The following is a 72,089-nucleotide window of genomic DNA, read 5'->3' on the forward strand; positions in this document are numbered from 1 at the left end:
ATGCAAGATAAAGCACTGATTCAGTTGAGCATAGCTTCCCAGTGTTCTAAGGTCTAAAGCCTCATGTCTCAAATGCTTTGCAACCAGGTGACCAGGAAACTATTTCAATAGCCTAAGCCTTACTCACCTGAGCCAATCAAATACCAAAGAGAGCTTCAATGCCTTAAAAAAAAAACAACACTATCCTGAATTGCTGACAGGAAGGAGATTAGAATATTTGTTATTACTTATGTGTATGTGTGTACATACACACACATACCCAATACACACATATATACGTATACGTATACATATACATACACACATATCTGGGGCAGACAGTCCAAATGAATAACAGAACAGGCCCAAAGTAGAATTAGGGGCAGCTAGGTGGCTGAGTGGATAGAGTGCCAGGTCAGGAAGACTCATCTTTCTAGATTCAAATCTGGCTTCAGACACTAGCTGGGTAACCCTGGGCAAGTCACTTAACCCTGTTTGCCTCAGTTTCCTCATCTGTAAAATAAGCTGGAGAAGGAAACAGAGAACCACTCCAGCATCTTTGCCAAGAAAACCCTGAATGGGGTGATGAAGAGTCAGACATGACTCAATGACAACAACAAAATGCTCCACTTTGCTTTTAAAACTGTGCTTGTCTGTGCTTCTGAACTTCCTTTGGTTCTCTTCTCTGCATTTTAAAGTGTTTCAGTAGCCCTCTTATTCATGGCATCACTACTGTTAACCTTCTCCTTTCCCCTACACCCACTGAAAATCAAAAGAAAGGAAGGGGGGGACATCCTTGTAGCAAATAAGCATAGTCAAGCAAAATGAATTCATGTAGTGGACATGTGCAAAAAAGTGTACCTCTTCTGCATCTTATGTCCCTCACCTCTCTGTCAGGACCTATGTTGTTATGGGTCCTCTGGAGACATATTTGGTCATTGCATTGATCAGGGTTCTCATGTATTTCAAAGATTGTCTTTTTTTCTTTTTTTTCTTTTTGGAGGGGGGAGGGCAGGGCAATTGGGATTAAGTGACTTGCCCAAGGTCATGAAGCTAGCAAGTGTGTTAAGTGTCTGAGGTCAAATTTGAACTCAGGTCCTCCTGACTCTAGGGCCGGTGCTCTATTCACTGAGCCACCTAGCCACTCCTAAAGTTTGTCTTGATAATTTTATTCTCCTTATATAAATTGCTATCCTGATTCTGCTGCCTTTTCTCTGAGTTCATACTACCCAGGATACTCTTCAATCATCTTCCTCATTGCTTACAGTGCAATAATATTCCATTACATTCATGTATCACGATTTGCTCAGCTGTTCCGCAAATGTCTAAAAGGCATGTAAAGCACCACCTTAGGTTCTAGTTCTTTTCTTTTTCTCTCTGTGCCAGAATAGCCTTCTTGATAGTGCCTTGTGGAAATTAAATCTCATCTGAAACAGATGGTAAGGACCCCCTACAGGGAAGATTGGTTGAATGAGTATGTTTATGGATACAGTGTAGTAAACCAGGGAGAGAGACTTAAAAATAATTTGGCAATAATTTAGTATCATCTAAATATAGCAATTAATATGAAAGCCAAATGCTGATTTTATGAAAATTAGAACCAAAACAAATTCATATCCAATTTTAAAGAAAACAGGAAATGGCCAACCGTGAACTGTGTACTTTAGCCAAATCATACCAGTCATCTTTTACCCAGAAAAAGAATAGGTTTGATATAAGATATTCATAGGAAAAATCCAAAGTACTCGCAAAAACACAAATAAACCACTGAACCATTGCTATTGGCTATCAATGAGTCAAATGAGCCATTATGTTAGTTGAGATGAAGTGTGTTTACTGAGAAGTAGCTAGGTGACGCAGTGGATAGAGAATACTGGGCTTGAAATCACAATTCATCTTCTTGAGTTCAAATCCAGCCTTAGATACTTACTAGTTGTGTGACCCTAGGCAAGGCATTTAACCCTGTTTACCTCAGTTTCCTCATCTGTAAAATGAACTGGAGAAGGCAATGGCAAACCAAACAAGTATCTTTGCCAAGAAAACCCCAAATGGGATCACCTCTTAACAAGTATATATAGCAAATTAGTGTATATAGTACATATAATGATCATTGAATTGAAGTCAGAGAAACCTGAGTTCTAGTTCCAGCTATTATTATTAGCTATGTAACCTTGAGAAAGTTATTTCTCTGGGTCTTAGTTTCCTTAATTGTAAAATGAAGGATTTGAACTAGTTTTTCTCTAAGGCCCCTTTCACCACTTTCTATGATGAATTTAACTACACATTTGCCACATTTTAGAAAATTATTAGCCCTAAGACTCCTTGAAGTCTAGGTGATAAATACACTGTCCCTGAATTTGCCTAGCTTCTTTATATAGGTCATTTTAAATGTACCCACCTATTTATTTAATCACTTATGACAGAACAACTTTCAAATTAAAGGATAAATGTTTGTTGTTTAGTCATTTCTCTCATGTCCAATTCTTCATGACACCTTTTCAGGATATTCTTGGCAAATATACCAGAGTAGCTGCTATTTCCTTCTCTAGTTCATTTTACAGATGGGGAAAATAAGGCAAACAGGGTTAAGTGACTTGCCTAGAGTCACACAGCTACTTAGTGTCTGAGACTGAATGTGAACTTGGATCTTCCTGACTCCTGCCCCAGTACTGTATCCACGGCACCACCTAGCTGCCCAATAAAAATAAATTAGTTCTAACTTCCTCAGAAAGTATCCTATAGACTTGGTTAGAGTTATATGGAAATTCTATAAAGTATCCAAGTGTTCAGATATTTTAATTTGCATCTTTTTTTTAAGCTATTCTCCCCTGTTTGGTAAAAGATACCTTCTCTCTTTGACCCAGAAACTCCATTATCAGTCCTATACTGTAAGGAGGCCATTGAAAAGAAGAAAGTCCTCACATATGCCAAAACAGTTGTGGCAGCACTTTTTCAGATAGAAAAAAAAAATGGAAATAAAGTAGATGCTCCTCAATTGGGGAATTTCTAACATTGTGGTCCATGAATGTAGTAAAATATCACTGTGCTCTAAGAAATGATGAATGTGACAATTACAGAAAAGCATGGAAATGTGTATAAGAGCTGATACAGAGTAAAGTAAAGGCCAAAACACACACACCCACACAGTGATTGCAACAGTGTGAATGGGAAGAACAGCCCCCACACACAAACTCAAAAATGAATGTTGCAAAATTATAAAGAACAAGTACAGCTCAGAAGAAGAGTTATGAGAAGAAACCCTTACCCCACACCTCTGCCTAGGTGGGAGGTCAGAAAGTTGTACATTCATCAGCTATGCGGATTTTTTTTCTCTGTTTTCTTTTTTTATCTTTAGAAAATCCTGTTTGTTATAAGGAATGACTTTCAGAGAGGGAGAAGGAGAGGATGCTGGGGGCAACTATGGTGATGTAAAAATCAAATACATCAATAAAACTTTTTTAAAAGAATCCCCCCCCCCAATAAAGCATAATACTGTCAGAGAACGAACTGTTATTTAGGAAATGAAAGGGGAAAACGTTAGGTGAGTATAAGGACCTAAGTTGATATAAAAGAAAACTATGGAACCCTTATGGGGCATTTGGGACAATGGAATTGTAGCATCTTCAAGTTTCCAGACCAGGAATTTTAGGATGACTTAGGGGTAGAAAAGAAAAAATTCTTCTAAGAATGGCTATTGGTTAAGTCTGAATTTATACTCAATTCATTTTTTTCCAAAAATTATTCCTTTAGATAAGGCAAATATTAAATGTTTGTTGAATGAAGAAATTTCCTTTCATAGTTAAATACAGAATGATATAATCACAGTCAATTAAATTCTGCAGCCACCCTTAAAAATATACTTCTATATATGTGTAGAGCCTGTATCGAATCTAAAGCTATCTGGGGGAGGAAAAAGGAGGGAAGGGAAGAAAATGTAAAACTTATACAAGTGAATGTTGAAAACTAAAAATAAATAAACTTTTTTTTAAAAAAATAGACAATGATGAAGGAAAGACACACAAAAATATATACCCCTAGACTTTCAATGCCATTTACTTAAGTTTCTTTAATTGACCTGCTGGGTCTAGGAGGAAAAGGCAATTATAACCAAATGTGTTTTTCTGTTTATTTTTTCATTAGTCTATTTTTTTTTTTTTACAAATTCAGAAGAAAGAACAAGGAACTTAGAGTCACAACACCTAGGTCGGGGTTCTGACACTCACTTGCTACTTCTGTAAGTTCTTTCAGTAAGTTACTGAGGGATGGGTCTCAAGATTATCTGTAAAATGATATCTAATGGTGGTGACACAAGTTTATAACCCCGGGTGAGGAAGGCTGAGGTTGGTGGATTGCTCAAGCATAAGGTTTATGAGCTGCAGCGAGCTAAACCCATTGGAAACCTGTAATGAAGTATGGGACCAATATTGTGAGGTTCCAGGGAGCCAGGAGGCAGCAGGCTGCCCTAGAAGATCCAGGTTAGAAAAGGATTAAGTCAAAGCTCTGAGAGGTGGTAGCAGAGTTGACTTCCTCAGTGGCCACTGCTCTCTCAAGCCTGGGTGAGTCTGGAAGATCCAGGCTCAAAAAAATAAACAAGATAAAACAGAAATGAGTGTTGGACTAGGTAACCTCTGGGTCTGGCTAAAGGTCTAATTTAATGGTTCTCTAAGGAGGTAAGAAAGATAAGGTCTAATTTAATTGTTCTCTAAGGAAATAAGAATTTCTCTTATCTCTAAGGAGATAAGAAATAAGAATTTCTGAGGAATTAATCATAAAGCCATCTCCTTTAAATTTTTAAAACATATTTTTAACACCATTCTCTGCTTTATTTCATTGCAACTCATATTGCAATGAAATTGCTTGCTCTAATTTTTCTGATTGTTATAAAAGGAAGACCTTTTATATTTGTTTCTTTGTTTTACTCTTGAAGCTAGACCCCTGCTAGAAGTCCCTGACCTGAACATACTTCCCTAGTTCTCCAACTCAAAGAAATCTTTTTTTCTTTTAGGCAAGGCAATGGGGGGTTGGGACTTGCCCAGGGTCACACAACTGGTAAATGTCAATTCTCTGAGGCTGCATTTGAACTGAAGTCCGATTCCAGGGCCAGTGCTCTATCCATTGCCGACCTAGCTGCCCCAAAGAAATCTATCTTAACTAGTGTCTCTCTTTCCAGGCACATAAACCTATGTTAGCTCCCTTGATCTGTAGCTGCCTTTCAAGATTTTCTTAATAGGATCTCCTTTGTGGTTCTCCTGCAGGAATCAAATTATCCTGCTTTCTCAGCCCCAGTATCTCCTTTTATGAAGCCAATCCTTTGAGAAAGAGAATGTTGATTTCAAGGGAAAACTGAAGGATGGTTTGTATTTTCTGAATATTCATATGCATATACATCTACATGATGGCAATATATAACTGTATACAGACATAGATGTATGCATCTATTTCAAGAAGATAACAGGATTCATAAGACTTTATTTGCTTGGTTGGAAGTAGAAATTTGTATACTTTGGAAAAGTTCTTGCGTAAGAAGCGATTACTGAAGCATAGCATAGATACATACATATACCTGTATATATGTGTACATACACATATACATATATACATGCACACATTATATATCATTTTTTAAACTATTTTATTGATGGGGGAACTCCTTGCACTCAAAGAGATCTTAACCGTCTTCACCGCTCCCCCCCTTGCCACACTTCTTTGGGCTGCTCGCATCAGGAAGGGAGCCTTTAGACTAGAATCAGCACCTGGCAACTGCCATTTAGGGGGAACATGGTGATCAATAAGAAGAGGTGTAATAAGAAAGGGAGTTGCTGCCGTTTTAATTTTGTGTGCACTTGTCTATGGAACCACAATCAAGTCGTTATTAATGACGCCTCTGATCCTCAGGCAACCCTTTTAAATTAATTTAAGACCTCACATTTTCAGCGTAACTGCGGGAGCGGAGCGGATGGGGAGAAGGGGAGAGGGTAAAAGAAAGGGGGCGGAGGGAGCGTGGGCAGTGCTCTACAGACCCCAGTGAAGTGATAACAGCACGTTTTTTTTCCCGTGACACGACCCTGCAAACAGCCCCATTTCATCAACCTTGATTACTGATGGGTAAAGCCTTGATTATTTCATTTGCCCCAACGGTGGCCACTGGGCCGCGGTTAGCCTAGGCGAGCTCCTCGGAGCCCTGGGACGTGTGTCCGGGAGCCGAGCCTGAGATAATACTCTATTGCAGCTTCGCTTGGCGAGCCCCTCACTCCCACCCCCCGATTCCTAAACTCACTAAAAGACCCAGGCCTCTGGCGACTTATCCTAATGGAAGAGAAGCAGTACCTAGAGATTTACTTAGACCAGTGCATGAATCAGGTGAGTCAGCGGCACCCTGCTGCCGTGGCCCGGGCCCGCTCTGAAGAACGACCCGATTCCCTGCTCTGCTGATCAGCACCGGTCCAGGGCTGGCTGCGCTGACGCTTGGCGCTCCCGCTCCGAAGCTGGTCCAGCGCTCAGGCGCTGGAGCTGGGAGAAGGGGGGATGCCCAGATTAGCCTTGTTCGCTGTCCAGCAGGGTCAAAAGTTAGACCGTCTGTGAAAGTGTAAAAGGAGAGAGACTAACCTCACGAGAGGATTTTCCGTGGAAGAACTGAGCGTTCTTCCCGCAGTTTGCTCCAGTCACGCTCCAGAAAGGCCAGCTGCTAGAACATAGTCATTGTCTAAGAAGCTTCAATACTCGAGAGGCAATTTGGGGGTGGGGGGAAAGACTTTTTACACTTCCTGGTTGGAGATGCCTTAGCTCTATCTTCCCTCTGCCAGAACAAAGAAAGACCAGTTTAACAGAAGAGGGATTTTTTTTTTTAATCTATGGACTTCTGTCCTGTTACCGTGTTCTCCGATATACTCTGAATGGGGCAATGTTTTTTGTCCTGTTATCTGACTAACGGATTTATTTTGTTTACATCTGCACTGGCTTTGGCTTATTATTTGTGTTTATGTAAGCACTGAGGAGTAAATTCTAACTGGCTACTCTACATTCTAAATAGTGGTGATTCTTAATCAAGGGTCTTTGTACCTTCTTAAAAAAAATGGATAACTCTTTCAGTATAATTGGTTTCCTCCCAACCCTATGTATTTTTAAAATTCATTTTAAACAGTACTCGGGAAAGGCATCCAAAGGCTGCAGCAAACTGCCCGGGAGATCCATAACACATAAAAAGAGGTTACAAACCTCTGTTAGAGAAATGTAATCTTAAAACTCTTTGGTACATGATTATTTTTTTTTCAATAATTTAACTTTGAGGAATATAATACAATGTTTTCCTTTATTATGCACAGATCAGCCATGGTTGTTAAATTCTTATATACACACTAACACTTGTTTTGGAAATGGCAGTTGATTTTGCCAATGCAAGAGAAATATTTGGTTTGGTAATCTTGGGAACTATTTGGAAGTAGTTTTTTTTTTTTTTCATCTTGCTCAGTTTTCTTAACTTTAAATGGCGCATTAGACTAATACCTAAGGTCCCTTCTAAATTTAGAATTTCAATATTTGAAGTGTATTGAAAACCTACAATTAAGAGGTTCTCAACCTTTTCTCTTTCATGGACCTCTTTGGCAGTTTGATGAAACCAACAGACCCTATCTTAGAACAATATTTTTAGATACATAAAATATTGCAAAGGAAATTGATTAGATTTTAAAAGGATATAAAAATGTTTAAGAAACAAGTTTACATACCCCGATTTAGGATTCCCTAATTAAATAAATAAGTGTACTAGATCTCTGTTCTTCATTAAAGATATTATGTCATGAAATAACACTGGATTTTGTTGTTGTTTTTTTCTCCCTCTACAATGAAAAAAAAATAGAATGTGCTTCCCTCTACCAGCTCTCATCTATTCAGCCCTGTTGTGCCATATAATTCATATTTGCATATCTCATCTAATCAAGAGATTTTTGCTTCCCATCTTGAACCTTCTGAAGAACCTTCTCCTGATTTTTCATCTGTGGACCTTAGCTTCCTGCCAGATGAACTTAATCAAGAAGACACAGAACAGACTCTCACTGAAAGGAAAAGAGTAGAAGGGAACCATGAAATACAAGAAGATCCATTAAAGTTACAGTCACTAAGTGAGAAGAACAGTGGCAGCATTTGCACAGACAACTTCAGTTTGTCAAATGCTGGTTTGAACCCACAAACAGATAAAAATTCAACTCTGCCTTCTCCAAAAAGCTCTAGCTCTGGCTTCTCTCCTATGACACCCATGACTCCTCTAAAGCCAGTGACCCCTGTTTCAGAAAGCTCTGGAATAGTTCCTCAAATAGAGTAAGTCTTTTAATGTGTCTACTACCCCTATGTATATATTGTACATTCTCTTGTACGGGGCACTAATTCCTGTTTTTAGGTTAAACAGTAGGAATAGCAAACCTAGGTTCAATGGTTCTTCTAGTAATGATCTATGATTTTAGGCAATAATACTATTTGGTTGTATTTCCCATTTGTAAAATGGGTCAAAAATTGTTAGTCACAAGGTAGAGAATTAACAATAGCTAGATTTATATATACATATATTAAATGTTATATATTACATATTATAAATATGCATTTATATTTCTATATATGGGATATTAATGTTTGCGAAGCACTTTGTAGTTGGTATGTCAATGTGATAACTCACAACAACAGTGCGAGGCAGCAGCTATTATCCCATTGTAATTGATGAGGCTGAGAGAGGCAAAGAGACTTGCCCCATGAACATAGTTAAGTGACTGAAGTGGCATTCAAACTTGGATCTTCCAGCTCCCAAATTCATGTGTCTATTCACCAAGCCAAGAATTGATGTGATATATATTACATGGCACAGTAAAAAGAGTTCTGGATTTGAAAATTTGGTCTGTGCTATTTATTCCTTGTATGACTTTGTGTAGGTTACTTAACCCCTCTCTGCCCCACTCCCTCATCTATAAAATAGTTTGAACTGGATGAGTTCTTAGGTTCCTTCCAGCTTTGGTCCTATTATCCTAAATTAAAAGAACATTTAGCAAATTCATGAATTAAATTCTTGAAGGAAAATTACTTGAAAAAAGAATGTACCTTCTTTTGTTACTTAATAGTATTTCATTTTTTTCCAATTACATGTAAACATAGTTCTCAATATGCATCTTTGTAAGATTTTGAGCTCCAAATTTTTCTGCTTCTTTCCCTTCTCTTCCCAAGACAGCAAGCAATCTGATATAGGCTATACATATACAGTTATGTTAAATGTGTCTCCACATTAGTCATGTTGTGAAAGAAGACTCAGACCAAAAGGGAAAAACCACAAGAAAGGAAAAAACAAAACAAAAAAGGTGAAAATAGTCTGCTTCGATCTTCATTCAGACTCCACAGTTCTTCCTCTCAATGCGATCAACATTTTCCATTATGAGTCACTTGGAATTGTCTTAGATGATTGCATTGCTGAGAAGAGCTAAGTCTAATCAATTTGATCATCATACAGTGTTGCTGTTACTGGGTACAATGTTCTCTTGCTTTTGCTCACTTCACTTGACCAAACCTTTATAGGTTTTTCTGATATCTCCCTAGTCATCATTACTTGTAGAACAATAGTAGAATGTACCTTCAATGTAATGAGCTGGTCATTGCATTTAGAAGTGCCTCTTCTTGGAGAGAAAAGCCATGAAAAGCAAAGAATTCAACAGAGATCAAAGTGGGGTTTTTAGTGCTTTCTTAAAAAAGAGTATGCTATTCAGGGACTCTGTGTGTAAGTTCAATATTTCACACCTCGAATAATTCTTTTAAAAAAAGAACACAAAGGGGAGGAAAGCATTTATTAAGTACCTATTTGTGTGTCAGGAACTTCAGAAATATTATTTCGTTTGATCCTCACAATACTTCTGTGAGATACATGCTTTTATGATCCCCTTTTAACAGTTGAGGAAACTGAGGCAGAAGTGGTTAAGTGACTTGCCCAGGATCATGCAACTAGTAAGTCTAGGTCATTCACTGAACTGGTCTTCATGACTCCAGACCCAGTATTCTATCTACTACACCAACTTAAGTACTAAGTACTTTTATGAAAGAAATAACTAAATGTTTATGACTTGTCACAAAGACTAATCTTGAAGTTAGCTTATAAAACTATTTAAAAATAATCTTGTACCTTTTTGCTTTATTGCTATTTTTACCTTGACAGTTACTATGTTTTATTTTTCTAGGAATATTGTGTCTACTGTAAACCTGGCTTGTAAATTAGATTTGAAGAAAATAGCTTTGCAGGCTAAAAATGCAGAATACAACCCAAAGGTAAGAATTTTCAGTATCCTTAATGTTAGAAACACAAACATAATTGATACCAAAAGTTGGGTATCAAAAGAAGTTTGAGGAGAAGTTCAGAAGAATTGAACACCCCTGGCCAGAAGTGGATTCCACCCTTCTTTAAGAAGGTGGAGTCCTGAATACAAAAATGAGAAGAGCTTTATTCTGTTAGCACAGAAACCTCCTTTCAGAAGATGGATTGGTCCATTCCCTTCAGGGTTTCAATTTTCCCCATATGCTCATTACATATTACTCTTAAGCATGACCACCCCTCTCCCTCTCCCATAGTCCTTATCCTGGTCTGAAGGTCTCTCAAGGCCTTTGTCTGCCTTCTGATTGGTCAGGTCCACCTGCTGTCTAACTCCCTTTATCTTCAGTAATGTCTAGCAATTCTATGGAAATGGAACTCTTTACTATCTCTCACACTTAACAAATGCTAAGGGAATCTCATGTGTTTTGTCTTTCTGCCTAGGACTGTATCACCAATCATCTTGTTTGTTTGTTTGTTTGTTTGTTTTTAAAGCAATCGGGGTTAAGTAACTTGCTCAAGGTTACATGGCCAGTTATTTCTAGGTGTGGTGCTAAGGTCTTGTTTGTTTTTGAAAAAAAGGAATTAAGTCAATAAAAAGTTTTGGAGAAACTTTTTTTTTTTTGGAGATGGATTGTTGTTTATAAGTCTTTCTTGATATATTTAATGAGATGAGTGATTCTTAAAGTTCACATTTTCTAGTTGTTAAAACTAAATATTTGTGAATGTGTGATGGAGTACTGACTTTCTTAAAATTACTCAATTTAGTATCATTCCTGGAAATAGAAATGAATATAATCACAGAATTGAAGAGCAAGAATAGACTTCAAAGATTAGCTAGTCTAAGCTACTTAACCTTTCAGATTGGGAGATGGGAGGGGAGATGCTCTATGATATCTAGTTAACTCTCATAATTCCCAAATTTTAGAGGGTCTTTTGGAGGAGTTAATTTCTAGAAATATAAAATTTTGAAACTCTTCAACCTACCAGTTCACATTTTAACTTTAAAATTATAGCTTTTTTGGGTTCTGCCAAAACCTCATTCTTCATGATCCATAGTCATTGTTTATTGAAGATTTTTCAGTAGATGACAATGGCAGCGTAAATACAAATACCAAAGCTCATAGTTTTAAGTTGATTCTAGTCTTAATAGGAAAATGTCTTTTTGATCTTTCTGGTAGAACTTGATTGATTTCTATCCAAAAACAGCTTAGTCTACCAGTTAGTAAATCATAAATGAATGTTCAGAATGAAAAAAAAATCTAAATTTTCAATACAGGGAGGCCAGATGTTATCCCTAAGAGTCTGGTCATGTTAGGATTCTGTCAGCATTTTAATAAAGTCCTACTTTTCCCCATCTCCAATTTAATACTGTCCTCAAATGTTTTACCATTTGTATCCCTGACCTTATCTCAAGAATCGCACACCTAGACTTCAGGGTCAGGACCACAAGGGAACATTTGGGAACATTGCCCAGTGAGGATACCTGGACCCCAGTTAAAAACCACTGCTTTGGGGCAGCTAAGTGGCACAGTGAGTAAAGCGTCGGCCTGGGAGTCAGAAGGATGCTAGTTCTGTTCAGGCCTTAGACACAACACCCACACAAAAAAACTAGTTGTGTAACCTTGGGCAAGTTACTTAACTCCAATTGCCCTCTAAAAGGCAAACAAAAACCAACAAAAAACAAAAACAAAACCCCCTGCTTCTATGTCCCACTTCAGTAACTAAGAGTATTGAAAAAACACTTAGCCACAGTCTGATTAAAGACGCTATGTGTACTTGGCAACTTCAGATTGCTTCTTGGGAAACTAAAATGGTGAAGAGGAGTGGGGAGGATAAAAGGGGCATATTTCTCACAAGTTTCAGAGTTTCTATATCTTCTACAGGTATCTAGTCAACCAGCAATGATATAGCAACCAGATAAAACTATTGCTGAGTGAAATTCGTGGAGAGAATCACTGTGAGGCATAGTATACTAAATGTGGTAAATAATAGTCCCACTCTACACTGTCCTAGGCAGACCTTTTGCGGGCAGAGGGGGAAGTACTGTCATCTATTCTGTGTACCACATTTTATGAGGACATTAATAAGTTGGAAAGGGTCTGGGATGTTGAGGGTTCTCAAGTCTATGTCATACAGAATTCAGCCAAGATGGTTGCGTGAATGGAGACAGGCTGCCCAATATACCAACTCCTAATCTGGAAAAAGACTGAAATTCACATTAGACTAATTAATGGTTAAGAAATCCAGTAAGAAACTATAATAAGTTACTTCAACCCAAGAACTGCACAGTAAGTTGGCTAGCACAAGCAGTAGGAAAGAAGGCTGCCTACCAAACTCGAGGTAGCTTGGGTAAACAAGCCTATAGCCTCTCAGCACAACCAAAGAGGGCCAGAGAAACAGGGAGCCTTCAAGGCTCTCTATTCAGAGGCAATAAGAGCCTAAGGGCTTTTCCAAGAAAGCCTGGAGATGTCGGACACATGCAGTGGGGAGCATCTTAGAGGCAATGAAGGGCTCAAGATTTTTAGAACTTTGTCCTGAGAGATGACAGTACTCCAAACCTCAGAGGTCCACAGGGGCTTAACTGCTTCCCAGAAGTCAATGCAGAAATCCAGGAGGGAGACTCGGGGCAAAACAAAGCAAAATTAACCAATGCCATTGGAAAGTGCAGCCAGGTCAGAGCCTGTCCCTAGCAAAAAACCCCAACTGAAGAACTGAAGCTGGAGAGATGAGTAAACCAGAAAAGAACTCAACCAGCATTAAAAATTGTTGCCAATCTGGAGAGAAACTGTAACTACAAAGAGAATTAAAAGAAAAAATGGATTTTCTACAAGAATTATATTGATTGTGAAAAGGAATGAAGTATTCGTTTTAAAATGATATCAAAGTTCTAAGAATTGGTAGGTGAATAAAGAGAGAAGAAAATGGATATTTTACTCCAGAAATGGTTTCCCTTAAAAACTAGAGCAGGCCAGATTGAAATAAATGACTGAGATAAGGAAAAATTACAACAAAAATCAAAAGATTAACAAGATAAAATATAAGGTATCTGATTTTTTAAAGAAAACCACCTAATTAGAAATCAATGTACTCACTGAAAGCAATGTTGTTTTTTTTTTTTTTAAAGATTATGCTATATAAGGAATGATTGAAAGAACTTGAGATGTTTAGCCTGGAGAAGGGAAGATCCAGAGGGAAATGACAATCTCCTTTAAGTATTTAAAGAACTTGTGTGTAAGAAGAATTTGATTTATTCAGCTTAACTTTAGAAAACAGAACTAGGAAGAGGAAATGGGTAGAAGTCACAGTGAGGTATACTTACATTTGATATAAGGAAAAGCTTCCTAAACATTATAACTGTCCAAGAAAGTAATAGGCTGCCTTGAGAAGTAGTGGATTCCCCTTCAATAGGTGGTTTTAAGTGAAGCCTACATGGCTACTTATCAGGGATGTTATAGGTGACCGTGATGAATAGTAGATATAGGCTAGATACAATGGCCTTTGAGCTCTCTTCCAATATTGAGATTCTATGGTTCTTTGCCTATCTCTATACTTTTTATGTGCTTTATAACTATTTCTGAAGCTCTTTTAGTACAACATACTTACATTCAACCCTGCTTGACTTCATTCTTTGCTTCATGTTGTATCTTAAGCTTTAGCAAATGATTTTTGCAAATGAGTTTTTATAGGAGCATGAAGAGCTGGAAAAGGAAGCATAAATTGATCAGCCTAAAGTCATCATTACTATTGACTTCAAAAACTGGTTAAGCATTTACTATGTGTAGAACAATTGTTCTAGTTATATAAAGTTATAAACAAAAAACATAAACCAAGTTTTCCGTGCTAAGGGAAAGTCACGAACATGGCTGTAGCACAGGAGATAGTATAAGCTCATAGGAGAGGGATGGCTTTGCTACACAAATGTTAGGAAGAAGAAAATACTTTCACCAAGGAGACTGTCATGGAAAGCATACCAAGGAGGTGGTTGTGGTTTATCCTTCATCCTCCAAGAGGACCATGACATCAGGAAGATGGTACCATGACTGGCAAGTGACTTGGATTTAGGTGAGGGAGGCCTGTGCCAGGTCACCAGCTTCACTCTCTTCTCCAGAGCCATCAGTGGCCAGATATAGATCAGGGTGACTGGAGATGACTTAGTCCTAAGGAGGTAGTATGTCAGTGGACTACTGACAGGGCTGTTGGGAGAACCGATTCCAGGCATGGGAAATGTCATGACCAAGGGCACAGATGGGAGAAGGCAAAACTATTCATTCAAAAGTTATGCCTCCTGAACTATTTGTATATCAGCAATATTATCATAATATGTCCAGGGTAACAATACATCATTATTACTGACTAGCCCTATAGTAGGTTGACTGCTAGGATAAACTAAGGAGGAGAAGGCTAGGAATTCCTGCTTTCTGGTCCTTACCTTTGTGCAGGTTGGGTTGCTATCTTCTAGTCACTCCTTCTGTCCTACCCTCTGGATGTGGTTTTTCTCTCTAATTTGGCTCTAACCCCTTGTAGAGGAGATACGGTGGGAAAATATAATGACCTGGGTGTTGCCTCCCGCTCCAGTGCCACCTTACTTCACAACTCTTGTTCCACCACCCCAACTCTTCCCAATAAAATTGTTGACAAATTTGCCCAGAAGTGATCTGAGCTCTGGTCTGGGAAAGTACAAGAATGTGAATTAAAAATTCTTTATTCACAATGCACCCCCATGCCAAGAAATGTTTCCTCCAGCAGTTACAAGAAACTTTCTAGCTAACTTTGAATACTTATCCTCAAGTACTTCCTGTTTCATATGAGTAATGAAATACATAGATCAGCAATAGTTACATTTATCTTAGAGAACCCCATTTAAAACAACAACAAAACAAACTATTGGGAAATGGAAACTGAGGAACAAAAAGATTGAGGGGGGGGAATGGGTGGACCATGGAATGAGAGAGGAGAGAATATCTGTCACTAGTCCTGTTTTCTGTAGCATGGCTTATTCCATCAATTCTGAAATTCTTTTCCTGCCATCACAGTATCTTGTTTTATCCTTCACCAGTCACTAGTGCAGGGTTAGCTCTTTCTCTTCCTCAAAGTTTGTTCCTCTCTTCCGGAATTCCCATATCAAGGAGAAAATATTACAAGCAGCCAGGAAGAAACACTTTGAACATTGTCGAAACAATCAGTATAACACAGGATCTGGCAGCTTCTACACTGAGGGCTTGGAATATGAAGCTCCAGAAGTCAAAGGAGTTGTGATTAAAACCAGCAAAATTTCATGTTTCAGGGAAAAATGTGGTCATTCAGTGGAATAGAGGACTTGCAAGCATTTTTGATGAAAAAACCAGAGTTGGATAGAAAATTTGACATTCAGATACAAGAAGCAAGAGAAGCATGAGAAGGTAAACAGGGAAAAGAAATCTAAAGGAACTCATCAAATTTGAACTATTTACATTCCTACGCAGAAAAACGATAATTTTAACTTATGGAACTTTTCTCAGTATGAATAATTGAAGGGAATAGAAATGTGTGTGTGTGTGTGTGTATATATATGTATATATGCATACATATATATGTCTATATATATGGGTGTATGAATACATATATGAATGTGTGTGTATATATGCGTACATAGATAGAGGGCACAGGACCAATTTAACAGGAAGGGATGATATTTAAAAGGTGAAATTAAGAGGTGAGAGAGGAATATAATGAGAGGAGATAGGGAGAGATAGATTGGGGTAAACTACCTCATATAGAAGAGGGGAGGGGAAGAACAGGAAGTCAAAAGGGAATGGATCAACCTTATTCTCATTGAATTTGGCTTAGGGAGGGAAGGACATACACACTAAATACGGTATCTCACTCTGCAGGAGAGTAGGGGGTAAGGGGATGAGAGGGGGGATGATGGAAGGGAGGGCAGGCTGGGGGGGAGGGAAGTTGGAAGTATTCAGTTTTGAAAAGGGATGGGATCAAAGTAGAGAATAGAACAAGTGGGAGGTGGGACAGGAGGGAAGGAAATAGAGTCAGTCTTTTACAATATATCTACTATGGAAATGTTTTGCATTAGCTACACATGTACAACCTATACTGATCTGCTTACCTTCCCAGTAAGGGTGGGTGACAAGGAAGGAAGGGAATGAATCTGGAATTCTAAGTTTTAAAATCAAATGTTAAATAAATACACACACACACACACACACACACACACACACACACACACACACACACCCTTTGCTTCTCTCTCAGCATGCTTGCACCTATCTATAATGTTTCCCCAAGGACACGCCCACTCTCATGTCCCCCCAGAGGCCCCAGCTTCCTGTTCCCATTTGCCTCTAGCTCCACAGTCTCCAGTTTTGTGCCTTTCTTTAGGCTTCTACCCCTCCCCGTCTGTTGTTGTTCAGTCCTTCCTACTCTTCATGACCCTTTTAGGGTTTTCTTGGCACTAGGCTAGCAAGTTAAGTCTCCTAAAGGGGAAAATACTTAGTATTCTAGGTATGGCTGTAAGGGGTTGTGACTTCTAATGCTTCCCAAGTCACCATCTGGTATTTTTCCCAGTATCAATCAGTTGACACAAATTAGCTTTTATGGAAAAAGGGTTTTTAGGGAGAAGGTATGACCAGAAGGATAGTTAGAAAATTATCGCTCCAACCCTTAAACACACACATACACACACAGAATCACTGGGGAGAATGAGTGCAAGCTACCTTAACAAAGGTAGTGACATAAATCTAGGGAAGCCAAGGGGGTACCATGTGTATTTTGCTTCTGGGAGTTCTTTTCTCCCTCAGTATAATCCTTACCCAGTTGACTTCAGTGTGAGATGTTGGACATGAATGAGTCACTCCCTTTTCCCAGTTAGTCTAGCTCCTTGCAGGGCAAAGTTGCCGTAGGTGATAGGTTACTTGGTCTGGTCACTCAGTTGTGGTACTAGGTTCTCACTGGATTTGGCTGCTATTTCTACCAGTTTTAGGTAGGAGCGATGAATCTGATGGCTCTTCCGTTCTCACTGGTTACCTGGGCATTCTACTCTCATAATACTTCCTCATCTAACACCAGGAAAGGATAAATATGAAAGAAGTAGACAATGGTGGTCAAGTTGGGGATCGGGCAGCCATTGCTCCTTCCCTTGTCTTCCTGGTTTAAGTGGCTGTTGTGGAAATGAGGTTATCTCAAGCTCTAGCCCCAGTTGCTGTAACTAACAAAATATTTTGTGCCATGATACATTTTATCAGATGACCATGCTTATTTTATTGCTATAGAATCAATAAAATCAAAGGTGAAAATAGGTATTTACAATTCTTTTTTTTAATTAAATTATTTATTTTTAGTTTTCAACATTCACTTTCCATAAGTTTTACATTTTTCTCCCTCCCTCCCCAAGACAGCTTGCAATCTGATATGGATTCTACACATACATTCCTATTACACATTAGTTATGTTGCATAGAAGAATTATAACGAGTGGGGGAAAAAACATGAAAAAGAAAAAAAAAAAACAGAGAATTGTCTGCTTCACTCTGCATTATGACTCCATAGTTCTCTCTCTGGATGTGGCTGGCATTTTCCATTGTTTGTCCTTTGGAGTTGTTTTAGGTCTTTGCATTGCTGAGAAGGGCTAAATCAGTTCTTGCACACTGTGGCTGTTACTGTGTACAGTGTTCTCCTGGTTCTGCTCCCCTCACTCAGCATCAGCTCATAGAAGTCTTTCCAGGTTTTTCTGAAGTCCGCCTGTTTATCAGTTCTTATAACACAATAGTATTCTATTACATTTATATACCACAACTTGTTCAGCCATTCTCCAATTGATGGGCATCCCTTGATTTCCAGTTCTCAACCACCACAAAAAGAGCTGCTATAAATATGTATGTACATGAGGGTCCTTTATCCATTTTTTGTGATCTCTTTGGGATACAGTCCTAGAAATGGTATTACTGGCTTAAAGGGTAGGCATATTTTTATAGTGTTTTGGGTATAGTTCCAAGTTGCTCTCCAGAATGGTTGGATCAGCTCACAGTTCCACCAACAATGAATCAGCGTTTCCGACTTTCCCACATCTCCAACATTCATCATTTTCCTGGTTTGCCATGTTAGCCAATTTGATAGGTGTGATATGTTACCTCAGAGTTGTTTTGATTTGCATCTATTTAATCAATAGCGATTTAGAACATTTTTTCATATGACTATAGAGAGCTTTAATTTCTTCCTCTGCAAATTGCCTGTTTATATCCTTTGACCATTTATCAATTGGGAATGACTTGTATTCTTGGGTATTTCCAATTCTTAGATGCTTCTATTGATCAAATGTTTAAACTACATGTGAACAACCTAGTTAAGATATTTTTTAGTTAATAAGTATTTATGTTATCTCCATCCTATATCCCCCATCCCATTGAAAGTAGGAGAAAGAAAATAAAACCTTTGTAAATGTGCAAAATATATGCATAATCAAGAAAAATTAATTCCTACAATGGCCACATCCAAAACTATATGTCTCATTTTGCATCTTGAGTCCATCCCTTTATCAGGAGTTTATAAACATACTTTATCATTGGCATTTTGGAATCATGGATGGTCCTTACATTGATCACAGTTCTTAAGTTTTTAAAAGTTATTTGTCTCTGCAATGTTATTGCACAAATTATTCTCCTGGTATTTTACCCTGTATCATTTCATCCATGCATTCCCAGTTTATCCTGAAGCCATCTCTTCCATCAGTAGTATTCCATTACAGTCATATAACATAATTTATTAAGCAGGGGTCTAAATTGAATTTAATTATTTTTAATATTTAATTTAAATATTAAATATTTAATAAATTTAATAAATAACAAATATTTAAATTAAAATGCCCCAAATGCTAGGCACACTACAAAAAGAGCTGTTGCAAACATTTTTATACATATGGGTCCTTTTCCTCTTTCTTTTCTATCAAAGAATATGCACTATTTCATAATTATTTGGGTGTAGTTCCAAATTACTTTCCAGAATGGCTAGACCAGTTCAAGCTCTATCCACAGTTTGTAATTGTACCTGTTTTCCCATAACCCCTAAGCATTTGTCTATTTCTGATTTTGTCTCTTTTATTAATCTGATGTGTACAAAGTAGAATCTTAAGGTAGCTTTAATTTTTGTTACTAAGTTACTTATAGCCTAGATTTGTTCCTTTGTAAACTGCCTGAAACAATTTAATTAGGGAGTGAGGAACCTGCAGCCTTTAGGCCACATGTGGCCTTCTAGGTCCTTGGGTGCAGCCTCTTGACTGAGTCCAAGTTTTATAGAACAATTCCTTTTATTAAGGGGATATTAAGTTTGAATTCAGTCAAAGGGCCACACTTGAGGACCTAAAGGGCCACATGTGTTCTTGAGGCCACAGGTTCTACACCTCTGATTTAATTAAACAACTTTGGAAGGAATGAAGTACTTTTGTGGAAAGGAATACAATGTGGTTTCTCAGAGACTATTTACTAGAGTAGTTGAAGTCTTAGGCCTCAGAATTACCTCATAGAAAATGACCTCACCCTCACTCACTCACCCTTTCCCCTGTAGGAATTACCTCATAGAAATTACTTCATCCTTGGTTCACCCACTATCAACTCACCTGCCATATAAGGGAAAAGTAACCACAAGAGCCAATCAAAGTCAAATGCTTTGCATAGGGGGATATGTTGTGAGGGGTGGGTAATCCTTGTCTATTTAACCTGGCTTCTGCTTCTGTGGGGTGGCCTCCTCTCTCTTGGTGCTGTCCCAGAGACTGGACCGCCTGCTTCTCGTGAGATTCTAATAAAATTTTCTGCCTTCACTTTGAGAGGTCTCCGAGTAGTCATTTTGGGTCAGGGTCTCCGTACCCCACACACTTTTATGATAAAAACTTTAGAAATGAGTAAAAGAATTACACATCTTTGGACCTATGTATTTCAGAGAAGGAGATTCTAGCAATTGCTTGAAGAGTTGAGCTTTGAGAACATTTAAGGAGTCAATCCCTTGGACATATAACCAGCATGTAGTGGCATGGGAGGAAATGGGGAAGTGAGTCCAGAGGAAGCATCATGCAATTTCCTCCTCCTTCCTCTAACAGCTATGTCATTGAGAAGACTAGACAAGTATCAATGCATCTAGCCAGGAGCTAAAAGAAGGCAAACTAGATCAACAAAAACATCTGCTTCAGAGAGTGTGACCTTTTCAGGGTGGAGAGAGAAGGACATCTTCAGAACTCTATAATAGCATCAAACCATCAAAGCTAGCAGGAATCTGCATCCTTCTAAGGGGAATTTCACTGGGATCCCCAAAGGAAAAAGGACTTCCAGAAATCAGGAACTGTGAATTGCCCCTTTGCCACAGATGTTCCTTAAGTTGGAACCCATTTTCCCCTTCCTTCTGTACTTGGGGGGAAATCCATTGCAGACTTTTACGATGATGTTTTTATATCAACCATTCTTTTTTTTTTTTTTGTAAATAAAATTTTATTTTTCCACATGATTTTGAGTTCCAAATTTTTCTCTCTTCCCTGACCCCTCCCTAAGACTGCATATCTGACATATCTGATATAAGTTATACATGTGCAGTCACATTAAACACATTTATAGATTAGTCATGTTGTGAAGAAGAAACACAACAAAAGTGAAAAAGCACCAAAAAACAAACAAAAAAGTAAAATAGTATGCTTTGATCTTCATTCAGACTCTGTAGTTCTTTCTCTGGTTGTGGATAGCATTTCCCATCATGAGTCTTTCAGAATTATCTTGAATCATTGTATTGCTGAGATCATAGTTGATCATTACACAGTGTTGCTGTTAACTGTGTACCTGTTCTTATTCTGTTCTCTTCACTCAGCATCAGTTTGTCTAAGTCTTCGAGGCTTTTCTGAAGTCAGACTGCTCATCATTTCTTTTTTTTTAATGCTTTATTAACTTCTGATTTACATCATTCGTTTCTGCCAGATTTTGAGTTACAAATTTTCTCCCCGTTTTTCCCCTACCCACTGCCCCAAAATAGCAGTCCCACAGGATATCCCCTCCTCCAATCTGCTCTCTCCCATATTTTCTCCCATATCCCTTTCGACTTTTCCAGTGGATCTCTATGCCTCAGTGCCCGTATATCTTATTTCCCAATTACATGTAAGATGGTATTAATAATAGTATATATATATTATGTATATAAAACATATATATATACACACATACACACATATATATACATATATATATTTGAATATTTAATTTTAAAACTTTCAATTCCATATTCATTCCCTTCCTTTCTTGTCACCCACCCTTACTGGGAAGGTAAGCAGTTCAGTATAGGTTGTACATGTGTGGCTAATGCAAAGCAATAACATAGTAGATATGTTGTAAAAGATTGACTATATTTCCCTCTCTCCTATCCCACCTCCCACTTGTTCTATTCTCTACTTTGATCCCATCCCTTTTCAAAAGTGGGTGCTTCCAACTTTCCCCCCCAGCCTGCCCTCCCTTCTATCATCCCCCCCTCTCATCCCCTTCCCCCCCTATTCTCCTGGAGGGTGAGATACCCTATTTAGTGTGTATTTCACTTACTCCTCAAGCCAAATTCAATGGGAATAAGGTTGACCCATTCCCTTTTGCCTTCCTATTCTTCCCCTCCATTGTAACCGTTTTCCCTTGCCTCTTCTGTATGAGATAGTTTACCCCAATATGTCTCTTCCCATCTCCTCTCATTATATTCCTCTCTCACCTCTTAATTTCACCTTTTAAGTATCATTCCTTCCTATTAGATTGGTCTTGTGCCCTCTATCTATGTATACCTGTAAACATATATACACACATTCACATATGTATTCATATGCCCATATACCCTCATATATAGACAAATATATATATTTCTAATATCTTCAACTACTGAGAAAAGTTTCATAAGTTACAATTATTGTTTTTCCATGTAGTAATGTTAATAGTTCAATTTTGATAAGTTCCTTATGATTTCTTTTCCCTGTTTACCTTCTCATGCTTCTCTTGCTTCTTGTATCTGAATGTCAAGTTTTCTATTCAACTCTGGTTTTTTCAGCAAGAATGCTTGAAAGTACTCTATTCCACTGAATTACCATATTTTCCCCTGAAACATGATACTCAGTTTTGCTGGGTAGGTGACTCTTGGTTTTAATCCCAGATCCTTTGACCTCCAGAATATCATATTCCAAGCCCTTCAATCCCTCAGTGTAAAAGATGACAGATCCTGGGTTATCTTGATTGTGTTTCCACAATATTCAAATTGTTTCTTCCTGGCTGCTTGTAATATTCTCTCCTTAATCTGGGAATTCCGGAACCTGGCTATAATATTCCTAGTTTTCTTTTTGGGATATTTTTCAGGAGGTGATCAGTGGATTCTTTCAACCTCTATTTTGCCCTCTGGTACTAAAACATCAGGGCAGTTTTCTTTGAGAACTTCCTGGAGGATGATTTCTAGGTTCTTACTTTGGTCATGGCTTTCAGGTAGTCCAATAATTTTTAAATGATCTCTCTTGGATCTATTTTCCAGGTCAGTGGTTTTTTCCCATGAGATATTTCACATTGCCTTCTATTCTTTCATTTGTTTGGATCTGTTTAACAGCATCTTGATTTCTCGTAAAGTCATTAGCTTCCATTTGCTCCAGTCTAATTCTGAAGCAATGATTCTCCTTATTGAGTTTTTGAGATTCTTTTTTCCATCTGGCAAATTCAGCTTTTTAAGGCATTCTTCTCCTCATTGCCTTTTTGAGCCTCCTTTGCCATTTGAGTCAGTCTGTTTTTTAAGGTATTATTTTCCTCAGGCTGTTGACTCTCATTTCATAATTTTCTTGCATTGTTCTCATTTCTCTTCCCAATTTTTCCTCCACTTCTCTTATTTGGTTTTCAAAATCTTTCTTAAGGTCCTCTATGGTCTGTAACCAGCTTGTATTTTCCTTTGAAGTTTTTGGTGCAGGAGTTCTGACTTCACTGATTTCCTCCTGTTCCATGCTTTGCTCCTTCTTGTCCACCAAATAGGAGTGTATTGTTGGAATTTTCTGTCTGCTTTGTTTCCTTTGCCTGCTCATTTTACCAGTCAATTACTTGACTTTTGGGCTTTTTGCCACAGTAGGACTCTGCCACTAGACGGGAGCTTTCGTCCCAAACGCTGGGGTTTTCTCAGCTGCCAGAGGTATTAGATGGGTGCCGTGTCTGAGGTCTCTACACTCTCTGGCAAGCTGGACACACACCCCAGAACCTCCACCCTAGACTGCAATCCAGATCCAAGTAGGTTAAAACAAGAGCAATTACCCCTCAGACTGGTACTTGGTCTCCCTACACTCTGCAGGCCAAGGGCTGAAGCTGCCACGAGGCACTGGATGGCTGTGCCAGAGTCTCAGTGGCTTTTCGCCCCGGGGGTGAGAAGCCATGCACTCCCACTTACTGGTCCCAAAGTCCAGACTATACTGACCTCTCACTTTGTCCTTTGTGCCTATGTGTTGATAAATCTGGAAATGGCCACAGCTGCTGCTGATCTGGAGTCCCTCTGGCTGGAGGCTGGTCAGGCCCAACGTGGGGCTAAAGCCTTGGCGGCGTGGGGCTGGGCTAGGCTCCCAGAGCTCTGTGCTGGATTCCTGCCAGCCTGCTAGGCTGTCCTCAGTGGGCGGTTAGCTTCTCTGTGTCATTTTGTGGGTTCTGAAGCTCCAAAGTTTGTTTAGAGTCCCTTTTTTACATGGATTGGGGAGGGTGGAAGCTGGAGCTGCGTGAAGGTCGTGTTTCTATTCTGCCATCTTCTATATCAACCATTCTTAACATCTCAGTATATACCTTTTGCTAAAGCCTAATTAAATCTGGCTGGCTGGTAATAAAGAACATACCAGATGGGGATTAACAAAAGTAACAAAATCAGAAATGGGCAAATGCTAAGGCGTTATGGGAAAACAGGTACAATTATGTACTGTGGGTAGAACTTGAACTGGTCTGGCCATTCTGGAAAGTAATTTGGAACTACACCCAAATAATTATGAAATTGTGTATTCCCTTTGATAGAAAAGAAAGAAGAAAAGGACCCATATGTATAAAAATGTTTGCAACAGCTCTTTTTGTGGTATCAAATAAGAGGGTGCCTAGCAATTGGGGTACCCAATTAGAAGTCTACCCACTACAATCCTAAGAGAAGAGATAGCTGCCCTCTGGGGCTCTGGCCTACCAGTCCAAATGGGAGTTGGAAGTATCCCTAGAAGGGGAGTGTTACATTTGCCTTCTCACTCTTAGGAAGGAGAAAACCCTAAGGGCAAGGGAGCTTTGTATACTGAACTCAGTTCTGGTTCTGTCTTCTGAGTCATCAGTCTTCCTAGCTCCTTAGCCAATGAGAAGACTCCTCATTATAAACCAGCATTAGCTCCTCAGTCATTGATGACCAGGGTTAGGTTCCCCCAGCCTCCAGATTAGAAATAGGTAGTAAATGCTGAAAATATTCTCTATGTTGCACAATAAAAGACAAGTCCAAGCATGCTTTAATGCCTGAGCACTCATTGGCCAACCCCTCCATTTTACATACATGTACATGAGCACATATATGTACATATTCTATGTCCCAAAAGGATGTAAGCTCCTTGTAGGTAAGGACTTTTTCATAAGTGTCTTTGTATTCCACAGATTGATTAAGAATCTATTCAAAAGGAGAATTTAAACATCTGGTTCAAAATTAGAAAAATGAGGAATATGGCATAAGTTTAAAGTTTAGGTCCCTAAGCAAAATTTTGCTAGTGAAATGTTTTCTTTTCCCTTGCACTCCAGCCACCAACCTAATGGTTCTCAATATGGCAACAACTCCATGGATGGGTAGTTATACTTGGGCGAAAGGAGACTAACATCTGGAAAGGAGACTACACCTGAAAAAGTTGGTATCTAAGACAAATGACTAATTCCACTGGGACCATAGATGAACATTCAGAGCCAAAAAAAAAAGACTAAATCCTTAGATAACATACCTGCCACTGAAAGGACTGGCCAAGGTTATTAGACATGCATGTTCGATGTATAGGATACCTTCTGGACATTGTGGTTTGTAGCTACAGAGCTGGTAGAATGCATGAACTTAGTGTGATTGCTGGAAACCCAGGTGTCTCTTGAACTCCTGGTCATTACCAGCTCTCAGTTGTTTGGAGTGCTTTTCATTAATGCTACCCCTCCATCACAAGACATTAGATGATAGAGAGACCTCAGTTAATTGGTACTTTCTGCCCTATGTCTAGAATGATATTTCCTATTCCCCTAACAATTGTTTCAGTGTTGCTATCTCCCAAGGCAAAAACCTGTCCCTAATCCCCCCTCACCCTATCCAATTCAACCTTATACTTTGCCAGGCCCTTTCTTCTTCAGACTTCTCTTTCGATGAAGCCCTGTGAAATTTCCATGCTTTCCATCTTGTGCTCATGGAAAATTTACTTTCTCTGGAAGTACCCTATCCTTTGGCCACTCTTCAGAGCTGCTGTTCATTCATGTTCCCTGACATTCTAATTCAGAAGCAGAACAGGTGTAACCCTTGTTTCCCTCTGCCACTTCCAGATTTTTCTTCTTCCACCCTCACTTGCCAGTTTCTCCTTCCTTGAGATTTAGTTCACCTGTCTAGAAACTCTCTTTTCTTTTTCTTTCCCCAATGCCCCAAAATGCAGCAAGTTACATATATTATCACACAGTTATCCTTGTGTTATCCTTAATCCCATATGGATTTTTTTTCAGTTCCCATGAGTGAGGGAGAAATGGAGTTGAGCCATACCCTAGGCTCCGGTGGATAAATCTCTAACACACAAATATAGGAAGCAATAAGGAAATATCTTTGGAGAAGAAAAACCGGTTTGTTTGGGGTTTTTTTCCAGGTACCAGCAATAGGTATAGAATAAGCTCCTTCCTTTTCCAGAAGGAGGGGAAACAGGAAGAAATCATTCAGTAATTTAGAGGGGATATAAACTTTGAGCTAAGCCGTTCAGTTGTCATTAGGAGTCTACTATGTACCAAGCTGATGATACAAAGGTCAAAGGTCCCTGCCCCCAAGAGTTTCACAGGGGAAGTGATATTCAAATGCCTATGTACAAACAAGCTAGAGACATAATAAATTGGAGACAGTTAGCAGAGAGAAGGTCTAGCTGGGCCCCTTTCACAGGTGGGGAAGAGAGCAAAAGTTTCTGTCTTATCCTTACAAAAGTCTTATGCAGCATTCCCACCAGTTCTCAGCTGGATCTCTTTAACAGTGTTGTCCACCATAACTACCCAATATCATTCCAAAGGAAGAGGCCTGGGGGCAGGGTCCCAAGGACCATACCCATTTTGCTGTCCCTCTTTTGCCTGCCTCCTCCATTTGGCAAGATAGATCCCCTTCATTTTTCTCTTTCCCAGAGTTCCCAACTCCAAACGCAAATGTTGCTGTTTCTGTGATCTCTGGCTAAAAATTTGCTGGTTTCCAAAGGTGCTCCTAACAGTCCTTAGTTCTGCTGGCAGCACTCCCTGATGTACAAGGTAGGAGATGAAGAGTTAGACAAACATGCTCCATTCTTAAAAGGAGGGGGGAAAAGCCCCACTTTCCTCTACCTTCTCCTCAAACTCAAAACTCATTATAACTCTTTTTTCCTATCAAGCTACCAAAAATTAAAAAACAGAAGTCAGCCTCTTTACCTACACTGGTTTACCATTCATTTGCTTCCCAACCCCTTGCAACTTGGCTTCTGAGCCTGACTCAACTAAAACTCATTTTTATTTTAAACTATTCATATCAAAGTTACCAAGGATCTTTTAACTTCTAAATGTGATAGGCTGTTTTCTGTCCTCATCTTTCTGAACCTCTCTGTTGCTTTTGATACTGGATACCCCATCCTCCTGGATACATTCTCTCCTGGCTTTTGTGATATTGCCCTCTCCTGGGCCTTTTTCCTGAGTGTTCTTCATTCTCTTTTGCTGGACTTTGTCTTGGATCTACTTCTCTTTGTGTATACTCTCTCCCTTTCTTGATCTTTCTTCCCCATTACCTTGTCATCAGCTCCCATGGCTTCAATATTAACCCTTTTGCAGATGATCCCACAATCTATATATCTCATTCTGATACCTCTTCCCAGATGTTTTACTTGTGTCTCAAACTCCAACGTGTCCAAAGCACAATCCATTTACTTCATACCCTTGCCACCAACCTAAACCTATCCTTCCTCCAACTTCCATATTTCTGTGTAGGGTACCACCATCTCCTCTGTCACTTGGGTTCATAACCTCAAAATAATCCTTAATTCTGGGTTTTAACACAATCAAACCAAAAACCAAGCCAATACAGGGGAATCTTTAAATGCCATTACTATTACACTGAGTAACCAAGTCTTTCATAGTTGATCATCATCACAACATTGCTATTACTTAGCACAATGATATTCTGGTTCTTCTCACTTCACTTTGCATCAGTTCATATTGTTCTTGGCATATTTTTCTAATTCTTCCCCCATCATTTCCTATAGCACAATAGAACTCCATCACAATCATAGGCCACAACTTGTTCAGCTGTTTCCCAATTGATGAACATCCCCTTGATTTCCAATTCTTTGCCACCACAAAAAGAACTGTTATAAATACTTTTGTACAAGTAGGTCCTTTTCCTTTTCTTTGACCTTTGTAGGATACTGACCTAATAGTAGTGTTGCTGGGTCTCAAAGACTATGCACAGTTTTATAGTTCTTTTTATATTTTATTTTTTATTTATATATATATATATATATTATATTTATATAGTTCCAAAATATTCTCCAGAAAGACTAGACTAGTTCACTACTCCACCAGCAGTTCATTAGTATATTTGTTTTTCCCTCATCCCCTTCAGCATTTGTCACCTCTGGTAGGCATGAGGTGGTACCTCAGAGTTGTTTAAATTTATCTTTCTCTAATCAATAGTGATTTAGAGCATTTTTTTTCATACGACTATAGAAAGCTTTGATTTCTTCTTCTGAAAACTGCCTATTCAATTCCTTTGACCATTTATCATTTGGAGAATGATTCTCTGTTTTATAAATCTAACTCAGTTCTATACACAATATTCATTTGAGAAATTATGCCTTTATCTGGGAAACTTGGTATAAAAATTGTTATTACTTACGTATACCCTTTAGCAAAATGCAGTTTGTCTGATTATCTCTTTTCATTGTCTATTTTTCCCTTTGCTTTGTCTAACATCACAATTACTACCCCTGTCTTTCTTACTTCAACTGAAGCATATTAGATTCCACTCTAGCCCATTATTTTAACTGTGTGTGTGTGTGAGCACGCATGAATATGTGTATGTGTGTGTGTTTCTGCTTCAAGAATGTCTTTTGTATATAATATATTGTTGCATTCTGGTTTCTAATCTATTCACTCTCCAATTCCATTTTATGGGTGAGCTTATTCCATTCACATTCACAGTTATGATTACTGTGTATTTCCCTCCATCCCATTTTCTTTCTTCTTCTTTCTCTCTTTTTTACCCTTTTTTCTCTCTTTCTAAATCCTTTTTATCTTCTTTTTAATCCTTTTTTTATATCTTTTTAACCTTTCTTCCCCCCCCCCCCCCCAAGGTCTATTTTGCTTCTAAACTCTGCCTCCCTTAACCTGTCCTCCCTTTTACTATCCACCTTCTCCTTTTTCTTATTCCCTTTCCCTCCTATTTCCCTTCTGGTAAGTTGCATTTCTATACACAACTGAGTGTGTGTATGTGTGCATTCTTCACTCTTTGAACCAATTCCAATGACAGTAGGCTCAAGAATTCCCAACTACCACCTCCCATTTTCCCCTCCACTCTAAAAGCTCGTTATGTTCCTCTTTTATGTAAGAAAAATTTCCCCATTCTATCTCTCCCTTCCCCCTTCTCCCGGTGCATCCCTCTTTCTTACTCCTTCATTTTTTTGGAGATAATTCCAACATAATTGACTTGCCCATGCCCTCTGTCTACGTAAACTTTTCTTAACTGCCCTAATAATGAGGAAGTTCTTAAGAATTACATGTATCATCTTCCCATATTGGAATGTAAATAGTTTAATGTTATTGATTGTTATAATTATATATGTTATAATTACTCTTTCATGTTTACCTTTTATGCTTCTCTGTAGTGTTGTGTTTGAATGTTAAATTTTCTACTTGGTTCTGACCTTTTCATCAGGAATGCTTGAAAGTCCATTATTTCATTAAATATCCATTTCCCCTGAAGGATTACTCTCAATTTTGCTGCAGAGGTGATTCTTGTTTGTAATCCTAGCTCCTTTGTCTTCCAGAATATTATATTCCAAGCCCTCCACTCCTTTAATATGGAAGCACTAAATCTTTTGTGATCTTGACTGTGGCTCTACAATATTTGAAATGTTCCTTTCTGGCTGTTTAAAGTATCCTTTCTCTCACCTGGGAGCTCTGGAATTTGGCTGTAACATTCCTGGGATGTTTTTTTTTTTTTCATTTTTCTTTCATTTCATTTGAGGATCTCTTTCAGGAGGAGATTGCTAGATTCTTTCCATTTCTGCTTTACCCTTTGGATCTAAGAGATTGGAGTAGTTTTCCTTGATAAATTCTTGAAATGTGATGTCTAGGCTCTTTGATCATTTCAGTCAAACTGTATTTATTTGATCTCCAGACTGCTGAGCCTTACTTATCTGTCCTGCTGCATCCATCTAAGAACAATTGGCCTTTTCCATTTTCCATGCAGTTGCACCCTCCTCTATGTGCTGTGTCCTCTTATTAGAATATGAGCTCTATGAGAACATAGATTGTTATATTTGCATCCACAGCACATAATTTGATGCTTTATATGTATTTAGTGCTTAATAAAGTCTTTTAAAATCATTCCTTCATGAAGCTGGAGAAACAGGAAAATCTTGCCCTTGTTAAGATATTAGAAGATACACCATTTTCCAAAAATAAGGCACAGGAAGCAAGCTGTGCCCTGACCTTGGCATAACATCAATCCTTTATGGTCACCTCTGGCATAAAATTATTATATTGCTTTGACCAGTACCAGGTATTCTCTGAGATCAGACAAACACTGGACAAGCTCACACAAGTACCCATGTTCTAGTCATAAAGCTCTGCTATGAATCAAACTTGTCCGATTGTTGCTATCATTATCTGGTTACAGATCGTTGTGTAACTATTGGTATAAATATTGAGATCTCTCCACACTACCTTGGGTGCCCCCTCTAGGGGCAGGGCTCTGGCACATGTACCCTTACTTGCAAGCCATTTTATTCACTTTGAAATTAAACTTCTGTTTGATTCCTGACTTTCCTTTTTCTAGTCTGCTTTGTTCAGCTAACCATCCACAGGTTAAAGGCCAGTTCTGTCTGGTTGACATTGGTGGTAGTGGTGGAAATGGACATGGAACCAGGCCATTGGACTTACCGCTACTAGCAGGAATGAACCAGGAGTTACCAGAGATTTATTTCTCCAGTTTCACCCCTTCCTTGTCTGTTGAGTCCTCTGCTCTTATTCCTGTTCCAATTCACCAAGCTCCCTCCTTGCTCAAGCTTGCCGTTCTTTGTGAAGAAACTCTAGGAGCCATCTGGTGACCTGATTCATCTCAGATCTCTCCGTTAAGGACCTCCATTCTGCACACTCTAACCACTAGCCAACGGTTCCTGCCTTCTCTGTTTGGCCAGGAGGTTCTTATCTGCTCTATTTCAGCTCCTTGTGCCCTATTCCCCCACCACCACTGGCTAAGAGAGTGTTTGATTAGCTCTGTGCCTCTTTAAAACCAGTAAACACACACTAGCTATGGACTGTGACTGCACATTGTTAGGACTGTTTGTGTCTGTATCTATCTTGTTGTTTTGTCTGTGTCTTTGTAAAATGTAAAACGTCTGTATTGTGTTTGTGTTGTTTGTAGATTCTATTATCTTGAAAGATTTAAAATGTGGCCAGCCAGAAAAACTTCTAAGGACTGTAGTTAGACAATTTACAATAGGGGTGGCTAGGTGGTATAGTGAATAGAGCACCAGCCCTGGAGTCCAGGAGGACCTGAATTCAAATCTGGCCTCAGACACTTAACACTTACTAGCATGTGACCTCAGGCAAGTCACTTAATCCCAATTGCCTTGTCCTCCCCCCTCCAAAAAGCAAAACTAAATAAATAAATGAATGAATGAATAGGGAATTTAGAATACTGGGAAAGTTTAATAAACTTTCATAGTTAAAGTAGTTGTCCCAGTAAACAGGACTAACTCCCACTTTAGACTTTCTTAGGGAGATTAGGTTATAAGAAGAGAGAAAAAATCCTTTCAGACACATTTCCCCTGTCATTTTAGCTTTGGTTATTTTGTACTTACAGAAATAAAGTCAGATAATCAAAGTTTGTGGAACTCCTAAAAACATTGTAGCAGATTAAGGAATTGTATCAGCCATGCAATATTCACAATGCCTAAGCAACTATAAATATGATGATGTGGTTATTAATCACAAAATATACCAGGCTCTCTACATGGGGGATAAAGCTAGAACATTTATTAAAATACCAGAAAACTGAGTCCCTAAACCAGAAAGTCAAAGCCATCACAGTAGTTACGAAATTGGCACATGTAGGTAATGTAGTAAGCACCCACATTATCAAGCCTTTAAAACAGAACAGGCTACCTCAGGCAAAGGTCATCCTCTCCCCACTCACAGCAACTGCTCAGCGTCCAGGATGCATGCTCCCAGCAGCTCTCACCCCCTGCAATTCTGGTCCCTGGTAGTCCTCAGCAGGAGTCCTTAGCAGAAATTCTGGCTGGTTCAAAAAAAGGGGGTTTGTGCCTCTGCCTCCACCTTGGCCACAACCCTGCCTCTGTTGGCTGCTGCCGCTGCTGCAGAAACTCCAACCTGGCTTTCTCTTCCTCTTGCCCCACCTCTTCCTGCTACATCAGCAAGTCCAATGGGGCATGGAAGATCTTTAAATCCCATAACCCTTACAGGAGTTTGAAGAGTAATCATTTTAAAATTGCGGGGGAGAACTCCTGGGATGTTTGGGATAATTCCAGGATTTCACTCCTTTATGACATATCTGAGTAAGTTTTGGGAGTACTACTATGAATTAAATTCTAAAAGTTTTAAAAGTTAATGGAAATATTAACAGCTTCACTATTCTAGGGCACTGAAGGAAGACAGCTAGTTTGGAAGTAATCCTAGAGTGAAGAAAGAAAAAAAATGTAGGTAAACAGTTTTCACCTTATTGCAGTTCTTGTTAACCCTCCCTTGACTTTTCTGACCATGAAAAGGGAAAAAACTGTTTAAACCAAAGAGACTCCTGTGACTTTCCCAGGTCAGAGACCTTCTCCCTAGTAAATCTCATCTCAAATCAGATTCCCAAATGCAGATGTTAAAAAAAATTCTGGAAAAATGCAGGGAAATTGGAATTACATTCCAGTTGCAGAAATTTATTAGCTGTTGTAATCTTAGGCAAGTTATCTTATCTGTTTTTTCCTAGTTTTCTCATCTGTAAAGAGAAAAATAATAATGGTGCCCGCCTGCCAGAGTTGTTTTGAGAATCACCATAATATAATGCTTGTAAAGTCCTTAACACAGTGACTGGCATGTGCTGAACACTATGATTGTTTATTATTATTATTTCTCTAATTGAATGTAATAGTTCCGTGCCGGATAACTCTAAAGTGGTTTTGAAATACCAAATGTAATGAGATCAATGATTTTTTTATGTGATAATTTGGAAATGCATCTAATGTCATCTGAAGTTTATGGTTTGTGTTATTATTATATTTCTAAATTCTCTCATACTGTGAAATTTGAGAGACCATTGTAACAGAAATTCTGTTAGACAAAATAACTTTTTACTCAGAATGCTGTTGCACATGAATCAGGCTTTTAAAAGGATGTGATAAAAAGATATTTGAAAATTGTTAAATATTTAATGAGATATATTTTGTTATAAAACAGATACTATATAATAGCAAATTTTCCTTTGAAATTCTTGGCTATTATGAATGTATATAGGGTGGTTTAAAGATGTAGCTTCAACATATTAATGATGAGTCAACTATCATTTATTTGTTGTATGTCTGAAGCCCTAGAATATGAATAGTTTTAATTTGTAAGTAAAAGATAAATGTTAAAAGGGAAATATCAAGGGAGATATTCAAACCACTTCTAGGGTTGTATCCCAAAGAAATCATAGAAGTAGGAGGAAGACCCATGTGTACAAAAATATTTATAGCAGCTCTTTTTGTGGTGGCAAAGAATTGGGAATTAAGGGGATTCCCATCAACTTGGGAATGGCTAAACAAGTTATGGTATATGAATGTAATGGAATACTATTGCACCATAAGAAACAAAGAGCAGATGGATTTCATATCTACCTAGAGAGGCTTATATGAACTGATGCTGAGTGAGAAGAGCAGAACCAGGAAAAATTTGTACACAATCACAGATACAATGTATGTGTGACAACTAACTTGGATAGACCAGACTCTTCCCAGAAATGCAGGGCTATAGGTAAACTCCAAAAGACTCATGGTGGAGAGAGATGTCTACATTCAGAGAAAGAATCTAAAAGAACAGAGTTTGAATGCAGATTGAAGCAAATTACCTGCTCTTTTTCTTCTTTGGTTTGGTTTCCTCTTTCCCATTGTTCATTCCCTCCAATACAATCCTTCTTTATAACCTGACCGATGTCTAATGTGAAAGTATCTGCAGATCCTATACCTGATTGTATGCTGCCATGGGGGGAGGGAGAGGGGGAAGAGGGGAGGAAGGGAGAGAAAATTTGAAACTCAAAGAACTGAGGAACTGAATCTTGTAAACTCCAAGTAAATGAACAAATTAATAAAGACCAAAAAAGAGAGAGAGAGATTCAAGCCCTAAGTTGCAGTTAGTGAAATTTTGCTATTTAAGGTGAAAACTCCTGGGACCGTAATTTACTTTTGTTTTGAGTTTTGATTACAGGGATAGTTGTCTAAATTGTCATGAAATCAATAGGAGAAAATTGTACTTGCTGCACTCTTGGAACTGTGCCTGGGAAAAGTTTTGGAGATGACCTTGGTGGGATCCTCCTTACTCTGTTTATCCATTGTGGTATTTCCTTTCTGAAAAGGAAAATTCCTACTTGATTAATATTGAGCCTTGCTTTTAACACCCTGTGATTACATAATTGGTTGTCAGAGATGACTTACACCGAGAATCGAACAGAGCTAAGGGAGTTCCCCCCCTCTCCAATGATATATAACATTGTAATCACTATGTCCCTCTTTTTCCTTTTATAGCAAATTTCTATAATCAAGAAGTTTTGTAAGTATAATATTTAATCTATTAATTGATACTGGAACATCTGAGTTACTATAATAGGTTGCAAGTAAGAACATTTTACAATTTTAATCTGTATTGTGGTCAAATTATAACATAGAGATTATATCCTCCTGAGGGAAAAATGATTAAATAAGTAATAAGACAAAGATGTAATATGAAAGTTTTCTAATTAAATGGAATAATAAATTTTGAGAAAATAAACAGGATTAGACTGTTTTCTCTAAGAACTATAAACAGATGTATATGATTGGCTTCCAAAATTTATCTATTATTAAAATTCAGACTTTGAGCATATTTTAGTAATAAGTTCTCAACATTGGATTTTACACATTAATTTTATGGATAATGGTAAAGAAAGTGAAATTATTTTAAGGAATCTGTTGAATAATCTTAAAGGATGGAAGAGTTCATTTTGCAGTTGGACCAGCATAAATTTCTAAAAGATTCTTATATCAGATACAGAATTTAGGTAAGGATAGGAACAGCAAATGGTATAAAAACTGCAATTCTCTGAAGTTTCAAGATTGGAGAATCAAATTTAAGTGATTATACTGAATTATAGTATGTTTATAAGAAGTTAGAATTATCTAGGAACCTCTGGATTTAGAACCAGAGAAGCAGAGGCCTGTTTAGAACTATCCTGAGACTAAAGTCTATTGTCCAAGAAGAGACATCTAGGGACCAGTTAAGTCCATAAGACATCTGAGACTCAAAATGTGCTGGTTAAATGGCCATTGAGAATGGGTTAGTAGTAACATTGATGTTAGTTAATATTGGTGATAACCATTACATTCCTTTGATCTTTTGTTTCAAGATGTTTATGTTTAACTTTTCTTGATGACATGTAAATCTTCTTCCTCAAAACTAGTCCATTGTGAGCCCTCTAAATAGTTTACTCTGTACCTGACCTAATGTAAATATGCAATTATGAGAATCACGAGAAAACTTTATTGCATTGTTTGAACCTAACAGTGTGTGGCTGGAAAACTGGATCATCTCTATGTATTGTTAAAAGATTCTTAAGTAAGGACCTATGTTATGCTAACCAGAAACTCAGATCCAAAGATTAATGCAAGGAGTTTTCTCACAACTGTACATCTCAAGCAACCCATATGTCTTATCTGAAAACTGGTCATCAATTATTGTTTCTAAAGCCCCTACCAGGTCCCTGTGACTACTCCCACAGCTGTCAAAACTTGTGGGTATATATACACCTAAGTCATCTGAAGAAAGCCTCTGCTCCTGAGTGGATGGTAGAAGCCTCCAGGAACCTCAAGATCTGTCTAGTAGGAACCCAGAAGCAGCTGCCATCCAGATGAGACAGCTGTCCCAAGATTCTGGATGAGGGCTGAGTGTACTGCACTAGTTTTTTACTTTTTCTCTTCCCTTTTATTATATGCCCAAACATGAAGGCCCTGATGCACATGTGTGTTGGCATTTTCTCACTCTACATTCTTGGTGCCCTTCTCTTTTCTACTTGCAGGCAAACAACGACTAGCAATGGTGCCAGGGCCATACTTCCCAACAGGTCCTCGAGGAACTGGCCCCGCAGGCAACATCTCATCCTGACCCAAATGGCCTTTTTTGTCATCTTGGCTTATACCTCCCTCTCCTGTATTTGCCAGAAGAGTAGGGATTCTTTCAGAACCTCTCCCTTTGGCCAAAAGGGGGAAATGTCAAGATATGAGGAGACCCCCTATTTTCCAGAGCGAAGGCCCAGCAAGCAAGTTGTGCCCTGAACTTGGCATAACAACAATCCTCTGTTTTCACCCTGTGACACATAATTATTGTATTGCCTTGACCAGCACCCGGTGTTCTCTGAGCTCAGACAAGCTCAGACAAACATTCATGTTCTGATTATGCAACCCTGCTAAGAATCAAACTTGTCTCATTGTTGCTGCTACCCCTCATTGTCAGGCTACAGTTCACTGCACAACCATTGGTATAAATATTGAAATCTCCCCACACTGCCTCAGGTTGCCCCAACAGGGGCAGGGCTTCTGCAGATATGTCCTTACTTGCAAGCCATTTCCTTCACTTTGAGACTAAACTTCTATTTGATTCCTGACTCACCTGTCTCAAGCCTGCTTTATGTGGCTCCCCGGCCATCCACAGGTTAGAGGCAGATTCTGTTAGGTCTGGGTGACCCCTGAATGTAGAGCATGTCCTTGAGCTCAATTCTCCTATTTTCCTTGATGAAGCTGCCTACAGCTGTAAGTTTCTTTTGCCCCAGGGAACAAATTCTATTTCCTTTACTCCAAAATGCCTCTGATAGAAATGTAAACATTCTATTGAACAAGGCCTTCACAAAATGTTTGCTAATTTTGTTCCCACCCCCCTTTTTTTTCTTTGACATGGACCTGGAATTTCAGTTGTATAGAGAACTTCCAATGAGGAAACTCCATTTACCAGTCTTAGAGTTGCCTGAACCAGTAAGAGTCTAAATAATTTGCCTGAGTTTACAACAAGTATGACTTGAATCTGCCCTCTGAGCCTGGTTCTGGCCTGCCACCAAATATCTCCCATATAGCACTGTCTGATACATAAATTCTACAATAGAAAGTTACTCCTTTTGTTCATTAAGATGTTAGTACCTTGGAAGTTGTTGCACACCAAGCTTTACTGTCATTTTCACCTTGATTTGAACTAGTTTGAGCTCTTCTTAAAGAAGATTTTGAAGGGGAGAAGATATAGGTCCTTGAAGGGAGAAGGCCGCATAGCAGAGAGGAAGAAGAGAGAGTGAAAACCTTGTTATATGATATTGTCTAAAGTCTACTGTGCCTGTCTTCAGAAAATCTGAGAAATCAGCCAAGAAAAGTAAACTATCTTTGTCTTTGAAAATATCAGTGGTGTCTAGATAACCTGGTAAAATAGATAAAATAACTCTTCATAGGGAAAAACATTTTTAAATCTTAAGATTTTGGTTGTTTTTTTTTTAAATTACTAATGTGATTTTCCTGAATTTTTAATGAGATGATGGCTTCTAATTCATGAAAAGGAAGTGAATTCTTGTTTCACCTTTTGACCACAGAGATTTGCTGCTGTGATAATGAGGATTCGAGAGCCCAGGACAACAGCACTTATATTTAGTTCTGGGAAAATGGTCTGCACAGGAGCCAAAAGGTACGAATCCCCATGTTATCACCTAAAAAAATGAATCTGACCTAAAATGGATGGTATTGCTAGAAAACTGTGTTTCTGGCCAGGTGTGGTAACATAGACCTATAACCTGGCTACCCAGGAAGCTGAGGCTGGAGGATTACTTGAGCTCTGGAGTTCTGAGGTATATTAGGTTATGCCAGTTTGGTGTCTGACCTAAGTTGAGCACTGACACATGGAGCCCAAGGAAGCAGGATGCCACCATGCTGCCTTTTGTTCTTGTTTAGTAATTTTCAGTTGTGTGTCTGACTCCCCATGACTTGGCAAAGATATTGGAGTGGTTTGCATTTACTTCTCCAGCTCATTTTACAGATAAGGAAACTGAGGCAAACAGAATTAAGTGACTTACCCAGGATCACAAGCTAGTCACGAGGCCAGATTTGAATTCTCCTGCAGTATTCCTGACTCCGCGACTGCCACTCTCTCCATTGTGCCACCAACTACCCTAGTCCATGCTGCCTAAGGGATTCAAACTGGCCCAGGTCAGAAATGGAGCAAGGTCAAGCTTCTGTCCTGATTAGAGTTGGGATTGGGCCTGTGAGTGATCACTGCATTTCCAAATTGAAATAGGAAAATAAATTTTAAAAAATATTTTGATGCAGAACACACTGGCTCTATCCCAAGGGTTTGGTTTAAGCATTAGAACTTTATTGCTGCCATTAAAAAAAAAAAAAAAGAAAACAACCCTAATATTTTTTCCCTACCCAAAGCCCTGTGCATGACTTCCAAGATCTTGACTTCTGAAGTTACCCTCCCAGGCCACTAATTTCTCTTTCACTCCTACTGAACCCCTTCTTCTCCTACATTGTGACCTCCAGTCACAGATCATTGACCTTGAAAATGGAATAGCTAACCCTATCTTAGAGTTCACCTATGCCAATCTCGTTTTATAGATGCAGCCCAAAAAGAAAGTGGCTTTCCCAAAGACATACGAATAGTTGATAGAACCAGACTAGAATTCTTATCTACCAGTCTTTTGTTATTTTTAGGCCCTTTTCAACATATGCACCAGCTCCTAGTCCCATTTGACTGTCACAACAGTTTAAGGTAGGGGAAGAAACCATATTACCAAGGGGTTGTTGAATTGTCCACTTGTCCCCTCCAACTAAGCTGAATTAGGGTCATTCACTTTGAGTTCTGCTGATGCCTAAGAATTCCTTGTCCTACCCCATCTATACTTTGCAAACCTCCCAATCCTACATAGATTCTACTATGTTTGCTTTCTTAGCATGGGTTCCCAAGCTGCCTAGTATTCTGGAGAAAATCACACTAATATGCTCACTGATTCCCTTACAAATCCATGCCACCTAACCTCAGCTGTGACCATAGTGCTTCTCAGCTGCCTTTTCACTTCTCTCTAGGTAACTCCCTGTTGAAATCCACATAGTGATTGATCCAAACCTTTTCTACTTTAGCTTTATGCTTACTGTCCTCATTTTTAGTAATCACTCACTTTGAACAGAGGCCTTCCCACTTTAGTTTCTTCTTTCTCTATATTAATCTTTCAATAGATCTTCATCTATCCATTCTTTTTTGCTTCTATTTCAGAGGGAGAGCTCTCCTTCTACCTTTCCAGAATTATTCCTACTCCGTCAGAAGGGACCTTGCCCATCAATTATTCCCTGGCTTTCTCTCCCACATCCGCCATTTCCCCCTTTCCATTAAGACTAGTTCCTCTAATTACAAATATACTCAGGTCTCCCCAAAACTCTCCTCCATCCCTGCTACTCCTGTACTTCAGTACTTTTTCCCCCCTTCCTTTTATTCATATACATATTAAAAGAGTAATCTAGCCATGTGACCCTAGGCAAGTCATTTAGCTTTTCTCAGCCTTGCTTTCTTCACCTATAAAAATTGGGGATAATAATGGCACCTCTCCCCAGGGTTGTTGTGAGGATCAAAAGAAATAACAGCCGGTGCTCTTACTCGCTGAGCCACCTGGCTGCCCCTAAGCGATTGGGGTTAAGTAACTTGCTCAAGGTTACACGGCCAGGTGTTTCTGGGTGGGTGCTAAGTGTCTGAGCCCTGGGTCATCCCGACACTGGGGCCGGTGCTGCTGCCCCAGAGCTTTGCAGTCCTTGAAGTGCTATGTAAATGCTAATCATCATTATTATTTAGAGTAGTCTACATTCCCACGTGAGAAGCTCAGAATCAACCCTGTGCAATTTCTCAGATGTAGTGTAGTCTCATCTTTTCCTACTCAATCCTGAATCTATTTCATTCCATATGCAATGCCTTTCTAAGATACATGTTTTGATAGCCTGGCTCCATGAACTGTCTGAGATATATGTCATAATCCAGGCAATATGCATTTTTTTCTTTTGTACTGATCAAGAGATTCTTTTTTTTTAAGCAGTGTTGGAGGATTTATTAAACATATTATTACTATGTAATACATAATATAATGCAACATGAGTCTGTGGCTCTGGTTGAAGGAACCCTGTGTATTTTTTTGTTGTTGTTTACATTTCTTAACACTCAACCCACACACAGACCCTCTCTCCCTTTCATTCTCATTGGGGGAAAAAAAACCTTCATTAATAGGCTATGTGTACATGTATAAGTGTGTGTATAATTCTGCATCTTAAATCAGTCTTCTATCAGGAGATGGGAAACATATTCCATCATTGGTATTCTGGAATCATGAATGGTCATTACATTGATCAGTGTCCTTAAGTCTTTCAAAGTTATTTGTCTTTATAATATTATTATTATGTAAGTTTTCTTTCTGCTTCATCTCCATTCTGCATCAGTTCATATAAGTAAGTTTCTTGATATTTCTCTGAGCTCATCTCTTGATATTTTCTATGGCACAATAATATTCCATTATATTCATATAGCATAATTCCACATTCCCCAACTGATAGATAGCCCCTTAGTTTCCAGTTCTTTGCCACTACAGAAAGGACTATTATACATATTTTTGTACATGTAGATCCTTTTCTTCTTTCTTTGATCTCTTTGGTGAATATGCTTAGTAGTGCTATCACTGAGTCAGATGATATACATAATATGGTCACTCTTTGGGCATAGTTCCCAAATTGCTTTCCAAAATGGCTAGACTAGTTCACTTCACCACTAATAACTACAGTGATGTCACCATTTTCCCACATGTCCTCCAACATTCGTCATTTTCTTTGCCAGTCTGATGGGTGTGAGATGAAACTTCAGAATTGCTTTAATTTGCTTTTCTCTTATTAGTGATTTAGAACATTTTTTTTCATATGGGTGTTGATAGTTCAGATGTATTCTTTTGAAAAGTGCCTGCAGTGTGTGTTCTTCATCCACTTTGATTTTTCAAATCATACGGATCTCACTAAAGGAGGATTTGCAGTTTTTCATGATCTGATTCAAATAGTACAGTGTCATCCACAAATAGGAGTATTTGAGAGAACCATCTCAAGGTACTTCATAACAGTGAATATGTGAGGCGAGCATAGATCTTTATATTTTTCCCTCAATTATTCCTCATTTGAACAAAGTTTTCTAGTCACAAAGATCATGGAATCTTGTATAACTTTGGCATGTGTATTGTATACACATAGTTTGAGTATAACCTTTAAAGGCCGTGTTTTGTTCTACCAGTGCTTTTAAGTATGTGTGTGCATCTATGTAATGGCTAGGTGTTGCAATGGATAGAGTGGTAGACCTGGAATCAGGAAGACAACCTCAGTTCAATTTCAGACTTAGTCATTTAATAGCTGTGTGACCCTGTGCAAGTCATTTGACAGCTGTCTGAATCATCTATAAAACAGGGGTAATAATAGCACCTACCTCTCAGGGTCATTATAAGGATAAACTGAGATAGAATTTATAAACTGCTTTGCAAACCTTAAAGTTCTATATAAATGTTAGTTGACATTATTATAATATATATGTAATAAATGTCACAATGCAAGTTCTTTAAAAACAGTTTTATATTAGGAGTTATCTTTTTTTCCTACATTGTTCCCTGATTCTTTTCAAGGCCTCCTTCCCCCTTGCTGATCTCACCTACTTCTAAGTTCCAGTCATCACAGAAGTTCATACACCCCTAAATCTACCTATCCCTAAGCATTCCTTTTTTTTTGCTGAACTCTAGAATCAGATTTTCAATTGCTTGCTTGAGACCTCTAATTGGATGTCCCATTATTTTTTCAAGATAAACATTTCTATGTTTATGTTTAGCTGTGTGACCCTGAGTTAGGCATTTAAACTCAGTTGCCTCTAAAAAAAGAATAAATATTTCTTTGTTTTCTTTTTTTAAAGCAATCGGGGTTAAGTAACTTGCTCAAGGTGACATGGCCAGGTGTTTCTGGGTGAGTGCTGAGTATCTGAGCCCAGATTCGATCCCCAGGTCATCCCGACACTGGAGCTGGTGCTCTTACTCGCTGAGCCGCCTGGCCGCCCCAAGAATAAATATTTCTTTGTTTTCTTTTTTTAAAGCAATTGGGGTTAAGTAACTTGCCCAAGGTTACATGGCCAGTTATTTCTGGGTGAGTGCTAAGTATCTGAGCCCAGATTCGATCCCCAGGTCATCCTGACACTGGAGCCGGTGCTCTTACTCGCTGAGCCGCCTGGCCGCCCCAAGAATAAATATTTCTAAAACCAGTGCATGATCTTTTGCTACCCCTGAGTGTTATTATCTACTTCAGGCAGGAATCGTCTTAGTTACCCACAATTAAAGCTTTGGGGCTTGTCTTGATACCTTGATCCCTTTTGCCTGTGAGGTGTAATCACTGACCACATCCTCTTCATTCTAGTTCAACTCAAATTGCTTTACTTTAGGCCCTCGTTCCCTATTGAGTGGCCATAGTGGTCTCCTAGTTAGTCCCGCTGCTGATCTATACATTCCAAAGTAAATCTTACTGTTCTGCTCAGAAATTGTCAGTGGTCACAATTGCCTGCACACTCCTTAGCCTTTCACAATGTGAAAAGGTCTTTCACAATCGTACACCAACGTATGTTTCTAGCCTCGTTATCCACTATTCTCCTCTTCAAAAAGAATGTTCCAAACATACTGAATTCTTTGTCATTACTGGCTGCCTTGGGCTCATGGTGTTCCCTTCATTAAAACATTCTTGTTCCCTCCATCTCAGACTGATAGGTTCAGCTCATATGCAACATCTTTAACAAAGATTTTACCTGGTTTTCATTCTCCCTTTACCCAAGTATGTTGGAATCTCTCTCTTCTCTCTTCTGTCAGATAATTTGGCGCTTAAATCTCTTGATGTCGAATTACAGTTGTTTGTCCATGTCTTACCATAGAAAGAGTGCTGGATTTAGGGTCAGTTTTACTTTCCAGCTATGCAGCCTTGAGCTACCTCTCTGATTCTGTTTTCTTATCTATAAAATACGGACAGTGATTCTTGCATTATGTAATTCACTGTACTGTTGAGAGAAAAGTGATTTATATAGTGCTTAAAAGGGTACAGGTATTAAATGTCATTGCTACTCATATCCTCTACTTAGATGTAAGTTCCATTAGTTCAGAAAATCTCTCTCTCCCTCTCCCCCCATCTCCCTCTTTCCCCCCCTCCCCCCCCTTCTCTCTCTCTCTCCCCCCCTTCCTTCTTTCTCCCTCCTTTTCAGTTTTAGACCTATCTTTGGAAGAAGAGATCCGCTCAGTCCACCAGCTCCCTTCCTCCTACATCCTGTTCCATTTCTCTATGCCCGCCCCCAACTCAGATCTGATCAATATCATGGCTATATGAATCACTACTGTGTACTACAACTTTCTAATCATTTTCTTCCTGTTTGGGGTTATCAAGATATTAGTAGAAACCCCCTTTTTCCAGAGTTAAGGCCCAGCAAGCAGGCTGTACCCCGAGCACGGCATAACAACAGCCTTTGTGCTCACTCTCTGGATGATCCCAACCCCAACAAAATCCAAGAAGTGTTTCACACCAGCATCAGGTGGTCTCTGAGTGTGGACAAGCTCCTGTAGTGCCCAGGTCCACATTGTTGTCGTTATGCCTCATTGTCAGGGCTATGGCTCACTGAGAAGACATTGGCATAAATATTGAGATCTTTCCACGCTGCCTCAGGACCCCCCACTAGAGGCTGGGCTCTGGCACATGTGTCTTTGCTTGCTGTTTTCCTCACTTTGAAATGAATTAAACTTCTGTTTGACTCCTGACTCTCCACTCTCTTGTCTGCTTTGTTTGGCTCCGACCACCTACAGGTTAGAGACTGGTTCTGGTCCAGTTGACAGGGTCTGAGTTAAAAGGCAGATCTACAGTAAAACATATCCAATAATCAGGTTATATAATAGACATGTTTTGGAAATCTGTCAAGGATGCAACTCTTGATATATAGCACTCAGGGGTGGCTAGGTGGTGCAGTGAATAGAGCACTGGCCCTGGAGTCAGGAGGATCTGACTTCAAATCTGGCCTCAGACACAACACAAATACTAGCCGTGTGACCTTGGGCAAGTCACTTAACCCCAATTGCCCTTCAAAAAAAGCAAAAAAAAAGATATATAGCACTCAGCATTTACACGGTCATTTATGAATTTTCATGTTCATATGTCTTATTCAGCCAACCACTTCATAAGCTCCTTGATGGCAGAGCCCCTTCTAGCACTTAAAATAGAACCTTGAAGATTGCACACACGTTTGTGTGTGTGTGTGTGTATGTGAGTATGTTTTAAATAAATCAAGAACCATTTTGGAATTTGTCTTAAAACCTTTCACATGTTTGTGCCCCTTTCCAGTGAAGAATTGTCTCGACTTGCAGCAAGGAAGTTTGCCCGTGTGGTACAAAAGCTTGGATTTCCTGCCAGATTTCTGGATTTTAAAATCCAGAACATTGTTGGAACATGTGATATGAAGTTTCCAATCAGGCTGGAAACCTTGGCGCTTAGGCATCAGCAATTCAGTAGGTATGATAGCCATCCCTATAACCTTGGTTAATTTAAAGTTGAAAATCATTTGACGACATAGCGTATGTCATTTGGTAAATGTTAGATTTGTTTGTTTGTTTGTTTTTTTAATTGGAAGACAGAACAGAAATAGCGATACTTTACCTAAGTGGTTATACAATTATCATATACCATGTTTCCAATCTTTAAAAAAAAAAAAGAAATCCGTGGGCTTATTTAACATCTTTATTGAACACCTACAATGTTCAAGGCAGTTTGCTGTGACACCAAGCAGAAGAGGAGTGTTCACTTGCTAGAACTAATAAAGTTAGCAGAGGGACAGAAATTCAGAAGTAGGAAGGGAGGGAAAGGAGGGGTTGTGGAATGAAGATGACAAGAGTCAGGTGACCAAGCTATGTGAGTAGTCTCATCTAATTCCTATTTTAGAGCCTATATTAACAAACCAGAACTGCCTCTCTAGACTACAAGGATTCTTAGCCTCTGTGTGTGTGTGTTTGTGTGTACACACACAAATATACATATACATTATGTGTATATATACATATATTTATGCAGATATATAATAACTATGTTTCTATAGAATTGTTTTCCTTTGTAATCCTACAGATTTTTTTTTGTACTTAAAAACAAACACTACTCTAAGGCAGAGTCTGTGGACTCCACCGTAGACCACCAAAGGAATCCATGGCATAAAAAAAGGTTAAAAATCTCTGCTCTAGAGCATTTTCATGACTCCTTAGCCCCATCTTGACTATGGGATTGCATCTGGTTATGATATGTATGAGGTGCACAGGGTCTCCTTAGTCTCATAGCCTCCACACTGTGTGCAAATCAGCTTGGAGCCAATTTGATTTGCAACGAATGGGCACTTATTTTAGAGACTAGGGAAAGGAAAGGAAGTGTGGCAACTACATCTCAAGGACCTGCATGTTTCACTCTTATAATCCTCATGTTTAATAATAACAGCATTTCATGTTAATAGCAAAATATTTTCAAGTTTGCTAAGTACTTTCTTATTTAACCTTTCAAAGCTGCCCCCGTCAGGTATCTCACTTTAGATATACTCTATTGGTTGTCAAATCAACCTCATTATTTAGAAGCAGCTAGATGATGCAATGGATGGAGCCTCCAGTTCTGAATCAGGAAGACCTAGGTTCAAATCCAGTCTCATATACCTAACAACTATGTGATCCTGGTCAAGCTCTGTCTGCCTCAGTTTCTTCAACTGTAAAATGAAGATTATAACAGCACCTGCCTCCCAGGGTTGTCATGAGAATCCCATAAGATGATATTTGTAAATTCTTAGCATAATACCTGATACACTATAGGATCTCAATAAATGCTTATTCCAAGATAAATAAATAAAGATGCTGGTTTCCTTTTCTTCCACCCCCACATTTATTCCCAGTAATGAGATACCTCTCAGTTTATTCTTGAATGAGTCTGAGATAGATTTGCCACTAGCAGTGGCTGCTACTGTAGCTTTTGAATGACTCTTCCAAAGAGACTCAGCAGGGGTAAGGACTGATAAGGAAAACTTCAGATCAATGGAAAATCATACATGCTATTTATTAACATAGGTAATACATCAGGAAGAAGGGAGTTTGCAGTCCTCAAAGAACCCTGTAGGAAAGTATATAAAAAATCTTTCACTGACACAAATAACCAAACTTTAATTTAGGTTTTTGGCATGTAATTTGAAGGGGTTCAATTTGGTAGCTGGGTATACCTGAACTTAATACTGCCGACTCAAGGCTCAGCATTTCCACAGGTGAGCAAATAGCCTTGTGTAGTTTAGCCCCATGTTTCAATTCCACAAACATTAAATGCACACTATAGGTTAGATGCCTGATTCTGAATTGATATCTTATGATGTACTCCACTGTGAGGATCTCACTGGTTTGTACAGCAAATTGGACTTTTCCAGCAGCTCTGGCTGCAGCTATGTTTGCATGAAGTTCCTTTCTGCCTTCTGTAGCTGCCTTGAGAAACATCCCCCTCAAATACCACAAAATAGCCCCTCTATTTCGATAACATCTTTCAGATTATCATAGACTCACAGATAATGAGAGCTGTGGAAGGGACCTTAGAGATAATTTACTCCTGAAATAAAGGGTTTGAATTAGGTTAACAGGTTGAAGGAATTTAATCACACAGGTAGTAAATATGAGAGCCATGACTTAGAGCTTGCCAGTTTGTTTTTTTTTTATACTAGAGAGCCCTATTCAGCTGGGGGAAGAGGAGGAGAAAGAAAAGAAAGAGGAGAAGGCTCCAGTCTGAGCTCAAGAGGGCAAAGTATGGAGAACATAGACATCTCAGACCAAAAGGCGTCTTTTTTTCTTTTCAGTATATGGCCCTGTAGAACTAGGGCTGCAGAATCACAGGGGCAGTAATTTAGGACCGGAAAGGACCTTTAAATCCATCTGATCCAACTACCTTCTTTTATAGATGAAGAACATGAGAGACAAATGACTTGCCCAAGGTGACACAGATACTAGGCACCAGAGGCAGGATTTGAACCTGGTGTCTCCTGACTGAATATTTAGGGGTCTTTCTACCATATCAAGCTTCCCAGTAGGGAGGAGATATTAAAAGCTCAATTGAGAACTCCATCAGCTAAAAACATTTTAACCTCCACTTTCAAACCAGCTGAATTAAAAGTCAAAAGGATTTGTCCTTATCGCTGTTGGCAAATGTGAGTTAGTGGAAAGAAAAAGATGATCTAGTATTATAGTATCATGGATTTAGGGATAAAAGAGGACATAATAGAGAGCATGCAAAACTAAAGTTTACTAAAAGTAAAATGTTAGGTGGTACTACCAAATGGAGCTCAGTCAAAAACATTAAGCCTCTAATTTCAGTGGATCAGTTGGAATATGAGATTTTATTTATGTATATATTTTAAAACAAATCCTCTCCTATAAAGAAAAGAATTCTCACTTTTACCTCATAATCTGGTTTTTATTAATTTGCCCCTTTGGTTCCTTCCCCAAAAGGGGAGGGATGGGGATGACGCTTTCTGGAATTTGCTTAGGCTATTTCTGCTACATGTTTCTAGGGACAGATGTGTATTTTATGCATAATTTTGTACCTTATAAAAACTTCGCAGTCAAGGGGAGTTTAGAGGTCATTTGGTCACAATCTTTCACTCCATTCAGAATTCCTTTTGACAACGTCCCTGGCATGCAGTCAATCTGCCTCTACTCAAATAATTCTAAAGGCTCTGGCTACTTCACAAAACAATCTTTGCCTTTAATTGATAGCTTTTATTTGTTCTTTTACTTGAGCTGAAATCCATCTCTGTACAATGTCTACCTATTGACAACAGGGTGCACCCGAACTTAATACTGTCCAACTCACAGCTCAACATTTCCATAGCTTAGCAAATGGCCTTGCATAGTCTAGCCCCACGTTTCAGTTCTCTGCTCTTTTTAATCCACATGACAGCCTTTCAGGTTTGTGGGGGAAAATTCAGATATATGTTTTTTTTTTTACTATGCCAACTATCTCCATTTCTCATATGATATGGCTCAGAATCCCCCTCACCATCTTGGTTACATCCTTTGGGCATATTTCACCTTCTTAATGTCTCTTAAATTGTAGACCCCAGAACTGACTGCAACACTGGACACGTGGTCTGCCCAGTATATAGAAACACGGGATTAGGAGTTCTGTCCTTAAGGATATTGTACTTGTGTTGACACACACTGAGACTAGGCAGCCTAGGTCATGCTGATTCATGTTGAGCTTTCAGTCAATTAAAATAGTCTTTTTCAGGTCTTTATATTGTGGGAGTGAGGGACCCCAGGGACCATGGGGAATTCATTATTGTCACCCCCAAAGGACCAAGTTCTAATTTATTACAAAGCCAGAACACACATGGCCCAGACCCTCAAAGGTCAGGAGGACTCATGGGTTTGCCTCTATTGCAGTGCATTAATAAATGAATAAATATTAACTAACTTAATTAATATTGATCAATTTAATCTATTTTGTTAATAAATATTAATACAACTAATAATAAATTAAGATTAAGATTATGTTCTACTTGAACTGAATTAGCTGATGAGTTTATATTCAGATTATTGTAAGATGGCACACTGTTGGGGCAGCCAGGTAGCACAGTGAGTAAGAGCACTGGCTCCAGTGTCGGGATGACCTGGGGATCAAATCTGGGCTCAGATACTTAGCACCACACCCAGAAATAACTGGCCATGTAACCTTGAGCAAGTTACTTAACCCCAATTGCTTTAAAAAGAAAAAAAAAGATGGCATACTGTTATGGGTTTCCATTCCCTGGATATCTTCCAACAAAAAGCCTGGATGACTTTTTGCTGACTATATTGTGAAGAGAATTCTTGTTCAGGCATAAGATGGTACAGGTTGAGCCAGATGGCCTCTGAGAGCCCTTCCAGTCCTGAAATTCTGTGCTTCTTAATAATAGGTTGTATATTATATCTTTCACAATGATATTATGCAAGTGGTATTCTTGAAAATGTTCTAATATGTAATTTTATATAGTGCATTTTAAATATAAAATGAAAATAGTTGTCAAGGACTTATAATCTTTTCTTCTGATATCATAACAGTTATGAACCTGAACTATTTCCTGGACTCGTTTATAGAATGGTTAATCCAAAGATTGTCTTCCTTATCTTTGTGTCTGGTAAAGTGGTATTAACAGGTAAGTTCTGGAAATAACTTATCTTCTACACAAATGCAAATATTTGTTTGTCCTTCTAGGATCTGTAAAAAATATATATGTATATATGTATTTGGTGATTTCAATACTTTTGACATATAGTAAAACTTCATATTGGAGCAGCTAGGTGGCATAATGGTTAGAGTATGGAGGCTGGAGTCAGAAAGAATCATCTATCTGAGTTCAAATCTGTCCTCACACACTTTGTGACCCTAGGCAAGTCACATAACCCTGTTTGCATCAGTTTCATCATCTGTAAAATGATCTGGAGAAGGAAATGTCAAATCACTCTAGTATCTTTGCGAAGAAAACCCCATATTCAGTCATCAAGAGACAACTGAAAACTGTTGAACAACCAAAAAAAAAACCCCTTTATATTAACCCAACTGGTATAGAATTTGTAATTCAGATAGGTATTGCCTGAAGTTGACTTTGTCTTGACAGCCTTTCAATACTGATATAATTACTAAATGTGTATATATTTCTATGTAAATGAGAGAGAGAGAGAGAGAGAGAGAACCTTGAGTGGATATCCCCTGTTGGACCCACTCTATGTGTGCAAGTTGTGGGGATAACACAGGGAGAGGGTTGCATAGGTTCGATTTCAGGGTTTTCTTATAATCAGAGATGTCCAAAAGAAGAACAATTTGCCAAGGGAAATAGGCTTATCTTCCCTAGTGATTCTTAAGCAAAAACTATATAACCATTTGCTTGAATGTTTTATTTTTTTTTCAAATGCTTTATTAATTTCTGATTTACATCATTCATTTCTGCCAGATTTTGAGTTACAAATTTTCTCCCCATTTTTCCCCTACCAACTGCCCAAAAATAGCAGTCCCACAGGCTATCTCCTCCTCCAATCTGCTCTCTCCCATATCTTCTCCCATACCCCCTTTGACTCTTCCAGTAGGGCATGGTGGATTTCTATGCCCCAGTGCCTGTATAACTTATTTCCCAATTACATGTAAAATAGTATTAATAATATAATATATATATACACATATATATTTCAAACATTTGATTTTAAAACTTTGAATTCCAGATTCATTCCCTTCCTCCCTTGTCACCCACCCTTACTGGGAAGATAAGCAATTCGGTATAGGTTGTACATGCGTAACTAATGCAAAACATTACCATAGTAAATATATTGTAAAAGACTGACTATATTTCCCTCCCTCCTATCTCACCTCCCACTTGTTCCATTCTCTACTTTGATTCCGTCCCTTTTCAAAAGTGGGTGCTTCCAATTTCCCTCCCCCCGAGCCTGCCCTCCCTTCCATCATCACCCCTCTTATCCCCTTCCCCCCTACTCTCTTGTAGGGGAGATACCCTATTTATTGTGTATGTCATTCCCTCCCCAAGCCAAATTCAGTGAGAATAAGGTTAACTCATTCCCTTTTGCCTTCCTATTCTTCCCCTCCATCATAACCATTTTCCTTTGCCTCTTTTTTTTTTTTGCCTTTTGGAGGGCAATTGGGGTTAAGTAACTTGCCCAAGGTTACAAGGCTAGTTTTTGTGTGTTAAGTGTCTGAGGCCAGAACCGAACTCAGGTCCTCCCGACTCTAGGGCTGGCGCTTAACTCACTGTGCCACCTAGCTGCCCCACCCTTGCCTCTTCTTCATGACATAGTTTACCCCATTCTGTCTCTCCCCATCTCCTCTCATTATATTCCTCTCTCACCTTTGATTTCACCTTTTAAGTATCATCCCTTCCTATTCAATTGATCCTGTGCCCTCTATCTAGGTATACCTGTAAACATATATACACACATTCACATATGTATTCATATGCCCATATACCCTCTTACATAGACATATAAATGTATATATATATATATATATATATTCCCTTCAACTATTTTCATACTGAGAAAAGTTTCATCAGTTATAATTATTATTTTTCCACATAGGAATGTCAATAGTTAAACTTTGATAAGTTCCTTATGATTTTTTGTCCCTGTTTACCTTCTTGTGCTTCTCTTGCTTCTTGTATCTGAATGGCAAATTTTCTATTCAACTCTGGTTTTTTCATCAAGAATGCTTGAAATTCCTCTCTTCCATTGAATGACCACATTTTCCCCTGAAACATGACACTCAGTTTTGCTGGGTAGGTGATTCTTGGTTTTAATCCCAGCTCCCTTGACCTCCGGAATATCACATTCCAAGCCCTGCGATCCCTCAGTGTAGAAGCTGCCAGAACTTGAGTTATCCTGATTGTGTTTCCACAATATTCAAATTGTTTCTTCCTGGCTGCTTGTAATATTCTCTCCTTGATCAGGGAATTTCAGAAGCTGGATATTATATTCCTAGGAGTTTTCTTTTTGGGATCTTTTTCAGGGGTGATGGGTGGATTCTTTCAACCTCTATTTTGCCCTCTGGTTCTAAAACATCAGAGAAGTTTTCCTTGAGAATTTCTTGGAGGATGATTTCTAGGCTCTTTCTTTGATCATGGCTTTCAAGTAGTCCAATAATTTTCAAATGATCTCTCCTGGATCTATTTTCCAGGTCAGTGGTTTTTCCAGTGAGATATTTCACATTGCCTTCTACTCTTTCATTTGTTTGGATCTGTTTAACAGCATCTTGATTGCCCATAAAGTCATTAGCTTCCATTTGCTCCAGTCTAATTCTGAAGGAATGGTTCTCCTCAGTGAGCTTTTGAGATTCTTTTTCCATCTGGCAAATTTGGCTTTTTAAGGCATTCTTCTCCTCATTGCCTTTTTGAACCTCTTTTGCCATTTGAGTTAGTCTGTTTTTTAAGGTGTTATTTTCCTCAGTCAGACTGTTGACTCTGATTTCATAATTTTCTTGCAGCGTTCTCATTTCTCTTCCCAATTTTTACTCCACTTCTCTTATCTGCTTTTTAAGGTCCTCTATGGCCTGTAACCAGCTTGAATTTTTCTTGGAAGCTTTTGGTGCAGCAGTTCTGACTTCATTGTCTTCCTCCTGTTCCATGCTGTTCTCCTTTTTGTCCCCAAAATAGGAGTCTAATGTTGGATTGCTCTGCTTGGTTTGCTTCCTTTGCCTGGTCATGTTGCCACTCAGTCACTTGATCCCTGGGCTTTTTGCCACAGTAGGACTCTGCCACCAGACAGGGGAGCTTCATTCCAAATGCTGGGGTTTTCTCAGCTGCTGGAGGTATTAGATGGGTGCCTTCTCTGAAGCCTCCACACACTCTGGCAAGCTGGTCACACACCCCAGGACCTCCACCCTAGACTGCAATCCAGATCCAAGCAGGTTAAAGCAAGAGCGATTACCTCTCATACTGGTCACTTGGTCCCCCTACACTCTGCAGGCCAGGAGCTGAAGCTTCCATATGATGGCAGCTATGCCACAGCCCTCAGCAGCTTCTCGCCCCAGGGGCAAAACCCGACACACTCCCAACTACTGGGTCCCAAAGTCCATACCACACTAACCTCTCATTTTGTCCTTGGCACGTATGTGTTGATAATTCTGGATCGCCACAGCTGCTGGTGATCTGGAGTCCCTTCCACAGGTGGTTGGTCAGGCCCACCCTGGGGCTAAAACCTCGGCTGGGCTCAGTTCCCAAAGTGCTGCGCTGGCCAATTCCTGCCAGCCTGTCCTCAGTGGGAGGTTAGCTTCTCTGTGTCATTTTGTGGGTTCTGTAGCTCCAAAGTTTGTTCAGAGTCCCCTTTTACATGAAATGTAGGTGGTGGGAGCCAGAGACCCACAGAGGTCCTGTTTTTACTCTGCCATCTTGACTCCTCCCCAGCTGCTTGAATGTTTTAAGTGGGGTTCCTTCACAGTATAGATTGGACTTTTAGTGACCACTGATGTCTAACTGACGTTTAACTAATATTCTGTGAACTAGTTGTCATATCCTCTTGTCTTTATACTACACACATACCCACATTATTTTCCTAAACTAGGACAACTAAACAGAAGGTAGCCATAGTATTTTGTGCTATTTAACTGGTAATAACTCAGTGAAGTTTGAGTTAAGCAGAAGAGCTATGACTTTGGTTTTTAAAATAGAATCTGTTCTATCTTAAAGACTACACATGAATAAACTGAATAAATTTTATATTTTTTGTAGGTGCCAAAGAGCGTTCTGAAATCTATGAAGCATTTGAAAATATCTATCCCATTTTAAAGGCTTTTAAAAAAGCCTAAATATCATTTTTTTCAAAACTCTTAGAAAATTGTTAGTTTGTATGTACACAAAAATAACCAGTTAAGGCAGATTTTTCTATTATTAAAATTGGCGTTACACTGAACCAGTTTGCTGGTTCATGACTATTCACAATGTAAGCTTAAACTTGAAATGTTTCATTAAAGTATGCTGCTATCTCAACAGCCACATGAAAACCAACCCTTTCTAATCTTTCTCTAATCAATTTGTTGAAAATGCCTAAGTAATGAAAAAAAGACTTTTTTTTTATAACTTCGGAACATTACTTTTGCATTTCATTTTTTGAACTTGGAAATATAAATTTACTTTAAAAATAAAATGTACTAGAGATAGCATATATTTTTTGAGAGGTTCAGGACTGATATTTTCTAGTATAAAAAATTTCAATGTGCACTGTTATTAACTAATTAATAGGCAGTTTTTTTGTTGAAATCTTTTTGTTGAATATGTCATATACTCTAAAAATAAACATTCTGTAAAAATGATATTTGTAGCAATGTGTGTAGGAAACGTACGGGTGTTGTTTTGTTTTACCCACGTAGGTTGTATGCCCACATGAGTCAGTCTAGATGTGGCTCACAGGGAGGCAAGGTTTCTCTAGAGACTTTTCCCCCTACTCTTCTCCGGAGATGACACTTTGGTTCCTGCCAGGAGGAGAAACAAGAGGTTGGGATCAGAGACTGGCCACACTGCTTTCCTGAGAGAGAGAGTGTGTGCTAGTTTAAATTTAAATCTATCGGGGCGGCCAGGTAGCACAGCGAGTAAGAGCACCGGCTCCAGTGTCGAGAAGACCTGGATCAAATCCGGGCTCAGATACTCAGCACCACACCCAGAAATAACTAGCCATGTAACCTTGAGCAAGTTACTTAACCCCAATTGCTTAAAAAAAAATTTAAATCTATCTGCTGCCTTAAATATTGTTCGTCTAGAGAAAAGAATTTTTAGTTTCAAGGTGCTCTGTTGCCATCCCTTAATGGGAAAGAAGTGCCCCAAGCTATATATCCAAGATTTGACCCCCTCCCCACCAAGATTCCAGTTCCACAATGAACACACATGGCAAATGCCAAGTGAACTCATTATCCAAGTCGGTAGAAAAACAAATCAGAGAGGTTATACATAGGAGAATATATACCAGATAATACACATGAGCAACAAATGATGCACTTTCCCATGGGGAGCAAGAAAACTCAGTTCCACCACATCTTACCCAAGGGAAAATTGCTCAAAATCTCCAGTATGGTAAGCTGGGCAAAGGGGCCTGATTGAAGTGCCAGCTCTACTACATGTCAGCTTCTTTCCGGAGTCTTTCTCCCTCCAGGGAGCTGAAGAAAATCTGGAATAGTGTACCTTCTCTCTAGAAGCTAGAAGCCAAAAAAAGCAACCAAATAAACAAACAAAAAACTCTCTTCTCTCCAGCTGTCATCTACTCTGCCCTGCCCTTCATGCAGGCATGGAACATTGATTAATCAGTCTCCACCAGGGAGTAGAGAATCCCATGCATCTGGGCCTTTGAGGCAAAGTTTACATGTGTAGACTTAAGTGTTTGTACAAGATTAAGATCTATTCACATGTCATAGCTAGATAGACATTCAAAGCACTTGTGTTTCTAGTCTGATGTAACATCTAATTGATGCTCATTGTTGTAGCAACTAGAGGCAGAGATCCTGCTGATGAACAAATAGGAAGAATGACAATCTAAACTAGAAAACTGAATCTCCTATCTTGCCTTACAAAAATTCTAGTAAATAACAAAAAATGGATAAATGTTGAAATAAAGCTTTTGATAAAAGGTAAATTAATATTAGTATTGCTAAGTCATATTCAGTTGCAGTAATTTTCAACCTAATTTGTTCAAAGAAAATTTTCCTTCACAATCTAGTAAGAAATTTTAAAATAGTCTTAAGTTTTAAATACCTAGTTAAGGGAATTATCCATTATAATGATTTATCAGGGATAATGATATGGAAACTAAGAAAACAAGACAAGTAAGCAGAATTGTAGTACATTTCCAATGCTTTTTTGATAAATATATTAGCAATCAAACATGCCATGAATCTACTGTCAAGATGAATTGTAGGAATTAATCTGAAAGTCCACAATCAACTAAAATCCATTAATATTTATTACATGACTTTTTATTTCCATGAAGAAATAGCATCATTCAGTTTTTAGTCACTAGAATTTTTCACTTATGATATTCTACCAAGATTGGCAATTTAGCAATTAGCAAAGATCCCTTTACCAAGTAAGTAGTCCTAGAGGTAACAAGGATCAACTTTATTCACTTGTAAGTGACTCTACAGTTTGCTACTTGATCCTTTGGCATGTTCATTCTCATCATCATGAGTTCTAAAGTAATATGGGGCCATGTTTGGATATTTCTTGATTGATAAATTCACTAATTACTAAATTGGAGTATTTGTCAAGCTCCAAGTCCCTCTATCCCAGTTTATTAACTTTTATTATTACTTGATAAACTGGAGGAAGCTCCCTTTTTTTCAAACAATTGCACATCTGTCAAAACTCTTATTCTTGGGGCAGTTAGGTGGTGCAGTGAATAGAGCACCAGCCCTGGAGTCAGGAGGACCTGAGTTCAAATTTGGCCTCAGATGCTTAACATACTTACTAGGCGTGTGACTTTGGGCAAGTCACTTAACCCCAATTGCCCTCCAAAAAGCAAAAAAACAAAACAAAACAAAAAACCTCTTACATTCTAGGCTTTGATAATATTAATTGCCAGACCTACAACTTATTAACATTCTAATAATAATAACACAAAGGCATAAGTTTTTAGTTTATTTTTTTAACAATCTTTTAATCGTGAGGAATATTATAGCCAAGGGGGTTACCACTAACTTTCCTTGTAACTACAGATGACATCTAAAAACACTTTCAGTTCACTGAGGATAGCAATTAATTTCTCTTCTGAAGAACTATCCATCATCTTCATAAAAGTTAAGACAATTTCATTAGGAAAGAAGTTATTTTCATTTTCTTTCTGTCTTCTTTTAATAGTCTTCCAAGCTCTCTCCTCATAGAATTAGTTAAGTTTTCCAAATCTCAATAAATTCTCTTTATAATGTTTCCTTCACAATGGGTTAAATAGTTCTCAAAAAAAAGGGGGGCATTTTCTTAATCCTTGTTCTGTCTTCTTTTTTTCTAAAACCACCATCAACTTTTTCTTGTCAGTCTTAAAACTGCCAACCCAACCTCCCATCTGCTCAACATCCCATTTGACTCTTATAGCTACAGTAACAGTAACTCTAGCTTCTGTAGGAGAGGTTACTAGTGCTGGTATTACAGATGCAATCCAAGTGTCAATTAAGCCTAGCCACTTGTCTTCAAACTTCAAGACATGACTAATGTCTCTCCTCTGCTTGAACATCGCTCTCTTCTAGAATAAAATATTAATTTCTCCATCAAGCACTTTACAATCTTCCACAATCTAGCCCCCATCTCCCTTTCCAGGATTATCTAATATTATTATTATTATCTAATTATTATATAATTAATATAGATAATTATAATTATCTAATATTATTATCTAATATTATTATCTAATATTATTCTCATTTGTGACCCTTCTACATTCTAGCCAAATTGACCTATTTATTAGCTGTATAATATAAAATGGAAACCGATTATGGTAAAAATATGTTTATTAAACTATTTTTTAAAAACAAAGTCACAATTCCCAAATTAAGCTTCCCCCCTCAAATAAGGCATCCCTTAATTCTGTCTTCAACCTCAAACTATGTAACCTTCCCCCCCCTTCAAAAACCAAGATATGTTGTAAAACAGCAGTTCCCAACTTTTTTGTTCTGTGAACCTTTCACTCCAAAATTGTAGTGTGAACCCCTGGGTTTCATACTCTAGTGATACTCTTTTAAATTTTTTTCACTAAGTGCCTACAATAACCACAATGAGAACTTTTCTGCAGAAAAAGCTTGAAATTGCTGCAGAAACAAAGTATAATGCTTCAAACATGCACATGCTTGTCACAAAGGAAAAATGTATCTGTAACATAATTGGCCATTATTTACTGCTTAAGGCACCATCAAAGAAGTGAATCCCTTGAACCATCATAAACTCCCAAGGGTTTCTGGAAGTGCTAAATGGGAACCAGGGTTACAGAGCAATGCCTGGAACTATTCAGTCACTAGTCTATCAATAAAAATTTTACTTCCAGCTGTTATGTGCACCAGCCAACATAAAAAGGCACTTATGAGTAATAGGTTTTCTCTGACTCTCAGATTTGTTTTTCTCTCCCCTTTATTTAGTTTGGCCTCTTTTGTTATTGGTCACTCTCTTTAGTCTAAAATCTAAATTGAAAATCTTTAGTCTAAAAAAGGTGGCTTTATCTAATCAGATTAGCATTGCTCTAGGAAATTCTGGCCCTTACAATCTACATCAGGATTGAGGACTTTTACCAAGGCAGGTATGGTTGTATTTAATCAAAAAATTGGAAAAGAATATACAGTACATCAGAGCAACTAAGACAAGCATCAACCCTCAGTCTGTGAACCCTTCCCAAAAGAGACAGCCTGCCACCTGCCCTTGTCAGTTGGCAAGATCAGGCTTGAGATCTGTTTTTCCTTCTAACCCAGAGAGCCACATGCCTTGCCTCTGGCAAACAAGCCAAAATGCAGAATCTCTGAGCAATACTCACACGCTCAAATTCAAACTTCTCTCCCATGATATTCCTTGGAAGGGAAGGAGTCCTGCGACTGCTCTTCTTTATTCACCTCTGTTCAGATCCCTGACGAAAGTATGCTACTTAGGATGACCCTCAATTCTTTAATATTTTTTATTAACTTATTTGTTTACTTTTAAGTTTACAAGATTCAGTTCTACAATCTCCTGAATTTCAAATTTTCTCCCCCTTCCTCCATTGCAGCATGTAATCAAATATAGGATCTGCAAATACCTTCCCATTAAACATTAAGTTGTGGAGAAGGATTATAACCTATGGGACTGACAATGGGAAAGAGGAAAGAAAACAAGAAAAAGAAAAAGAGCCTTACCTTGTGGCTGGGCCCAAACCTCTGTTACTTGACTTCCCACTCTTGAGTCTATCAAAATATCAATCCACCTTGAACTGGCCTAGCCCACCATTGTCTGTAGTCTCCAGGTAGCCTTCAGCAACTTCCCACCCTTAATCACTCATTGACCTCATCTGTCTTCTCCTGAAGACCCTCCCCAAAGTCCTCCTCTAGACCACCCTTAGATTTCTCCCACAACCTTCTGTATATAAGACCCCATCTTGTCTCCATGTATGTGAGAGCTCCATAGAATGACCTAGCACAGACTTACTCTGTGTCTAATACAAGTGAACTTTTAATAAACTTTACTTTTCTTTGGCTGAGAGAAGGCTTGAGTCGAATTCATTCGGCAGGACCTGGCATGTTGGTATTTTGGGGTCTCCAGAGCAACCCTAACCCTCTTTCTGGGTAACCTCTTTAGAGAGCAGGTAGTTTGCTTCTGTGTGGGATGAAAGAGTTCAGAGTCTGAATCTGAGCTCAGAAAAGGTCTCTATTCTTTCTCATGAGAAAGGACTGCCCCCCCTGTCGCTCAAATGGCTTCTGCCAGGGAGAGAGCATCAGGTTGAAGCAAGTCCATAGTTATATAACCTTCTAATGCAGAAACCCAACCCCCCAACTGGCCTTCACTCTCTTTGGTAGGGAGGCCTGCCCACAACCTAAGTGCAGGAGTCTATCTTGGAGACAAAGGACACGGAAACATGTGAGTGTTCAATGCAAGGCCAGGAAAGCAGTTTTGTCCTTATTTGGCATATCTTGTACTGAGGTGGCACTGTCTCCATTGCTCTAAGTCCCAGATTCCTGTAAGGTCAGGTGACTTCTAAACCTAGGCCTAGTAGATGCTGAAGCCACTCTAGATTTTATTTTTCAGAATGGGGAAACTTCATTGCAAATCATCCCTCACACTTCCATCTGCATTCAAACTCTGTAATTCTTTATTTGGATGTGGACATCTCTTTCCATCATGAGTCTTTTGAAGTTGTCTTATGACCTTGCATTGCTGAGAAGAGTCCAGTCTATCAAAGTTGGTTGTGACACATACGTGGTGGCTCTAATTGTGTACAAATTTCTCCTGGTTCTGCTCTTCTCACTCAACATCAGTTTGTGTAAGTCTCTACAGGTTACTATGAAATCCATCTGCTCCTCATTTTTTATAGCACAATAGTATTCTATTCCATTCATATACCACAACTTATTTAGCCATTCCCCAATTGACGGGCATCCCCTTGACTTCCAATTTTTTGCTACCACAAAAAGAGCTGCTATAAATATTTTTGTACATATGGAGCCTCTTCCCACTTCTATGATCTCTTTGGGATATGGTTGGGCATAAAAGGAGCGAGACGGAAGATCCCCGCGATTAAAATTGTAAGTGGATTTTATTGCCTTGGAACTGCTGGGGTCACATATAGTATCAGACAGTAAATTGGCATGAACAATATGCCGATTTTTAAAGAGATTACAATAGTCAGGTTACCTAAGCTGAAATCAGTGATTGGTCAGTGTATATTTGAATTTTCCCACGCGTTTTTCCTAGGCTGAACCCCCCACTCATGGATCAATTAGGAGAGGGAAGGGAGGGCTAAAAGTTATGCTAAAATGTTTGCTTACAGATCAGTGGAAGGGAAGGTGGGGTTATGCTCAACAATACAACCCTAGAAGTGGTATTGCTGGGTCAGAGGGCACTTTTTTGTAGCCCTTTGGGCATAGTTCCAGATTGTTCTTCAGAATGGTTGAATCAGTTCACAATCCTCTCCAGCATTTATCATTTTCCTGTTTTGTCATCTTAGCCAATTTTACTGGTGAGATGTGGTACCTCAGAGTTGTTTTGATTAGCATTTCTTTAATCAATAGTGAATTTTAGCATTTTTTCATATGCTTATAAATTTTTTAAATTTCTTCCTCTGAAAACTGTCTGTCTATATCCTTTGACCATTTATCAATGGGGGAATGACTTGTATTCTTATAGATTTGACTCAATTCTCTGTATATTTTAGAAATTAGGACTTCATCAGAGACACTGGTTGTAAAAATTCTTTCCCAATTTCCCACTTTCCTCCTAATTTTGATTACGTTGACTTTTTTTGTAGAGAAACTTTTCAATTTAATGGAATGAAAATTATCCATTTTGCATTTCATAACACTCTCTAACTCTTGTTTGGTCATAAAATCTTCCCTTCTCCATAAATCTGACAGGTAAACTATTCCTTGCTCTCTCAGATTGTTTACAGTATCAGCATTTATACCTAGATCATGCACCCATTTAGACTTAATTTTAGTATACGGTATAAGACACTGATCTCTACCCAGTTTCTTCCATACTATTTCCCAGTTTTTTCAGCAGTTTTTGTCAAATAGTGAGTTCTTATTCCAGAAGCTGGGGTCTTTGGGTTTATCAAACAGTAGATTACTATAGTCATTGACCGCTGAGTCTCATGTACCCAATCTATTCCATTGATCCCCTACTCTATTCTTCAGCCAGTACCAAGTAGTTTTGGTGACTGCTACTTTGTAATACAGATTAAAATCTGGTATGGCTAGACCACCTTCCCTAGCGTTTCTTTTCAGTAATTCCTTGATGTTCTGGACCTTTTGTTCTTCCAAGTGAATTTTGTTACTATTTTTTCTAGATATATAAGATAATTTTTTGGTAGATTGACTGGTATGGTGCCAAATATATAATTTAATTTAGGTAAAATTTTCATTTTTATTATATTAGCTCGATCAAGCCATGAGCAACTGATGTTTTTCCAATTAGTTAAATCTGACTTTATTTGTGTGAAGTGTTTTATAGTTGGTTTGTATAGGTCCTAGGTTTGTTTTGGCAGGTAGATTCCCAAATATTTTATGATGTCTACAGTAACTTTAAATGGGATTTCTCTTTCTATCTCTTGCTGATTGATTTCGTTAGAAATATATAGGAATGCTGAGGATTTATGTGGGTTTATTTTATATCATGCAACTTTGCCAAATTTATTTATTATCTCAAGTAGTTTTTTACTTGATTCTCTAGTATTCTCTAAGTATATCATCATATCATCTGCAAAGAGTGATAGCTTAGTCTCTTCCTTGCCTAATCTGATTCCTTCAATTTCTTTTTCTTCTCTTATTGCTACTGCTAACATTTCTAGTACCAAATTGAATAAGTGGGGTGATAGTTGCCCCTCAATTCTTGATAGGTTCTTCCTACATCCACCAAATGCTTCTGAGTATAGCTGATGCCCAAAGATGTGCAGCCTTGCTATTAAAATCTCATCACAGGGGTGACCAGGTAGCACAGCAAGTAAGAGCACCGGCTCCACTGTCAGAATGACTTGTGGATCGAATCCGGGCTCAGACACTTAGCACCCACCCAGAAACACCTGGCCATGTAACATTGAGCAAGTTACTTAACCCCGATTGCTTAAAAAAAAATCTCATCACAAGTGATCCAACCATTCTGAAGAACAATTTCGAACCATGCCCAAAGTTTGACCCAGCAATACCACTACTAGATCTGTATCCCAAAGAAATCATAAAAAAGGGAAAAGAACCCATATATACAAAAATATTAATAGCAGTTCTTTTTGTAGTGGCAAAGAATTGGAAATTGAGGGGGCACCAATCAATTGGGGAATGGTTGAAAAAGTTGTGGCATATGAATGCTAATGGAACACTCTTGTTCTGTAAGAAATGGTGAACAGGTGAACTTCATAAAAACCTGGAAAGACTTGCATGAATTGATGGGAAGTGAAGTGAGCAGAACCAGTAGAACACTGTACACAGTAACCGCAACATTGTGCAATAACTACCTTTGTTAGACTTAATTCTTCTGATTAATGCAATGATCTAAGACGAATCTGAAAGCTTCATGATAGAACATGCTACTGATGTCCAGAGAAAGGGCTATGGAGTCAGAATGCAGATTGAAGCAGACTATTTTCTTTTGTTGTTGTTTTTTGTTTTATCTTTCTTGTGGTTTTTCCCTTTTGTTCTGATTCTTCTTTCACAATATGACTAACAGGGAAATATTTTTAATATGATCATACATGTATAGCCTGTATCAGATTGCATGTCATCTTGGGGAGGGGGGAAGATGGAGAGGGAGAAATTTAGAACTCAAAATCTTATAAAAGCCAGTGTTGAAAACCAAGGATAAATAGTTTTCAAAATCTCATCACAGGAAAAGGGCTTAACAGGCAATTAGTAGAAGGCTCACATCATTTTCTCCAGTTGCTTCTCTGTCAAAATGAGTATCCTATGAGATTGTTCTGTCCTCCTCCATAAGCCTCCTCTCATATGTGTGGCCGCAGGCTAATAATGCTGGGATTTGTCCATCTTTTTGATGTACAGCAAAGAGGAGGAGGAAGGCAGAGTGAGGAGTGCTATACTCAAGTTTTTATCTTGTATGTGTTTTTGTTTGTCTATTAGTAATGGAGAAAGTGCATGAGATAGAAGGCTATGGAGAGCTAGCGACACCCTCTTAGCTAGCCCTATCCCTTGAATGTGCTGTACCTTTGGTTTTCAGTTCCTGCTTTAGGCTGTGACATTCCCTTTAGTTAAAGCCTTCAATCCTTCTCTTCCTTTCCTGAGAATAGTTTCGTTGTGAGGAATGGATCAATGGAGGCAGGGAAAATTCTCTGAGTTGCCCCCTCACATACAGCCTCTACCAAGCTTCTGAGCTAATTCTGTGTTCACAAGGGTTCAAATTAAGTTTTTCTCTGTATTTGGAAAGCTATGAAAACATGTATCAAGAACATCTCTTTTCTATCTAGCTCTAAGCCCCCAGTTGGAGAAACTTCCAACAATTAGAAAAAGAATCTCTCAGGGAGAGGAGAGGAAAGGAGAGAGAAGAGTGAGAGCTGGACTAATGGATTGGAAAGTGGAGATTATACTGACGCTATGGGAGCTAATGAGTTTACCAAGTGAAAAAGTGTCGAAAGAGAAAAGACAGACAGAGGACAGAGCCTTGAGTTCTTATTGTTAGCAGACATGATGCAGATGAAGAACCAGTAAAAGAGACTGAGGAGTGGTCAGATGGGTAGAAGAAAAACCAGGAGACAGTAGTGACTTTTAAGAAAAAAAGAGACTATCACAAAAAAAAGGAGTGATCATCAGTGTCAAAAGCTGCAGAGAGTGCAAGAAGGATGAGGATTGAGAAAAGACCATTAGATTTAGAGATCTGTCAGTAACTTTGGAGAGAGCAGTTTCAGTTAAATGAGAACAGAAGCCAGATGGCAAAGAGTTAAGCACAGAGAAGGAAAGTAAATGGAGGTACTTAGTGTATCTGGCTTTCTCCAGGTGTTTAGCCAAAAAAAAAAAAAAAAAAAGAGAGAGAGAGGAAAGATATAGGATGATAGCTAGCCAGGATGGTAGGATAAAGTGATGGGTTTTTGAGGATGGGGGAGACTTAGGCATGTTTTTAGGGAGTAGGAAAGCTGTAGATATGGAACAATTCAATTTAATAAAAGAGTAGGGATGATAGATGATACCATCTGCGTGAAGAAGATGGGATGGAGCATGATCCCGTATGCATATAGAGGGGTTTGCCTTGGTAAGGAGAATGACTACCTCTCCGTGTGATAAAGGAATAAAGAAAGAGATCTTGCCAGAGTGCATTTGAATATAAGATGAGAATGGAAAAAAGAAAGAACTCTTAGAAAATGATCTCAATTTTTTAGTGAAATTTGAAACAAAGTTCTCAGCTAAAAGGATGGGGGAGGAGGAGCTGTGGGAGCTTGGAGAAGTGAATAAAGGTTTTAGAAAAGCTGCTGTGGTGAATGGGATAGTTAATTTGTGAAGTGTAAAAAAGATTGCCTTGCCTTAGTGAAGGTCTAATTGAGATTATGTAATACTGTTTTATAGTGGATGCAGTCAATATGGTTCTTTCATTTTCTCCAGCTTCTTTCTGTAGGAGTGATGGCAGTAGATGGTGGGAGTAATCCAAGATTAGAGTTTAGAGGGGGAAGATCCTCTATATGATAAGGGAGCAAAGAACTGGAAAGAAGATAATGGTATAAAATTGAACTAGTTCACCAACAAATCAAGATGGGGTAGGGAAGAGAGAATAGCCAGTGCAGGGGTGATGGCCTGAGAAAGAACCAAGGGTTCAAAGGATTGGAAGTCATGGTAAGGGCAAAGAAAAGGGTTTGAAGTTGCAAGGCCGAGGCAGAAGTGGAATAAAAACAGATTATGGTCAAATAAAGGAGTTTCAGAGTTTATGAACATGGATGTAGGACATTTGCGGGTGATGCTAAGATCAAGGGTACCTTAACCTACTGGCTAGTCCATTTATTACTATATATTACTGTGCGTGAATGAGATAAGGTAAAGATGGTCATGGGAATGATAAAATGAGAAACTGGGAAGTCAGGGTATTTGAGGGAATGTCAGTGTGTATATTGAAATCCCCTAGTATAAGGACAGGAATTGCAGAGGAGAAAGATCATGAGTAAGGCACTGAATTCATTGAGAAAGGAAGGAGAGTATCTTAGAGATCTGTAGATAAAAGCTTCTAGAATCTGGATTGGAGGATAAATATATAGTGATTGAATTTCAAAGAAGGAGAGTTTAACCCTGTGATTGTTCAAGGAAGAGAGCCTGGAAGTGTCAAAAGGGAGCAAGGAAAAATCCAACTATCCCACTATGACCAGTGAGTCTGGATGAATGAGTGAAAGTACAGCCAGCGCTGGAAAAGGTCAGGGAAGCAGTGTCATTGGAAGGGAACCAGGTCTCAGTGAGTGCAAGAAGATGAACTGAGCAAGGAAGGAAGAGGTTTACAATGGCAACTAGTGTAACTTATGGTGCAGGCATTCCAGAGAGCACAGTGGAAGGGTTAGTTGGGTAGCTTAGAATGGGACATTTGAGAGGAGTTGGTTTGAAGATGATGGGATAAGAGAGCAGTCAGTGGAGGATGGGAAATTGTCAGGGATCTGTGCTTGACTGGAAAGTGGAGGTTTGTGGAGGGTGCCTAAGCCGGGAGCAAGTCAGGCCTGAGGAAGTATACATGGTCTCTACCTACCTGGAGCTTGAGGGAAGGATAAGGCAGACCCCAACGTTGTGGGAACAGAAATGTGAAATAAACTTTGGAATGGATCAGGCTCCTCTAGGGAGGGAAATATTAGAAGTAAAATGGAATCAGCATCTTAGATCTACCTCTCTAGCAAGTTCAACAAAACTAGTGCCCAGACTGTCCTCTTAAGTCTCAAAGTCCTGTACTGACCATATCAGTGAAGCTCTGCTCCTGCTTCCATGGAAATAATTTTCCTTGTGTGGCCAGGTTGTCATTGTGTGACTCAGAGGGAGGTGGTACAGACATCTCTAGAGATGTAACCCCACCACCCTATCCTTCTCCAAGGGAGATTTCTGTTCCTGCCAGAAGGAAGAGCAGGAAGTTAGAGCTAGAGTCCAATATGCTCTCTTAAGAGAGAGTACCTGGGTAGAATTAGAACTATCTGTTCCTTTAAATATGGTTAGTCTAGTCAGGGTGGGGAGCCTGCGGCCTCAAGGTCACATGTGGCCCTCTAGTTCTATGAGTGGGGCTCTTTCATTGAATCCAAACTTCAGAGAACAAATTCCCTTGTCTAAGGAATATGGGTTCAATCTAACTTCTGATCACGGTTTCTTATTATTGGGGGGAGGGGGATTCTATGTTTCACATCCAAGGTTGTAACCCTTTTCTACCTAACACCAGTTCCACAATGAATACACATAGCAAGTAACAAAGAAACCCAAATTTACCCAATACCTTACCCGGGTCACACAGTTGGTGTCTGGGGTGGGATTTGAACTCAGGTCTTCCTGCTTCCAGCCTGGTGCTCTCTCCACTACACCATCTAGCTGCCTGTCAGGTTTTATTTTGTTTTGTTTTATGGAACTTATTCCCATAGCCCCTTTGATATAGTGGCCTTTCTCCAAGGGATATCATCACAATTCCACTGAGCCTGTGCAAATTACAGCAAAATAGAAATTGGGGAAAGTAAACATAGAAGAATCTATACTACATAATAGAGAATGATGGAGATCTCCCATTGGGAGCAAGAGAACTCAGCTTAACCAAAAGAGACAGTCCTAGTCTCACCCAAGATGAAAGTTCCCCATAATATGGGGACATAAGAGAGACTGCTGGCTCCTCTAATGTCTTCCCAGAGTCTTTTCCTTCAGCAACCCGAAGTGGAGTTGGCCTCTTCCATCTTCTCTCTTAAAACTAAAAGCTGGTAGGGCCTGAAGTGACTTGAAGCTGAGAGTCCCAAAGCAGACTCAAAAAGGCTGGAGCTCTCTCACTTTCACCACCTCCACCCCCACTCTCCACAGAGGGCAGGGCATCCATCAATAAGGATACTTTATCAGTGGTCTTGGGGACAGGGGGTTACACTTGGTTTCTGTTGGTCTCTGTTTCTCACTTTCCTGCTCTTCTAGACCTGATATCACTGATTCTCATGATATTTTAGGAATGGAGGGGACTAAGTCCTTCACCAATCTCCAGTGAGCTATATATGAGGTATATGTAAAGATCATTACATATATACATGTATATATGTGTGTGACATACATATATAATACACACAACATATATATTCTATGTGTGTGATATGTATACATTACTTCTGTAGAAGGAGACATGTATATTTAAAAGTATGTGAAAAATTAATACGGGAGTGGTTTGCCATTTCCTTCTCCAGCTCACTTTACAGATGAGGAAACTGAGGTAAATAGCGTTAAGTGACTTACCTGGGTCACACAGCTAGTGTCTGAGGTGGGATTTGAACTCAGGTCTTCCTGCTTCCAGCCTGGTGCACTCTCCACTACACCATCTAATTGCCTGTCATGTCTTGTTTTGTTTTAATTTATGGAATTTGTTCCCATAGCCCCTTTGATGGTGGTCTTTCTCCAAGAGATATCATCACAATTGCACTGAGCCTCAAATTCCTCCTTGTTTTACCTTAACCTACTGGCTAGTCCATTTATTACTATATGAACCCACACATGTTTTAGCCTCCTAACTTCCTACCTCTTTATATTTTGTTGTAGCCATAGCACCATAAATAGAAAAGTTATTCATTTTGAAAAAAAAATCCTTTTTACTTCCTAGCATAACAGCAACCTCAGAGGCCATTCGTATGGGACTCTCCTCATGAGTAGAGATTGATTATTCGATGCTTCATGCCTATGGGAGGCACACAGTTGGTGAGAGCTTGAGAAAGGAAAGATCTTGGGTCTTCTGGCTTCCAGCTTTGAGAGAGAAGATGCGCGGCTCCTCTCTCCGGGTCTCCCCTGAAGGAAGAGGAAGACTTTGGGAAGAAGTCAACAAGTAGAGGACTCATCAGTGTCTATCATATCCGTATTCCCAGCTTGCTGTAGTAGAGACTTCAGAGAATTTCCCCTTGGTAAGATCTAAGACTGTGTCTTGGCTAAGCAGTTTTGGGAGAGCTCTCCCAAGGAGATCTCCAAAAAGAGAGTTCGTCCACTCTGGATTATCTTATGTATACATTCTCTTTTTTTCTGTTTTGCTATGGATTTGGATAAATGGGTTTACTCACTATTTGCTATGTGTGTTCATAGAATTTGCATCTGGTGGGAATGGAGCCAAGTCTTGGTTACATTGCTTGTAGGTACTCCTTCCCCATGAAGGGGTTGTATTCAGGAGTGCAGCTTGAACCTGAAAATCATTTCCTCTGGAGTAAAAATATTTAAGGGAAAAATTGATATAGTTCTAGACCAGTACCCCCTTTCACTGAGGCCAGTCTCTACCCCCAATCTCCAGCTTACCCTCCAGGCAGGAATCAAAGTTTCCCTTGGAGAAGGGGGGGGGGGGAAGGTACTATTTTTGACTCCCTGGGAGTCACATCTAGAGATACACATTTAGACACCCAAAAACCCTACATGGGTCCCATTACAACGCCCCTCACACAAGCATCATTCACGGATTGAAAACAGAGGTTTGAAATGATAAGAGGTGGACAATAATTGTCTTATGTCATTCACCCGGGACTCCTTTTCCCCCCAGTCCTGTCCTCCACAACCAGAGAGAAGATCAAATTCTTCACTTCTTAAGTTTCAGTTTGCCTCCAGAAGGAATTAGCATCTAACTTTTTCATCAATTTTACCCAGGTTTTCTTTCTCATTTTCTATATGCTGTCCAAGTATTATTTAATTTCCTACTCTTCTAAGAAAATTTCAAACAATTTGCCTGCAACCTTTGAAGTATCTTCACACAAAGCTGGAAGACAAGATGGATAAAACCCCACACCAGGGGCACAGGAAAGCCTTGGTCATATTCTTTCAATTCTATAGCAACCTCCTTACCCCAGCACTTTTCCACTTAGCCTTAAACTTCTCACCATCATCTCCTATGCCCACTTGTGCACTGGCAACAAGTTATCAGATTAAATGTTGATTTTCTTTGGAGGATCTTGTCAAAATCGTCATCAGCTTCCTCTACCACATAGTCTGCAACATAAGCTGCAGTTAAATTCAAGGTGTTTGTTTTGGTTATACTTACCAAGACTAGAAGACCAAATGTTTCACGAAAAGGTCTTTGTGGTTGCGGTGCTTGCTTTTGGGCGTGTGATGAAACCATTTTCAGCACCTCCTTTGTTTTTCTCTCCAAGCAAAAGCTGTTAGCCCTCCTTCAAGCTAGCTCTAATTTCCTTTTATCTTGTTTCACTTTATCACATGCCAACCGATACTGATACAGTTCAGTTCTTCCAACAGCAAGTGAAAGTGCTGGTCCTCTGCTCCTTGTTCCACATCTCCGTCAACATTACCGTGGAAGCACAATATGGACGTCACCAAAGGCCATTTTTCATTTTCTTTTGTTTCAGGGCTGCTAAGGTCAACTTGTTCAACATCATGCCGCAAATAAAGTGGTAACAGATGTCCGACCTCAAAGTCCCTGACAAACCTATTTCCTGCAAAATGCTGACTTATGTCTTTGTCGTGTATTCCAGGTAATGCCCACAATTAAGTGCATCCCAAGAAGATACATCTACATCCGAAAGCCTCAAAAACAGGATAGAGGAACATCTACGGTCTGGGCACCTTCTGACTGCTGGAAAGGAGGCTGACATAGATAAGAGGTCTGAGAACCTTTTTTAAAAGTTCCCGTTTTAGCCTATGTCCTTCTTCCATCCGGGCTTTACTTACTGTCAAAAATCTAACTGTTCTAATAAAAATTCGTTTTGGCAAGTTAGCCAGAAGACACTTGAAGGAAGGCTGTACTCCCCCTGTGAGAAGCGGTCTAGAAAGGACAACCTAAAACTTATTTTAAATATCATAATGATAACAATAACAGAGAGCCGGAATGTAGCATTCTAAGGTTTGCAACATGCCTTACGTATCTCATAGGATCCTCATAACCCTGTGAGGTAGTGCTGTTATTAGCCCCACTTTACAGAAGGAGACACTGAGACTGAGTCGTTGGATGACTTGCCAGGGTGGCAGAGCAAATTCTTAGGGCAGAATTCAAACTCAGGTCTTCCCTACTCACAGTCCAGTGCTCTACCCACTGTTCAATACTTTTATCAGAAGTAATTAATGGGGCGGCTGGGTGGCGCAGTGAATGGAGCACCGGCCCTGGAGTCAGGAGGACCCGAGTTCAAATCTGCCCTCAGACACTTCACACAAAACTAGCTGTGTGACCTTGGGCCAGTCACTAGCCCCAATTGCCCTCCCTCCCCCCTCCAAAAAGCAAACATCAAATTTTTCATTTGATTGTCCATATGGTTTCCAAGTGTTGACTTTCTGCTGTTCCAGTCCAATTTTGATCAATAACTAAAAAGGCCGTTTATGTAGCTAAAGAGCCGCAATAGTGAGCCAGCGGTTACCCCTTCGCATCCCATCTATGGAGCCAACGCGGAGGGCCGCGCTCGGAGCGTCAGCCTTATCCCGTTCGGTACAGCAGCCCCGGGGGCGGGGCTCATGCTCCCCACAGGGCTGCGAGTCCGCCATTATTATGCCCACTTTACAGAGGAGGAAACTGAAGCGAAGCGCCCTGCGCGGCGTCCGGGGGCCCCCCGGGGCAGTGGAGCCCACCCCGCCCACGCGCCTCCCAAGTTAGGGACCGCCCGGGCCTCCAGCGAGGCGCGTCTTTCCGTCTGGCGCCGGCGCCCTTCCAGGACCACAGGTCTCCGGAAGCACGTGGGCGGGCCAGGGGCTGGAAGCCACGCCCCCGCTTCCTGCCCCACGCACCGCCCCTTTCCGCCCGGCCTGGCCCAGGATGCACCTGGTTGAAAACAAAGTCCCACGTGACTGGCTGTGCTCTGAGGCCATCATGGCGTCTCCCTGTGGGAAAGGATCCCAGGCTTTGGAGGTTGCAGGCTGTGGCTGCCCGCCGCCCTCCCGGGACCTGGTGGTGGATTCGGTGGAGGACGCGGAGGGCCTGTACGTAGCGGTGGAGCGGTGTCCCTTGTGCAACACCACCCGCCGGCGCCTGACCTGCGCCAAGTGCGTCCAGACCGGCGACTTCGTGTTTTTTGACGGCCGGGACGGCGAAAGGTAGCGATCGCGGCGGCGGCGGCGGCGGCCTTGGGGGCGCTTAAGGTCTACCCACCCCCACCCCCGGCTAGTCGTAACCCTGTGTGTCCGCGCTCGTCCCCGAGTGCTAAGGTGGGGGAGGGAAGGGGTGTGTGTGTGTGTGTGTGTGTCCTTGCCGGGTGCGCCTCGAGCCTCCGCTCTGCTGGGCTGTGTACCAGGCCCGGCCTTTGATGCCTTCCACTCACGGCGGGGGGCTCTGTAAGTCCGCAGGGTCGGCCTGAGAGAGAGCTTCGCTGGGGGGTCTCGCTCACATTCCCACCTCGCGGAGCTGCCTTTGCCCGGGGAGTTTAAGCGCTCCCGTTCCGATGCTTCCTTCACCCTCCCTTTGCGGACGCAAGATTTTCCCTGACTTTTTCCTACAAAGAGACCAGAAATGTTGGTGGCTGACCCCCGAGGTTAGTGTGGCGTCAGTGGCCCATGTCAAGCGACGTAACCAGTAGCATGTGAACAGTGGCTTTCTCTTTCTCTTCTCTGTTCCTGCCCTTTCAATTTACCATAAGTTCCTCCGGACACACAAGGAGCACACTTTCCGGTCCCCTAGGGCGGTGGTCTCCCTGTACTGATCAGGCACCCCGCAGTTAAAAGAACGCCAGGCCTGCAGTCATCCCTCCTCACGTGGGTGAAAGTGGCACAGCTATTTTAAAAGTGTTGGACCTGCCTCAGACGCTTCTCAGTTGTGTGACCCTGAGCAAGTCACTGAACTTCCTTCCGTCTAGGGTCTCTCATCTGGAAAGTGGGATTAAACATAGCGTCTCTCTCATTGTTTTATTGTGAGTTTCAAAGGAGACAAAAGGTAGGGTGCTTTCAAACACCTTACACTATAGAAGCGCTAGCTGTTGATTTTAACATTATATACATGTTCTGTTGTACCAGTACAGGTAATAAAGCATTTTGTAAAAATTAAAAAGAATGGAGTGAATATGAAGTAAATGATTTTTTAAAATACTTTTTTGTTATGAGAGCAGAGTTTTTTGAATGTAAAGAATATATGAATATAAGAATCATAGGTGACATGCGTATGTAGTTTTTGATCACAAGCTTAGCTTGCTAATTATATATGGCTTCCTCCTATCCTGAACTAATATTTCAAATCACAATGCACACTTAAAGT

General features: G+C 39.5%; 2 protein-coding genes across 3 annotated transcripts in view; both read left to right on the forward strand.

Moving 5' to 3' along the window:
• Positions 1–6,288: 6,288 nt before the first annotated feature.
• On the forward strand, positions 6,289–53,429 carry TBPL2 (TATA-box binding protein like 2). The gene is made up of 7 exons (XM_069091759.1): positions 6,289–6,339; positions 7,835–8,292; positions 10,182–10,269; positions 37,585–37,676; positions 44,408–44,575; positions 49,165–49,259; positions 53,331–53,429. Exons 1-7 carry the CDS (start codon positions 6,289–6,291, stop codon positions 53,405–53,407), a joined length of 1,029 nt encoding a protein of 342 aa, XP_068947860.1. The 3' UTR covers positions 53,408–53,429.
• Positions 53,430–70,635: 17,206 nt separating this feature from the next.
• The window catches only part of ATG14 (autophagy related 14), a 96,587-nt gene continuing 95,133 nt past the window's right edge, over positions 70,636–72,089 (forward strand). Inside the window, exon 1 of one of the 2 annotated variants that reach the window (XM_069091758.1) lies at positions 70,636–70,939. In XM_069091758.1, coding sequence (XP_068947859.1) covers positions 70,662–70,939 — 278 coding nt within the window. In that variant the 5' untranslated portion in view covers positions 70,636–70,661. The remainder of the gene's footprint in view (positions 70,940–72,089) is intronic. The other variant, XM_069091756.1, reaches the window with a different exon arrangement.

This window comes from Petaurus breviceps, unplaced genomic scaffold (assembly GCF_028583685.1).
Source record: "Petaurus breviceps papuanus isolate PSGF00001 unplaced genomic scaffold, PetGlider_PUasm1.0 189, whole genome shotgun sequence".
NCBI classification, from domain to species: Eukaryota; Metazoa; Chordata; class Mammalia; order Diprotodontia; family Petauridae; genus Petaurus; species Petaurus breviceps.

Coding starts and splice junctions, on each gene's coding strand:
- TBPL2 (XM_069091759.1), top strand. CDS start 6,289: ATGGAAGAGAAGCAGTACCTAGAGATTTACTTAGACCAGTGCATGAAT. Junction 37,677..44,407: donor GTCTGCACAGGAGCCAAAAG/GTACGAATCCCC, acceptor GCCCCTTTCCAG/TGAAGAATTGTCTCGACTTG. Junction 49,260..53,330: donor TGGTAAAGTGGTATTAACAG/GTAAGTTCTGGA, acceptor TATTTTTTGTAG/GTGCCAAAGAGCGTTCTGAA.